This window comes from Macaca mulatta, chromosome 4, assembly GCF_049350105.2.
Source record: "Macaca mulatta isolate MMU2019108-1 chromosome 4, T2T-MMU8v2.0, whole genome shotgun sequence".
Lineage (NCBI taxonomy): Eukaryota > Metazoa > Chordata > Mammalia > Primates > Cercopithecidae > Macaca > Macaca mulatta.
In genome coordinates, this window is record NC_133409.1 from 39,854,726 (window position 1) to 39,926,814 (window position 72,089).

General features: G+C 42.2%; 1 long non-coding RNA gene across 2 annotated transcripts; it reads right to left on the reverse strand.

Moving 5' to 3' along the window:
- Positions 1-5,614: 5,614 nt before the first annotated feature.
- Positions 5,615-49,206, reverse strand: LOC144340281 (uncharacterized). Of its 2 annotated transcripts, none has more exons than XR_013416218.1 (3): positions 48,634-49,206; positions 42,374-42,495; positions 5,615-6,155 (listed from the first exon to the last, which is right to left on the reverse strand). It is a non-coding gene; the product is annotated as an uncharacterized LOC144340281 (long non-coding RNA). The 2 variants fall into 2 exon arrangements; XR_013416217.1 differs by lacking the exon at positions 5,615-6,155 and adding an exon at positions 39,878-40,694 and having other exon boundaries at positions 48,634-49,203.
- Positions 49,207-72,089: the final 22,883 nt, after the last annotated feature.

The following is a 72,089-nucleotide window of genomic DNA, read 5'->3' on the forward strand; positions in this document are numbered from 1 at the left end:
CAGGCTTTTTATGGAAGTTGACAAGCTAACAGTAAAATGTATATGGAGATGCAAAAGACAAAAACAAACAAACAATAAAAATGTATATGGAGATGCAAAGGACCAAGAATACCTAAGAGAATCTTGAAGATGTACAAAGCTCTAATAATAAAAATAAGAGAGTGATCTATTAAAATACAATGAAATAAGAACTTCATTTCTTTCAATGATACCATTAAAATTGTGGTAAAGTAAGCCATAAATATGTACGGCTGGCTATGTGTGTGTATAGTCTTGTGTCCAGAATTTATAGTGTTTCTGCAAATCTGTAAGAAAAAGAAAGAGGCTGGGCATGGTGGCTCACACCTGTAATCCCAGCACTTTGGGAGGCCAAGGCGGGTGGATCACAAGGTCAGGAGATTGAGACCACCCTGGCTAATACAGTGAAACCCCGTCTCTACTAAAAATACAAAACAATTAGCCAGGCGTGGTGGCGGGAGCCTGTAGTCCCACCTACTCCGGAGGTGGAGGCAGGAGAATGGCATGAACCCAGGAGGTGGAGCTTGCAGTGAGCCAAGATCGGGCCACTGCACTCTAGCTTGGGTGACAGAGCAAGACTCCATCGGAAAAAAAAGAAAAAAGAAAAAGAAAGAGAGCCCTATAGAGAAATGAGCACAAGACTTGAACATGCATACCACAGAATAAAATAAACAAATGGCCTCTTAACACATGAAAAGATGCTCAACCACATTAATCATCAGGGAAATGCAAATTAAAAACACAATGAATAGAGCTAGTAGCTGGTAAGATGGCTGAACAGGAACAGCTCCAGCCTGCAGCTCCCAGTGAGATCGATGCAGAAGGCAGGTGATTCCTGTATTTCCTACTGAGCCTCTGCTGGTGATACCCAGGCAAACAGGGTCTGGAATAGACATCCTGCAAACTCCAGCAGACCTTCTGCAGAGGGGCCTCACTGTTAGAAGGAAAACTAACAAACAGAAAGGAATAGTATCAACATCACCAACACCAAAGACCAAAGGTAAATAAATCCATGAAGACGGGGAGAAGAAACCAGTGCAGAAAGGCTAAAAATTCCAAAAACCAGAATGCCTCTTCTCCTCTAAAGGATCACAACTCCTTGCCAGGAAGGGAACAAAACTGGGTGGAGAATGAGTTTCAATTGACAGAAGTAGGCTTCAGAAGATGGGTAATAACAAATTCCTCTGAGCTAAAGAAGCATGTTCTAACCCAATGCAAGGAAGCTAAGAACCCGGAAAAAAGGTTAGGCAAATTGCTAACCAGAATAACTAGCTTAGAGAAGAACATAAACGACCTGATGGAGCTGAAGAATGCAGCATGAGAACTTCAAGAAGCATACACAAGCATCAATAGCTGAATCAATCAAGTGGAAGAAAGGATATCAGAGACTGAAGATCAACTCAATGAAATAAAGTGAGAAGACAAGACTACAGAAAAAAGAGTGAAAAGAAATGAACAAAGCCTCCAAGAAGTATGAGACTATGTGAAAAGACCAAATCTATGTTTGATTGGTGTATCAGAAAGTGACGGGGAGAATGGAACCAAGCTGGAAAACACTCTTGAGGATATTATCCAGGAGAACTTCCCCAAACTAGCAAGGCAGGCCAACATTCAAATTCAGGAAATACAGAGAACACCATACAGATACTTCTCGAGAAGAGCACCCCAAGACATATAATCGTCAGATTCACCAAAGTTGAAATGAAGGAAAAAATGTTAAGGGCAGCCAGAGAGAAAGGTTGGGTTACCCACAAAGGGAAGCCCATCAGACTAACAGTGGGTTGCTCTGCAGAAACTCTACAAGCCAGAAAAGAATGGGGGCTAATATTCAACATTCTTAAAGAAAATAATTTTCAACCCAGAATTTCATATCCAGCCAAACTAAGTTTCATAAGTGAAGGATAAATAAAATTCTTTACAGACAAGCAAATTCTGAGAGATTTTGTCACCACCAGGCCTGCCTTACAAGAGCTCCTGAAGGGAGCACTAAATATGGAAAACAACAAATGGTACCAGCCACTGCAAAAACATACCAAATTGTAAAGACCAATAATGTTATGAAGAAACTGCATCAATTAATGGGCAAAATAACCAGCTAGCATCATAATGACAGGATCAAATTCACACATAACAATATTAGCCTTAAATGTAAATGGGCTAAATGCCCCCAATTAAAAGATACAGACTGGCAAATTGGATAAAGAGTCAAGACCCATCAGTGTGCTGTATTCAGGAGACCTATCTCATGTGCAAAGAAATGCACAGGCTCAAAATAAAGGAATGGAGGAAGATTTACCAAGCAAATGGAAAGCAAAAAATACCACGGGTTGCAATCCTAATCTCTGATAAAACAGACTTTAAACCAGCAAAGATCAAAAGAGACAAAGAAGGGCATTACATAATGATAAAGGGATCAATGCAATAAGAAGAGCTAATTATCCTAAATATAAAAACACAATAAGTAACACGTGCATACCTTATAAAATAACTAAAATTTAAAACTCTGACAATAGCAAGTATTAGTAAATATGGGAAAACAAATGAAATTCTCATTAATTGACTGGGCGCAGTGGCTCACATCCGTAATCCCAGCACTTTGGGAGGCTGAGGTGGGTGGATCACGAGGTCAAGAGATCCTGGCTAACACGGTGAAACCCCATCTCTACTAAAAATGCAAAAAAGAAATTAGCCAGGTGTGGTGGCAGGTGCCTGTAGTCCCAGCTACTTGGGAGGCTGAGGTAGGAGAATGGTGTGAACCCAGGAGATGGAGCTTGCTGTGAGCCAAGATTGCACCACTGCACTACAGCCTGAGCAACAGAGCAAGACTCCATCTCAAAAAAAAAAAAAAAAGAAAAAAAAAAACAAAAAAAAAAACAGAAATTCTCATTAATTGCTGGTAAGAGTATAAATTAGCATCACTTTGTGAAATAATTTGGCCCATGTACTAAAGCTGATATATACATATGCTATGATCTAGTAATTTATCTTGTTGTTATATAAACAAGAGATATGTATACATATGCTTGCCAAACAACAAAATATAAACTCAGTTTCTACTTTGAGTTCCATTCTTCATATCGAGTTCAAGCATTGAGTTCCATCCTTCATATTCAAGCATTCCCTACTCCCTTGCCCCTGAGGGTGCATCTAATTCTGGATGACTATCTAGGAGAAAGATTGGGGTATGTGAGTACCTGACTTTTGTCTATCATCTATCCATGCTGGTATCTGCTGAGATGCCAGCATACTGTTTGGGGTTTTAGCACAACACAGGTTCCTACTGAGTTATCCTATAACTGTATATAATAATTTTGATATTGCCTACTACAATTCCTGTTGGACCTCCAGAGAGAGCAAACTCAATATTCCATTCCAAGTAAACCATAAGCACCCAAGTTCTCGTTGCTCTCCCACCAGGATGACCTCACTTTTAGATATCATGTATTTCCTCAAAGCTATAGCCTATATCATGAGTCCTTTCCACTTCCCTAATTATCTAGGCTTCTTAAATTCAAAAGCTGGGACAAGAGTGGGGAGGAAGGGAGGAAGAGGCAACACCCCACATATACCAGATGACACCACTCCATTATCTAAAGGCTTGTAATTGCTTTTCCTTATACTCCAAATAAAATCTATGTATTTTTTGAGACAGGGTCTTGCTGGAGTGCAGTGGCCAAAACATGGTTCACTGTAGCATCAACCTTTTATATTCAAGTGATCCTCCCACCTCAGCCCCCTAAGTAGCTGGGACTACAGGCACATGCCACCATGCCCAGCTAATCTTTGTATTTTTTTGTAGAGACAGAGTTTCTCCATGTTGCCCAGGCTGGTCTTGAACTCCGGAGCTCAAACAATCTGCCTGCCTTGGCCTCCCACAGTTCTGGGATTATAGGCATGAGCTACCATGCCCAGCCTAAAATCTATACATCTTAAGTATAAGGGATTAAAAATGGTCATAGATGCTTTGCAGCTCCTTCCATCAGGAATTATAATCTATTTCCCCATATCTTGAATCTGAACTGGCCCTGTGACATTTTTCAGCTAATAGAATAAGGTGGAAGTAGCATTGTATAACTTCCAAGGAAGGCCTCAAGAGGCCTTGTAGCTTTTGATCTGCTCTCTTGCTGCCCTGAATTTGCCATGTCAAGAAGCCCAGGCTATCCTCCTAGGGGAATGAAAGACAACATGGAGAAGGAGGCCTTGCCCATAGCTGGCACCAACTGCCAGGTGGAAGGAGGCCATCTTGGACCACTGGCTATTACAGTCACCAGCTGACTGCAACTGTTTGAGTAGGCCTAGGTGAGACCAGGAGAAAACCACCCAGCTGAACTCAGCCTGAAGTGCTGACCTATGGAATCATGGGCAATAAAGGGTTGTTGTGGTTTTTTTTTTTTTTTTTTTTTTTTTTGAGACTAAGGTTCCCTCTTGTTGTCCAGGCTAGAGTGCAATGGCACAATCTTGGCTCACTGCAACCTCTGCCTCCTGGGTTCAAGCGATTCTCCTGCCTCAGCCTCCCAAGTAGCTGGGATTACAGGTGCCCACCACCATACTTGGCTAATTTTGTATTTTTAGTAGAGACTGGGTTTCTCCATGTTAGTCAGGCTTGTCTTGAACACCCAACCTCAGGTGATCTGCCCACCTCAGCCTCCCAAAGTGCTGGGATTACAGGCATGAGCCACGGTGCCTGGCCAGGCTGTTCTTTTAAACCACTACGTTTTAGGATGGTTTGTTACACAGAAGTAGACCACTGATACAGTAGGGTACCCAGAGCCTTGCATGATCTGGTCCTGCCTGCGTCTCCTGCCTAACTGCAGCAGGCATTCTTCTGGCTTTCTATGCCCCAGGGATGCTTTGAGTTCCTTAAATGCTCGTGAACTGTTTCTGCCTAGCATATTTGCACATTCTTTCCTTTGTCAGGAATACACTTCCCTGAATCATTTTCCTCACTAAATATTTCTCACCTTTCAAGTCTTAATTTCCATATCAGAGAGGCCTTTTCTGATGAACAAATATAAACTAGATTCCCCTGGTTTTTCCCTTTGATAGCACCCTGTTCTCTTCACTTATAGTACTTATCACAGTTTGTAACTAACATGTACCTGTGTGTGATTATTTAATGTATAAGTCTTCCAATAGACTGTAAGATCCATGAAGATAGGGACCATATGTGATTAATTTACCACTCTAAACCCAGCACCCACTCCCAGAGACTCACGTGTAGTAGGTGCCTAATCAACTTCTTGAATAAATATATTAATGCTTTTTACTATGGCTACATACTTAAAATATTTCAGATACATCCTGAATAAAATGTCCAATGAATGTCATTTCTTTGTAATCTGTCTACGAAGCAAGGCACACATTTGAGAATCAGATGTATTGGTTATGTTGGTTTTGCTCCCGTATTGAAAGAGTAGCTGATAGGTAGGACCAAAGTTACAGCCAAATGAAATGGTTCTAGCATCAGATGAAAGTGATACAGTTAGCACTTATTTTCAAAGCCCTCTAAATCTCTTCTTCCTACTTTGAATTTCAGTAGAAAATGGAAACTAATCAGACACTTTTTCTGAAAAATAAATTTATTTGTACATTTGAAAATTGTTCTAAAGTCCAGAGTATCTAACTTTTTTTCCATTGTAGAAATAAATAAAATTATGATGGCCCTTCCTATGAAGCCTTGTTTTTTCTAAAACTATATGTCATTTAAGTAAAAGTGTAAGTCCAGGCAGATAGAGTTTTCCAGGTGGTAAAAGGACAGTGACGTAAAGAAGTTCAAAGTTGCATCAAAATTAAGACACAAAAGTACATTCAAGGAGATACTGGTAGAACTGGAAAGTAAAGATCATCAAATATACAGGATGGAGCAGAACCAGCTGCAGGCATTTGGAGGAGGTCCAGGTGAACACACATCATTTATTTATTGATCCATTCAAAAATTCATGAGCACCTCTTATGTAACTGACACTGTTGTATATCCTGGGGATTCAGACATGATCAGCATAGACAAAGGTTTGGCTGCTCTATGGTCGTCAGAGACCCAGGCCTCTTCCATCTTGCCATTTCTCCATCATTAGCACATCTTCCATCTTTAAGTTTCCCTAATCATCAAAAATGGCTGCTGGAGATCCAGTCACTTTCTGTAAAATAGAAGAAAACTTGAAAAATTGAGGACAGACAGGACAGTGAACCACTGAGGTCATTGAAAACTCAGTGACATAAAAGGTCTTTTCATCAAGGTGTGCTAGCATCCTAGTCTAACATCTAGCTCCCCAGCCAGAGAGAAGAAAAAGAGAAGGACAGAAATGTGTTTTTCAGATATGTTGCCTCTTAAAATGCTTCCCACAAACTCTACCCAATAAGTTACAATTACTCTCATTGGCTATCTCTAATCTCAAGGTAGACTAGTAAATGAGGTCTTCTAGTTGAACACATTGCCTCCTGGGACAGAATCAATTCTTCTCCTTAGAAAGATGAGGAAAATTGATATTGGCTTGGCAACTAGCAGCCTCTGTCACAGAGATCATGATTCGAGTCACGTTCCAGAGAAATTAAGTAAAGATGGGGTCTAGAGCAGGACTACTGAGATTAGACGAAAGAGGAACACTTTTTCCTTCCTCAAGGACAGGAACACACCCTGATGAACAGACCTTTCATGTCATTGAGTTTTCAGTAACCTCACTGGTTCACTATCCTGTCTGTCCTCAATTTTTCAAGTTTTCTTCTATTTTACAGAAAGTGACTAATGTGGATTTATTCTCAATACTCTGGATTGTTTTACAAAAACAGTTTCTGTTAATTTACTACAATTATCTCAAGATTTGAGAACTGGTAATACATTTTTTTAAAAAGTAGGGTTGCCCTTCTAACATTTTCTTTTTAAGTTTTTAACTGTTTTACAAGAAAATCTGAAGTTAAGTTTCTGGAATAAGTTCTTATATGCACTTAGGCACTATCATGAACAAGTACAGCATCATAGTGAGACCCTCTCCACCCTTCCTACGTTTCCATTGTCCTCCAACTCCTCCATCACTGCCACATGGACACACTGCATAGGCAAGGCCGCCATGCTGTTTTTGTATTCCACAAATATGTCTCTTTAAGGTTAATAAAACACATTCAGGAGGGCAGGCGTGGTGGCTCACACCTATAATCCAGCACTTTAGGAGGCCGAGGAGGGTGGATCACGAGGTCAGGAGATAGAGACCATCCTGGCTAACAGGGTGAAACCCTGCCTCTACTGAAAATAAAAATTAGCTGAGCATGGTGGCGGGTGCCTGTAGTCCCAGCTATTCAGGAGGCTGAGGCCGGAGAATGGCTTGAACCCAGGAGGCAGGGCTTGCAGTGAGCCGAGATTGCACCAATGCACTCCAGTCTGGGCAACAGAGAGAGACTCCGTCTCAAAAAAAAAAAAAAAAAAATACATTCAGGACATGCAATTGAGCCCGGTGTTTCCAATTACTTAATTACTTACATGAGCTCGATGGAGTTTAACTTGAATTTTTAGGCAGAGATTAATTTATTATTATAGTTGATTTTTTTTTTTTTTCTCTGAGACAGGGTCTCATTCTGTGGCCCAGGCTGGAGTGCAGTGGCATGATCTCAGCTCACTGCAACCTCTGCCTCCTGGGTTCAAGCAATTCTCCCACCTCAGTCTCCCCAAGAGCTGTGACTACAGACGTGTGCCACCACACCCAGCTAATTTTCGTATTTTTAATAGAGATGGGGTTTCACCATGTTGGCCAGGCTGGTCTGAAACTCCTGACCTCAGGTGATCCACCTGCCTCGGCCTCCTAAAGTGCTGGGATTACAGGTGTGAGCCAACATGCCCGGCCTACTATTATTCAATTTTATTTCAAACCAAACACCCTGGGTTTTCCCTGGCGTTTTACTATAATCTCATTTCACATTTGCCACTGCCAGACTGGCAAAGCAGCCTCCTTTCCCAAAGGACAAGTTATTTTGAGGAGTTCCTATAACCACTCTGACTCTTCATCCTAGTTTTCCTGCCTCCTTTATCAGAAAGTTTCTTTTTATGGAGCCATCATAACACATCTAGGTTCTACTTATGAAATGTACCTTCCTCAGAGTTCCAGAGTGTCGTGAGGTCAGATAAAAAATTTGTGTAACATTTAAGATTACTTATATATTTTGGTTAAAAATATAGTCCATATATCTTTTTTTTTTTTTTTTTTGCATCAGTAGAGAACAATTTGCTCACATTTAAGATTTTTTAATGTAGTGTCATAAAAATAAGAATTCATCTCCCCACTTGCACACTGTATCTGCACTTCTTTCGCCTCCACCTCTATGGTCTCCATCACCAGACTATTTCCAGTTCACAGCTGCCCAAGCATCTCCAAGGACAAACTCTGGGGACAAACTGAGCTCAGAATTTGGGCGAATATATTTCCCAGTAAAAACTGAACCTTCCTTTAAAGAATACAACCATTGGCCAGGCATGGTAGCTTATGCCTGCAATCCCAAAACTTAGGAAGGTCGAGGTAGGAGGATCATCACTTGAGCCCAAGAGTTTGAAAGCAGCCTAGTCAACACAGAAAGTCCTCATCTCTGCAAAAGAAAAATTTAAAAAATTAGCCAGGCATGGTGGTATGCACCTATGATCTCAGCTACTAGGGAAGCTGAAGCAAGAGGAACACTCAAGCCCTGGTGTTCGAGGCTGAAGTGAGTCATGATTGCATCACTGCACTCCAGCCTGGGCAACACAGTGAGACCCTATCTGGAAAAAACAAAATCATAGATCTAAAACAAAATAAAGCAAAACAAAAACATGCATGTACACACATCCAAAAACCAATGTAGAAATCACTAAACAGACAAACATATTTGCCACTAAATTTATAGCTTATAAAAATGAAAATAAGATGGACAAATAGTGGCTGTTTATTGTATTTTGTGCCTCCAGCACACCCCTCTTTTCTGGAAGCCAGCACAGCTATTTCCCAAAAGGACTGCAATTTATGTGGTTTCAATGCAGCTGTCCCGACCCTCTCCCTATCTCCCGTGGCGGGAGGCCAGAGTGTGTGCGGATCAGCCTGGGTCTTGGCTGAGATTTCTCATGTAAAAGTTGTAAAAGAAAGGGCCTTTCTCTCTCAAAGGTGGCAAGTTCTGAGAAAAAGGAAATCTGTAGCTGCCTATAACCATTGTCCCTAACCCTAGAAATAAGTCATCTACAATAGATAAAAATGAGGCTAATGTGCAAAAGCAGTCAGGAATAGCAAGAGGAAAAGACGCAGAACCCTGAAAACAGTATTTGGGCTCTTGGATTCCACACATTTTCTTTTCTGCTTTAAAGAGTTTGTATTGGGTGGCCAGGTGCAGTGGCTCACAACTGTAATCCCAGCACTTTGGGAAGCCGAGGCAGGCGGATCACGAGGTCAGGAGATCAAGACCATCCTGGCTAACACAGTGAAACCCCGTCTCTACTAAAAATACAAAAAAAAAAAAAAAAAAATAGCTGGGTGTGGTGACGTGCTCCTGTAGTCCCAGCTACTCGGGAGGCTGAGGCAGGAGAATGGTGTCAACCCGGGAGGCAGAGTTTGCAGTGGGCCAAGATCACGCCACTGCACTCCAGCCTGGGCAACAGGGCAGGGCAAAACTCTATCTCAAAAACAAAGAGTTTGTATTGGATTTCTGTTATTCACGCTGGGTTTCCTAAGAGTGCCTGTCTACTACAGACCAGAAGACACATACACCAAACGGCATTCTGGGGAAATCTAAAGATACCTGCTGGTGTATACAGTTATGTAGGTCTTAGACAGATTTTTTTAATTTTCCAGATTGTTTTAGCAGACTTACTGTTATTCACAAATTATTTACATTGAGTTGGTTTGATGATGTCTGCCAAGTCTTTTCACACTCCATTCTTACAGCTAAACTCAATTATACATTAAAAAAAAAAAAGTGGGCTCTTTGCATAACTACTAGAGTCCTTTTAAACATGTTGCTGATCAATGGCACCTTCACCAGTTAAAGTTTAGGGATAAAAGAGGGACAAAATTCAAACCTATCATTCCCACAGTTTTTATTAACTTCATGAAACAGAGTGTCAAGAGAGGATATTATGGGTCCAAATGAGTATTCAGAGATTTTATTTACCCGCTATATTAGAGACGGTAAGTTTATGCATTACTTCATTAGGGTGCTTATTTTAGATTCCCAAATCAGTTTCATTTCCTGTGCATCACTAACATGTGGAAAGGTCAGATACTTTAAAACATCTTTCATTAAGTTGTCCCAAGAAAAGAATATCTATTTCTGGTCATTTTAATCGATGTTGTTAAAATTATCAGCATATTACCTTGGATGCCTTGACTTACAAGATTGGTTTCTATCATCCAATAGCCTACTGTTGGTTGGTGAAGATATCTTCTCAATGCATCTTGAGTAATAACTAAGGTAAAAGGTGATCATTGTTCTAAAGAACAAAGTCCTGAGTGGCACCACAGCTATAGCAACCTATAAACAAGTGTGTCTGGCTCCAAGTCTACGTCTCATCTCTGCTAGAAAAAATGACAGGCAATGGAATGGTGTGATATTAAATTTAGAACCTAGAAAACATGGAAATTAATTCGTATATATCTAAGGGAGAAGAGAAAATAATATATATATATATTTTTTTTTGAGACGGAGTCTCACTCTGTTGCCAGGCTGGAGTGCAGTGGCACAATCTCGGCTCACTGCAACATCCACCTCCTGGGTTCAAGTGGTTCTCCTGCCTCAGCCTCCTGAGCCCAGTAGCTGGGACTACAGGCATCTGCCACCACGCCCGGCTAATGTTTTGTATTTTTAGTAGAGACGGGGTTTCACCATGTTGGCCAGGATGGTCTCGATCTTCTGACCTTGTGATCCACCCTCCTCAGCCTCCCAAAGTGCTGGGATTATAGGCATGAGCCACCATGCCCGGCCTAAAAATGTTTTTAAGTATTGAGAACTAGCATAACCCCTGTAATCTAAGCTAAAACTCAAGAAATAAGCCAAAGGAATTTGAATTTTTAAATGTTTACATTCTTTTTTTTTTTTTTTCATGAGGTGGGCTCTCGCTATGTTGGCCAGGTTTGTCTTGAACTCTTGGTCTCAAGCAACCCTCCCACCTCAGCCTCCCAGAAGGCTAGGATTACAGGCGTGAGCCATTTTTTATGCCTGGCCTAAAAAATGCCTACTTTTTTTTTTTTTGAGACAGAGTCTCACTCTGTCACCCAGGCTGGAGTGCAGTGGCACAGTCTCAGCTCACTGCAAGCTCCGCCTCCCGGGTTCACACCATTCTCCTGCCTCAGCCTCCGGAGTAGCTTGGACTACAGGCGCCCGCCACCACGCCTGGCTAATTTTTTTGTACTTTTTGTAGAGACGGGGTTTCACCGTGTTAACCAGGATGGTATCAATCTCCTGACCTCATGATCCACCCACCTCAGCCTTCCAAAGTGCTGGTATTACAGGCGTGAGCCACTGCGCCCAGCCAAAATGCTTACATTCTTAATCTTCACAGTCGCCTTGAGAATGACAAGTGGCCAAAAAAGCAAGGAGAAGGTAACCATCACTCAAACTCATCCAAACTATTGAGAAGCAACTCAGAATAACATCCTGGGGATGGCTGTTCATGTACATCAGTCATATTTGTTGAGAAAAAAACATCTTTATTATTGATCTAGTCAAAACGAAGGACTTACTCTACTTCAAGTAAACCTTAAGAACTGCCATAACCTTAACAACTACAGCCTTTCTCTCTGCCAGAGTTAATGTATACCTACATACGATAACAATATTTCATTATTAACCATTTATATTGCCTTTTTAATTTTTATAAACTGTAAGCAATGGTTTTCAAACATTAAGAAGAATATACAACACTTCCATAAGCCACAGCAATCCATCTTCAAACAATGTAAATCCAACAACACGAGTCACACACTGGGTGACTCAGTAAAGTCAAGGCTATGCTAATCTGATGATTCATCATTAAAATGATTTCATATTCATGTTTCCCCAGGCTTGAAGGCAAACACAAGAGATTAAATTATTTTTAAAATGCATCTTCTTGACAAACACACCAGACTGGAAAGTAAAAATGGTAACTTCATTTGATGCCAAGCTTCCCTGAAGTAAATCAGATATTTCTGCAGAGCTCAGACAGAGCCATGTGTTTCAAAAGGCCCTGAAAGGTGTTAGCCACACAAGGAAACATGAAAGAGCAACCTGAAATGCCTAGGTCCTGACCCTCTTTCATATCAGTGGTTTATCAGGAATGTTGGAAAATAAGGAAGAGAGAGCATAGAGCTTCTGTTACCTTCCTGTGCAATGCAAATCATTGTATTTTCCTTAACCTCAGCTTTATTACTATGAAATTAAAAGTGCAAGTCAACCTATTTGCCCACCAGGTTATGGTAAAGAGTAGACACCTCCTCCCTCAAAAAAGAGTAAAGAATGGGCCGGGCGCGGTGACTCAAGCCTGTAATCCCAGCACTTTGGGAGGCCGAGACGGGCGGATCACAAGGTCAGGAGATCGAGACCATCCTGGCTAACATGGTGAAACCCCGTCTCTACTAAAAATACAAAAAACTAGCCGGGCGAGGTGGCGGGCGCCTGTAGTCCCAGCTACTCGGGAGCCTGAGGCAGGAGAATGGCGTAAACCCGGGAGGCGGAGCTTGCAGTGAGCTGAGATCGGGCCACTGCACTCCAGCCTGGGCGACAGAGCGAGACTCCATCTCAAAAAAAAAAAAAAAAAAAAAAAAAGAGTAAAGAAAAGCATCTCTACTCTGGCCTTGTCCCAATACCTATAACTCCCACTTATTACTGCTTTTGAATGTATTCTCAATCCTGCTGCATGATAGGCTCACCTGTGGAGCTTTTAAAACTACCACTGTGCAAACCCCATTCCAACCAATTAAATTACAGTCTCTGGAGGTGGGGCTTAGGCAGTCATAGGTAATTTTTTGAGGGTACTTAGGCGATTATGATGTGCAGCCATGGTTGAGTGTCACAAGAACATTCTCATAGTGTGGATCCCAAACCAGCATTAGCATCACCAGCTTACTGGAAATAAAATTCTTGGCCCCACCTCAGACCAACTGAATCAGACAGTTAAGAAGCAGGATCCAGCAATCTGATCTGCATTTTAACAAGCCCTCCAAGGGGATACTGATGTAAGCTAAACTTAGAGAACATTGCAAGAGAATAAGGTATTAAGGATCCCAGTTAAAATTCAGTGTTAACTAGCAGTGGTAACATGATGCATTACTAGATTGACACATACTGTAGTCTGAATCACTGGCAATTTTAATATATTAATCACTTAAACTGTTCCTGAAAGAATAAGACAGAGGATAATGAGCATAGATGGAAAAATAAGTAGAAAAGGGATGTGGCCAGTGCTGTCCAATACAAATACAATGTGTAACTGGCTGTGGTGCCTCACACCTGTAATCTCAGCATATTGGGAGGCTGAGGCAGGTGAGTCACTTGAGTTCAGGAGTTCAAGACCAGCCTGGCAACATGGAAAAATCTTGTCTCTAGAAAAAAACAGAAAAAATTAACCAGGCATGGTGACATGTGCTTGTAGTCCCAGCTACCCAGGAGACTAAGGCAGGAGGATCACTTGAGCCCACAAGTTCGATGGTGCAGTGAGCCGAGATGGCACCACTGCACTCCAGCTTAGGCAACAGTGAGAGACTCTACCTTAAGAAAATAAAAATAAATAATAAGTAAATAAATATATAATGTATGTATAATAAATGTATGTATAATAAATAATAATGTAATAATAAATAAATGTGTAATAAATATATATATAATGTGAGGCACAAATATGAGTAACAAATGCAAGCCACTATGTAATATAAAGGTTCTAATATCCTTTTTAAGAGTAAAAAAGAAACCAGTAAAATTACATCTAAAATATATTTATTGGGAGGGGTCAAGGTGGCTGATTAGAAGCAGCTGTGGTCAGTGGCTCCTACCGAGAAGAATGAAAGCAGTGAGTGAATCCTGCACTTTCAACTGAGTTATCCAGGTTCTCTCATTGGGACTGACTAGGCAGTTGGCATGACCCACGGAGAGCAAGGAAAAGCAGGGTGGAGTGACCGCCCATCTGGACGTGGCATGGGGCAAGGGGAGCTCCCACCCCAGCCAAGGAGGTGTGAGTGATTGTGCTACCCCACCTGGGGAACCACACTTTTTCCATGGATCTGTGCAACCTGCAGATCAGAAGATCCCCTCGTGAGCCCACACCACCAGGCCCTTGGGTCCCAAGCACAGAGCTGTGAAGACCCTCAGCAGCCGCTTGGGTTGTGGCCAGGAGCAGCAGTGGGGAGACTGCTTAAGACAAATGAGTTCCCAGGGATAGGGTCAACCAAAATCACTGCAGCTCCAGTCGACCATTTTCCCCTGCTGGTGCCAGGGAGACTGGGCAGTTTGGACCAGGAGGAATCCCCACAGCACAGCACATTGGCTATGGCAGATCATGGCCAGACTGCTTCTTTAGGTAGGACCCAGATCCATCCCTCCTCACCAAGCAGGGCCTCCCTGCAGGAATTTCAGCAACTCCAGCCAGGGGTTTACAGACAGAACTCTGATGTCTCTGGGACAGAGCCCCAGACGGGAGGGGTGGCCATGGTTCAGCAGACTTAGTCTTTGCCACCTGCGGGCTCTGAAGAGTCTGGGCAATCTGGAGGATTCCCCCCAGTGCAGTGCACCTACTCCTCCAAGGGGCAGCCAGAGTGCTTTGTTAAGCGGGTCCCTAATCCCATGCCTCCTGGGTAAGACCCCACAACAGGGGTCACCAAGCACCTTACATAAGAGTGTTCTAGCCAGCATGAGGTTGGTACCCCTCTGGGACAGAGTTCCCAGAGGCAGGAGCAGGCAGCCATCTTTGCTGTTCTCCAGCCTCTACTGGTGACACCTCCAGGTATGGGAGCGGCCCAGGTGAATAGGGTCTGGAGTGGACCCCCAGCAAACCACAGCAGCCTAATGGAAAAGGGGCCTGTTAAAAGAAAAATAAGCAGAAAGCAACAACATCAACAAAGAAGACCCCACAAAAACCCCATCCAAAGGTCAGCAGCCTCAAAGATCAAAGGTAGTTAAGCTCACAAAGATGAGAAAGAATCAACACAAAAACACTGAAAACTCAAAAATCCAGAGTGCCTAACACCTCCCCAGCAAGGGCACAGAACTGGGCTGAGGCTGAGATGGATGAACTGACAGAAGTAGGTACCAGAAAGTCAGTAATAACGAACTTCACTGAGCTAAAGGAGTATATTCTAACCTAATGCAAAGAAGCTAAGATCCATGATAAAACATTACAGGATCTGTTAACCAAAATAACCAGTTTAAAGAGAAACATAAATGACCTCATGAAGCTGAAAAACACAACACGAGAATTTCACAATGCAACAAATATTGATAGCAAAATAGACCAAGCGGAGGAAAGAATCTCAGAGCTTGAAGACTATCTTGCTGAAATAAGCAGGGAGATGAGATTAGAGAAAAAAGAATGAAAAGGACCAGAAAAAAAAACACTGAGAACTATGGTATTATGTAAAAAGACCAAACCTATGACTGACTAGAGTACCTGAAAGAGACAGGGAGATGAAACAAAGTTGGAAAACATACTTCAGGATATCATCCAGGGAAACTTCCCAACCTAGCAAGACAGGCCAACATTCAACTTCGGAAAATCCAGAGAACCCCAGTAAGATACTCCATGAAAAGATCAACTCCAAGACACATAATCCTCAGATTCTCCAAGGTTCAAATAAAGGAAAAAATGTTAAGTGCAGCCCAAAAGAAAGGTCAGATCACCTACAAAGGGAAGTCCATCAGACCAACAGTTAACCTCTCAGTAGAAACCCTACAAGCCCAAAGAGATTGGGGGGTTGGTATTCAACATTCTTAAAGAAATTTCCAACCCAGAATTTCACATCCAGCCAAACTAAGCTTCATAAGTGAAGGAAAAATAAAATTCTTTTCTGACAAGCAACTGCTGAGGGAATTCAACACCACCAGGCCTGCCTTGTGAGAGGTCTTGAAGGAAGCACTAAATATGGAAAGGAAAAACTGTTACCAGCCACTACTAAAAACATACTTAGTATACAAACCAATGACACTATGAAGCAACTACATTAACGAGTCTGCAAAATAACCAGCTAGCATAATGATGACAGGATCAAATTCACACATAACAATATTAATCTTAAATGTAAATGGGCTAAATACTCCAATTAAAAGACACAGAATGGCAAGCTGGATAAACAGTCAATACCCACAGGTGTGCTGTATTCAAGAGACCCATCTCACATGAAAAGACACACATAGGCTCAAAGTAAAGGAATAGTGGAAAATTTACCATGCAAAAGGAAAGCAGAAAAAAGCAGGGGTTGCAATCCTAGTTTCCAACCAAAGAGACTTTAAACTAACAAAGATCAAAAAAGACAAATAAGGGTATTATATAATGGTAGAGGGATCAACTCAACAAGAACAGCTAACTATCCTAAATATACATACACCCAAACAGAAGCACCCAGATTCATAAAATAAGTTCTTAGAGACCTACAAAGAGACTTAGACTCCCACACAATAATAGTAGGATTCTTTAACACAGCACCGTCAATATTAGACAGATCATCAAGACAGAAAATTAACAAAAATATTAAGGACTTGAACTCAGCTCTGGATCAAGTGGACCTGATAGATATCTACAGAACTCTCCACCCAAAAAACAACAGAATATACATTCTTCTCAGCACCACATGGCATTTACTCTAAAATTGATCACATAATTGGAAGTAAAACACTCCTCAGCAAATGGAACTGAAATCATATCAGTCTCAGACCACAGCACAATCAAATTAGAACTCAAGATAAGGAAACTCAGTCAAAATCACACAACTACATGGAAATGCACCAACCTAATCCTGAATGACTCCTGGGTAAATAATGAAATTAAAGCAGAAATTAAGAAGTTCTTTGAAACTAATGAGAACAAAGAGACAGCATGCCAGAATCTCTGGGATGCAGCTAAAGCAGTGTTAAGAGGGAAATTTATAGCACTAAATGCCCACATCAAAAAGCTAGAAAGATCTCATATTAACAACCTAACATCTCAACTAAAAGAACTAGAGAACTAAGAGAAAACAAACCCCAAAACTAGCAGAAGAAATAACCAAGATCAGAGCAGGAAATGAAGGAGATAGAGACACAAAAACCCTTCAAAAAATCATCGAATCCAGGAGCTTTTTGAAAAAAATTAATAAAATAGAACACTAACTAGACTAATGAAGAAAAGAGAGCAGAATTAAATAGATACAATTAAAAAATGATAAAGGGAATATCATCACTGACCCCACAGAAATACAAACAACCATCAGAGAATATTATAAAGCATCTCTACACAAATAAACTAGAAAATCTGAAGAAATGGATAAATTCCTGGACATATACACCCCCCAAGACTAAACCAGCATGAAGTTGAATTCCTGAATAGACCAATAATGAGTTCTAAAATTGAAGCAGTAATAAATAGCCTAACAACCAAAAAAAAAGCCCAGGACCAGGTGAATGTACAGCTGAATTCTAACAGAGGCACAAATAGGAGTTCATATCATTTCTTATTAAACAATTCCAAACAATTGAAAAGGAGGGACTCCTCCCTAACTCATTTTATGAGGCCAGCATCATCCTGATACCAAAACATGGAAGAGATACAACAAAGAAAGAAAACTTCAGGCCAATATCCCTGATGAACATCAATGCAAAAATCCTCAATAAAATACTGGCAAACCAAATTCAGCAGCACATCAAAATCAAGCCAGCTTCATCCCCAGGATGCAAAGCTTGTTCAACCTATGAAAATCAATAAATGTAAGTCATCGCATAAACAGCACTAGAGACAAAACCACATGATTATCTCAATAGATGCAGAAAAGGTCTTCAATAAATTAAGTATCCCTTCATATTAAAAACGCTCAATAAACTAGATATTGAGGGAACATATCTCAAAATAATAGCAATTTATGACAAATTCACAGCCAACATCATACTGAATGGGCAAAAGCTGAAAGCATTCCATTTGAAAACCAGCACAAGACAAGGATGCCCTCCCTCACCACTCCTATTTAACATAGTATCGGAAAGTTCTGGCTAGGGCAATCAAGAAGAGCAAGAAATAAAGCATATTCAAATAGGAAGAGAGAAAATCAAATTGTCTTTGTTTGCAGATGACATGATCCTATATCTAGACAATCACATCATCTCAGCCCAAAAGCTTCTTAAGCTGATAAGCAACTTTGGCAAAGTCTCAGGATACAAAATCAGTGCACAAAAATCACAAGCATTTCTATACACCAACAGCAGACAAGCAGAGAGCCAAATCATGAATGGACTCCCATTCACAATTGCTACAAAGAGAATAAAATACCTATGAATACAGCTAACAAAGGAAGTGAAGGACTTCTTCAAGGAGAACTAGAAACCACTGCTCCAAGGAAATGAGAGAGAACACAAACAAATGCAAAAACATTCCAAGTTCATGGATAGGAAGAATCAATATCATGAAAATGGCCATACTGCCCAAAGTAATTTACAGATTCAATGCTATTCCCCTTAAACTACCATTGACATTCTTCACAGAATTAGGAAAAACTATTTTAAAATTTATATGGAAATAAAAAAGAGCCCATATAGCCAAGACAATCCTAAGCAAAAAGAACAAAGCTGGAGGTATCATGCTACCCAACTTCAGATTATACTACAAGGCTACAGTAACCAAAACAGCATGATACTGGTACAAAAACAGACACATAGACCAAAGGAACAGAATAGAAAACTCAGAAATAATACTGAACATCTACAACTATCTGATCTTTGACAAATCTGACAGAAACAAGCAATGTGGAGAGGATTCCCTATTTAATAAATGGTCCTGGGAGAACTGACTAGCCATATGCAGAAAATTGAAACTGGATCCCTTCGTTACACCTTATACAAAAATTAACTCAAGATGGATTAAAGACTTAAATGTAAAACCCAAAACTATAAAAGCCCTCGAAGAAAACCCAGGCAATATCACTCAGGACATAGTCAAAGATTTTATGATGAAAATGTTAAAAGCAATTGCAACAAAAGCAAAAAATTGAGAAATGGGATCTAATTAAACCAAAGAGCTTCTGCACAGCAAAAGAAACTATCATCAGAGTGAAGAGACAGCCTACAGAATGGGAGAAAACTTGTGCAATCTATCCATCTTACAAAGGTCTAATATCCAGCATCTACAAGAAACTTAAACAAATTTAAAAGAAAAAACAAACAATCCTATTTTTTAAAAATGGGCAAAGGACATGAATAGATATTTCTCAAAAGACAACAATTATAGCCAGGTATGGTGGCTCATGCCTGTAATCCCAGCACTTTGGGAGACCAAGGCAGGTGGATCATGAGGTAAAGAGATCAAGACCATCCTGGCCAACACGGTGAAACCCTGTCTCTACTAAAAATACAAAACTTAGCTGGGCATGGTGGCAGGCACCTGTAGTCCCAGCTACCTGGGAGGCTGAGGCAGGAGAATGGCTTGAACCTGGGAGACAGAGGTTGCAGTGAGCCAAGATCATGCCACTGAACTCCAGCCTGGTGACAGGGCGAGATTCTGCCTCAAAAAATAAATTAAATAAATAAAGTTTCTGCTTTTGACTTTTTTAGGAGGTATTTTTCAGTAGGAGGATTATACAGGGCTGACGGGTCACTGGCTGGAGATAGCATTTTCTTGTAAGTTCTCAGCCTGGCCAGCTGCATAATCTGTGGTGCCCAGTGCAAAATGAAAATACAGGGCCCTTTGTTTATAAAGCAGGGGGAAAAAAGTGCCTTCAAGGATAGTAAAATATAACACTTTCTCCTTTCTTCTGTAGTCTCTCTTCAACCTGTCATTGTGTTTTTTGCTATTTGAGGCAAAAGGCTCTGGGAATGGAGTGGGTGAGAGACTGGGGAAAGATACTCAAGGTTGAGCAGGGACTTCCACAGGAAAAAGAGAGGCTGCCCTGGGATTTGGCACATGCAAAGGTGTCACTTAACCCAATATACTACACTTGATCTTAGCCAAAAGGCCGAGAAGCGAACCCAATATACTTTCAGTTGTTTTTACGTTGTAAAATCTGGAACTCGGCTGGGCGCAGTGGCTCACATCTGTAATCCCCGCACTTTGGGAGGCCTAGGCAGGTGGATCGCGAGGTCAAGAGATTGAGACCATCCTGGCCATCATGGTGAAACCTTGTCTCTACTAAAAATACAAAATTAGCTGGGTGTGGTGGTACGTGCCTATAATCCCAGCTACTTGGGAGGCTGAGGCAGGAGAATTGCTTGAACCCGGGAGGCAGAGGTTGCAGTCAGCCAAGATCATGCCACTGCACTCCAGCCTGGTGACACAGCAGGACTCTGTCTCAAAAAAAAAAGAAAAGAAAAGAAACTGGAACTCTACCGAAGATACAAAACAATGAAAATAAATCTGACCTTATTTTCAATAAAACATACTATTTGAATTTGGTCGCCTGTAGAAATAGGAATATGAAATAATCCTAAAACTTCCCAAGATTTTATACTACACAAGTTATGTCTTTTTGCTTCCCCTTTAGAGATAAATTGCCTCTTTCAAACATGAATCCCTTCACTTCCAAGAAAATGAGGAATGGCTCTGAGAATCTCAGCAGTTTGGCTCCGAGACAAATGAGCTGACTCTTTAAACAGTGGGAGGTGTCAAGAGAAGCCAACTTCAAGAAAATCCAACTTTTTCCACCCAGCCTCCTCCTCCTGACATACTGATCCAAAAACACATAGGACCTGACCATTTGTAAGAAGCGGTGTCACTAGAAAGTCAGACACTGCATGTTCTCACTCATAAGTAGTTCTAAAAAATCTACACACATGGATGAAGAGAGTAGATTGATAGACAATGGAGGCATCAAAGTGAGAGGGAATGGGTGGGGAGAGGGTGGATGATGAGAAATTACTTAATGGGTACAATGTACATTATTCAGGTGATGGATATCTTTTCTTTTTTTGAGACAAGGTCTCGCTCTGTCACCCAAGCAGGAGTGCAGTGACACAATCTCGGCTCACTGCAACCTCCGCCTCCTGGGTTCAAGCGATTCTCCTGCCTCAGCCTCCTGGGACTACAGGTGTGTGCCACCATGCCTGGCTAATTTTTATATTTTTAGTAGAGACAGGGTTTCACTATGTTGGTCAGGCTAGTCTCCAACTCCTGACCTCATGATCCACCCTCCTTGACCTCCCAAAGTGCTGGAATTACAGGTGTGAACCACTGCGTCCGGCCTAATATCTTCAAAGACCCGACTTGACCACTACACAATCTATGCATGTAACAAAATTGCACATGTACCTCATAAATAGATACATTAAAAACAGAAATAGTGTCAGAAAATGGGACTTAGGAGAATGATTGGAAACTCCTACCCTTACTTATGGATTGATTGATAATCTTTCTTAAATCACAAAGGTTCTGAGGTGACTTTAAAAGCAATATATACATAAAAGAGTAAAATAAAAATAAACACCAAGAAAGCTATAAATCAGACTATATTGTTAGAATCAGAGGGGGAAAAATAGGACTCCACTTCATAAGCCAAAAGGCCCAGAGATAACAAGCGTTGGTTCGCAAATTGTCTGAGTTCCTTGTGACCCAAAGTAAAAATGGAAATATTGTCAATGTCATTGTTTCGCCACATTGTTCATCAGAAGAAAAGCCCCGGTTTCCCAAAGAAAGCAAAATATTTTCAGTATTTATTCATCTGATGCTGAGGATTATGATGCATGACTACCCCCTAATATTAGTGGCGGAGGGCTCTTAATTGGCTATTTCTTGTGGCTTCTTTCAATAATAGGCAAAAGTACTACTACAAATAAAAAATAGAAATAAATAACTGGGGGCAGTGGCTGACACCTGCAATCCCACTACTTTGGGAGGCTGAGGCAGGCTGATTGCTTGAGCCCAGGAGTTCAAGACCAGTCTGGGCAACATGGCAAAACCCCAACTCTACCCCCCCCAAAAAAAATACAAAACTTAGCTGGGCATAGTGGCACCTGCCTATAGTCCCAGCTACTCAGGAGACTGAGGCAGGAGGATCACCTGGGAGGCAGAGGTTGCAGTGAGCTGAAACTGTGCCACTGCACTCCAACCTGGGCAACAGAGCCAGACACTGTCTCATAAAATAAAATAAAATAAAATAAAATAAAATAGAAACAATATATCTATATTTTCTGTCAAGTCAATTCATTCCTCTGATTTAATTTCATATTTGGTGATGAGTATAGGTGTATGTATTTCCAAAGCTGGGAACTGGCGTGGGAAAGGAGTAGATGGACCCAGAATTCTAGAACCCAGGACTTGCTGGTAAGCATGTACAAACTCTTTGAGAAGAAAAGGCCTACTGTTGACAGCTTGTCTAACACTGTCAAACTGCAACAGAAACAAAATTCATAGGCGTGGTCTGTGACTAAAGAAACCGGATCCCATCTTAAGGCCAAATCCTTATAACCTGCTCTTACTTATATGATTGGAAACCACCTTTGCCTTTCATCTTTTACAAAGCAAGTCATTCCTTTCTTTATATACAGACTGGAGATTGGATAATGTGAAAGATGACAGACATTGTCAAACTTGCCCTAGTCACTAGAGTGACTGATGGCCTCCTGAGAATGTCCAGACCTTCTGGCTTAGTGTAAATGATTCGGGCTATAAATAAAACGTCAGCCTGGCCAGCATAAATCTACTAAGGCTAAGAAGTTATTAAAACAGAACCATGAGACGTTACTCAATGAGCCCAGTCTGATGTGTGTGGCTATGACTTAAGTCCTCATTTGAGCGCTAAACTAATGCCTCTTACAGACAGAAATATCTATAAAGGCTCTGTCACTGGAATAAATTACAAAATTCCTTTACTGCATTAATACTTTACAGACCTTTGAAATCAAGTTATTCAGATGAGTGCATGAAGTCCCAAAAGGGGATGGTAAACAGTGAAGAGGTGGTGGGTGTGGGGATCTTACATCAGGAGAAAGAGAAAGTTTTAACAGTCCAAATAGGAAAACTGAAATGGGGTAACAATTAATTATAAATATAGACATAACAAATTTAAATTTCTAAAATTCTATGTGAATATGATCCTAAGGGAAGTAATAGATTTTAGTCTTCAAATTAACTTTCTGGTATTTGTTTTAAGTATGAAAAATTCCAGATGGCCACTTCAATTTATAGTAAAGTTACTGTATAAAGTCTGGCACTTAACAAAATATTTCATCAATTATATATACTTACAATGTATCATTTTGCAAGGCCAGCCACGGTGGCTCACACCTGTAATCCCAGCACTTTGGGAGGCTGAGGTGAGTGGCTCACTTGAGGTCAGGAGTTCAAGATCAGCCTGGCCAACATGGGGAAACCCTGTCTCTACTAAAACTACAAAAATTAGCCAGGTGTGGTGACAGGCACCTGTAATCCCAACTACTTGGGAGGCCAGAGCAGGAGAATTGCTTGAACCCAGCTGACAGAGGTTGCAGTGAGCCGAGATCACACCATTGCACTGCAGCCTAGGCCACAGAGGGAGACTCCATCTCAAAAAATAAATAAAGTATCATTTTGCCATAAATTTGGAAATCTAATTTCCTGAGAATTTATTGAAGACATTTTTAAAAATCCCACTGAAGTGTCAAAATATGTGTTTATAGTGACTTTGATGTTAATTATATATTTTTATTTTGGCTGTGACACTAATTATCATCTTAATTAAATTTTTATCACTAGTGTTCATTTCAATGCATTAAATATTATACTTAATGAATGGAAAGCAGTTTAATATCATCTGAAATTCTGTGGAGCCTTTGTAAAGCTAATTTTTCTGCAAGGATGGATCTTAAAAATGCCTCAACCTGATAGATTTGCAGCCAAAATAATGTCAGTTTAACTTGAACACTCAGCGACCCAAGAAGAGGAATACTTCTTTATTCCAATAGCGGCTCTATTAGCCAAAAGAACATTGCCCTGAGTGTAACAAAATTCTTACTGTTCAATCAAGTCTTCAGCAATTCAGTTCATCCTCGTTCCTCTCTTTCCAACTTTGCAGCAGAAAGAGTAATCATTAGATGTAGGTCTCCTCAGAGCCCAACCTGTTCCATTCAGGGCTGGCATTGCTGAAACATCAGCACCTTTTTCTGTAGGGAAGTAAATAAATGGATAGCCCTTCCCTTCATAGCTCATTCTCCCATTTGTAATCATAGACTTGTGTGATTATTTAATCAATGTCTGTCTCATCCAACAGAACATATGTGACAAAAGGGTGAGCAAAGGGTCCAGCTTGCACACCGCTGTGCCTTGTACTGTGCCAGGTCCTTACCCACATAATAAATATTTGTTGACTGAAGAAATGAAAATTTAACCTGGGGAATACAATAACAAGCTTCATGATGTCTGCCTCCCCCTTGATCCAAATGGTAGAAACTGAGAGAGATTTGAACCTAATTCTCATTTATATTTTAAACTCTTTTAGTTATATTCTTTATATTGGTTAGAATATTTTAGTTAGAAGGGTGTGCTTTGATTTCATAAGCAATTAGTGCATTTACCACTAACTGGTAAACAACGAATATGAACAAACCATTGTATGATGCTAAGTAATGCAGAATGCTGTCACTCCTTAGTCCATAACACTAAGAAATGACAACAAGGCAGTTATCTAGGATGCAAACTTACAGGAGCTACATTAAGGGGCATTAGGCCTCTCAATGAAATCATATCCAATATTGGGAGAATTGCATTTTGTTCTGGGATTTTGCGCACCCTGGTGTATGGCATGGACTTTTCCCTCTGATCTTTTTTTTCTCGTCTTCTTAAATCTTCTCTCTCCTCATTATCTATCCCCTTACAGTGAGAGTTGTGGAGAGCTGCAGGATAACATGGGATACACATTTAGAAGACATCCATCATATTTTCCTGTTTTCCTGCCTTCATCTCTACACAGGGAACCTTGACATTGTTCTCCTTCATATTCTTTTTCAAGTACAAATAAATCAGAATCCCCTTCAACTGAAGACACCTCTTCAACATTTTAAGTAGTGTTTTTTGAAAAAGATGAGGTGATCAAAGGCATAAGAACATTTTTCTCAACACAGGCGGATAAACAATGCAGCCAGGTCGTCAGACAAGCAATGTTCATTTAACCCTTCCCAATCCAAAGGAGAAGGGCCGTCCACAGGGGTGACAGCAAGGCAGAGTCATTTCCTGCTAGGCTGGCCCTCATTTCCCCACTCAGTACTCTCTGGCCAAGCTTCAGGCCACCTCTGGCACCCAGTTCTTAGGCTGAGCACACCATGTGCTTCCCACTCTGCACTGCACCTGTCATATGAAGAATTCCAGGGTATCAGATCACCTTCCCCTTTCCCTTCGTCCCCACCCTTTCTCTCTGGATGCAGACCTGGGTTATCCAACATGCTCATTTATGGTGAAGATGAGTGAGATGAGCTAAAGGTGTTGGTCACTGAAAGTATTACACCAGATGTAATGCCTTAAGCACAGAGAAGCAAGCCTCTAAAGGAGACATCTCAACCAGTACAGTGGAGGGAATTGTACTGAGTCAGTGAAGGTGAGAGAATAACAATGAGTACTGGGATGGGGGTGGCCACAGTCCTTGGAATACACAAATATTTATAAGAAAATCAGTTAACTCAGCAGTACATGTAAAACTGGTGAGACAACAACCAAAAACAGAGATAGAAACAAGCATGTGGGAAACATGAGTGAAGAAAGCTAAGGAGAGCTGTTTCCTTTATGCTTTTATATCAGGGAGTGAAGGGACACGTTGCCAAATGAAGCCACTTTGCTCATACGCAGTCAACAGCTGAGTATGCGCCACCCAACCCTCAGCCACCGCTCACTTAAATCCAGGTCACTGAATCCTAAAAGTTGCTTCTCAACTTCTACCATTTCGTAACACGTAGATCTTAGTGTAGGTGGTGTTTATTAATTGTAGCGACAGGGAAACTCCTTCATTTTCCATCCTCCGAGGGAATTTTGACTTATCTACATTTTTCCCTTTACCTTTCCTCACTGAATTTTTCCAGTAATCCATAGTGAAAGGTAGGGATTACCTTACTAGCCTGAGAATTACTTGAATTTTCATCTCTCAGTGATAGCTAGCCATGAAGTTAATCATTACTGACAATAAGAACTGACAATAAGGATTGACAATAGAACTGACTCTAAACTCTTCCAACCCAGCCAAGTTTTGCAGCCATGGGAGCCAGGTGACAAGAATGGGCAGGCCCAGGTGAGGCCAAGCAGTATGACAAAAATAAGCAGCACTGTTATTCCAGCACAGGTCCCATATGGTTTTAAGGCCAGATGGTGGTAGAGCAATAGTTTTCACTTCCCTGTGACCACAACTCTTCTATTTTACCTCTTCCTAGTCCTCACCCTTTTTATTCAGAAGAAAACAGCTGTGATGAACCATCACATATCATCTTATTTTCAGTATTTCCACTTGTCAAACATGTATGGGGAATGCCAGGTCAGTACCCCTCGTGCCAAATATCTTCCCCTCCCCTCTGCATGGTGTCTCCCCCACAATCCAACATGGTGTCTCCCCCAGCCCCTGCCCTGCTCCTCTCTTCTCCTCTCCCCACCACTGTGACAGACTAATCCAGGTTCTTATCTCCAAACAACCAGCTCCTTCTTGGTTCCTAAGACGGGCACTCTCAGAGGAGCACATCAGATGGTCAGGTTTTTGTTTGTGTGTTTTGAGATGGAGCTTCACTCTCTTCTCCCAGGCTGGAATGCAATAATATAATCTCAGCTCACTGCAACCTCCATCTCCTGGGTTCAAGTGATTCAGCCTCCCAAGTAGTTGGGATTATAGGCACCCACAACCATGTCCAGCTAATTTTTGCATTTTTAGTAGAGATGGGGTTTCACTACATTGGCCAGGCTGGTCTCAAACTCCTGACCTCAGGTGATCCACCCGCTTCAGCCTCCCAAAGTGCTGGGATTATAGGTGTAAGCCACCATGCCTGGCCCAAATGGTCAGTTTTTAAGAAAGTTTCAGAAAACCTCCAAAACCAAGCTGTTTGATGCAAACAGGAAGGAATTTTATACAGACAGGAGCTTATAGAAACAGAGAAAACAAAAAGTTCTAGCTTTAGGTATTGATTTGGTCAGAAGAGAAATCCAGCTGTGTGAGCAAGTGACTACTACAGTATTAATCGTCTGCCTAGAGTTGTAACCTGTTAAAGAGAGAGCAAGGACAGGAGAGGGATCACCACCATAGGCCACATGTTTGTTAGGTTATTTCACGTGCGTCCGTTCAACTCCATTCTACAAATAGCAAGAGCCAACAATGCCAGGAACTGCAAACACGACATACCTGTTTCCTGTCTTCACAGAGTTTAATGGGCAAGAGACATAATATAATATAGCCTGAAAGGAGCTATGACAGGAGAAAGTCAAGCTGGGGTCCTGAGGAGGAGAGATTCTCAGCCAGATAGAAAGGGCTTCTGGAAGAAGTGACATTTCAGCAGGGGAAGACAGGCTGGGGAGGGGTTATCCAAGCAAAACCAGGGATTGAGAGGGAGAGGGAAGTTGACTTTTGACCACAACCATGTGAAGTATGTGTGACCAGGTCTACTTTCCACGTGAGGTAACCTAGACTCATCGGGGTTGAAAAAGTTACCCAAGGCTACAAATCTAGCTTGTGGTAGTTGCAGGCTCAGTCCTCAGGACAGCCAAAGCCCATGACTGGGCTGGCTCTTTGCACCACTACCCCAGCTCTCCAGCTGCACCTCCCCACGTCACCTGCTCTAGGCTCTCAGAAGCCTCTGTCAGGATGGAAATATCTAGCCAGGAAGGAGGGCAGGATAATGGGGATTTTATTACTAAGCCACAAGGCCCCCAACAAGGGTCCCCTTAGAATTCACCAGAGTTTTTGTACAGTCTTTTTCTTCTCAGAAGTTCTAGAGTCTAAGCAGCACACAGTTAGTAAACTTGTTTATGAAAAAGTACATGCAAATGATCTCTAAAGGCAAAAGAGAACCTTTATTTAGAACAGACCTGTCCTGAATACCTTTAAAGCAAAGAAGTCTATTGGAAATGCTCTAACATCTCCTTTCTCTTCTTTTTTTTTTTTTTTTTTTTTTTTTTTTTGAGACGGAGTCTCGCTCTGTCGCCCAGGCTGGAGTGTAGTGGCACTATCTCAGCTCACTGCAAGCTCCGCCTCTCAGGTTCACACCATTCTCCTGACTCAGCCTCCCAAGTAGCTGGGACTACAGGTGCCCACCACCACGCCAGGCTAACTTTTTGTATTTTTAGTAGAGACGGAGCTCACGCCTGCAATCCCAGCACTTTGGGAGTCCAAGGCGGGTGGATCACGAGGTTAGGATATCGAGACATCTCCTTTCTCTTAAAGTGAGGCACGGCACCCCCAGATGACTGTGAGCTGGTTTTTCATATCACAGTAAATCTCAGATCAGAGACTGTCTGAGAAAATCCGAGACGAAAGACCTTGATAAACAGTTGCCTTTCATTCTGGGCCCTTTCACAGGCTTGAGATACTCGGAGGAAAATTTAAGTGACTGACGTAAATGTCCATCACTGGGTATATTTATTTAAAACCTGAATGGCAAAATGCAAACTTTGCAGATATTAATGAAGGAATAAAACAAACAGCTGACTTTTTTCTTCACTCAATGATATGAAGCTTGTTCAGGGGCCTGCTTGTCAGATTTGAGGCCAATCTCTTGTAAGTTCCATGTAGGTCCTTCCAGGCAATGAAAATTTCCTTTTTGCAGGAATAAAGGTGAGATGCAGATATATAGAGGTTCTCTCTTGGAGGCCTGTGTATATGCAGGTAACAAAAGGTAACACAGCTGGGCCAGGTACAGTGGCTCATGCCTGTAATCCCAACACTTTGGGAGGCCAAGGCAGGAGGATGGCCTTAGCCCAGGAGTTTGAGACCAACCTGGGTAACAAAGTGAGACCCCATTTCTACAAGACAATTAAAAAAATTAGCCAGGCATGGTGGTGCATGCCTGTAGTCCCAGCTACTCGGGAAGCTAAGGCAGGAGAATCCCTTGAGGCCAGGAGGTTGAGGCTGCAGTGAGCTGGGTTCATGCCACTGCACTCTAGCTTGGACAACAGAGAAACACCCGATCTCAAAAAAAATAAATAAATAGGCCAAGAATGGTGGCTCACGCCTATAATCTGAGCATTTTGGGAGGCCAAGGTGGGCGGATCACCTGAGGTCAGGAGTTTGGGACCAGCATGACCAGCATGGTGAAACCACATCTCTACTAAAAATACAAAATTAGCCGGCTGTGGTGGCACATGCCTGTAATCCCAGCTACTCGGGAGGCTGAGGCAGGAGAATCACTTGAACCCAGGAGGTGGAGGTTGCAATGAGCCAAAATCATGCCATTGCACTCCAGCCTGGGCAACAGAGCAAGACAAACAAACAAATAAATAAATGTAACACAGCCAATGCTTTCATTTTCATTCAGAGCCCTGAATGTAAACATCCAGCCCTGCTAACCTAGGCAAGGCAATGAAGCCTCTGAAGGTGGTGGCTTTAAAGGCATTAATGTAGTGGATGCACAGACCAGGAGCTCACAAAGCTACCAACTTGCATGGATATTTCAGAAAGCCAAGAAAAAGCCTCATTTTGGTGAGGCGTTTTTCTTGGCTTTCCTCCCCTTCTTTCTATAGCAAAGCTCAAAAAGCTTTCTGCTGGGGGAGAGGTTGGGGGGAAGCATTTCCGGCTATGATCCTTTTGGCCTTTAGCAGGTTGAGAAGGCAAACCTGTCTCCAAACAAACCCCAACTGCCCGCTCTCTCTTTTTCTGATGCCAGAGACATTCCCCTGCCCAATGTTCCAACTCCTCTGAATGTGGGGGAAAAACAAAAAATCATTCTTTTTTTTTTTTTTTTTTAATTTATTTATTATTATTATACTTTAAGTTGTAGGGTACATGTGCATAACGTGCAGGTTTGTTACATATGTATACTTGTGCCATGTTGGTGTGCTGCACCCATCAACTCGTCATTTACATCAGGTATAACTCCCAATGCAATCCCTCCCCCCTCCCCCCTCCCCATGATAGGCCCCGGTGTGTGATGTTCCCCTTCCTGAGTCCAAGTGATCTCATTGTTCAGTTCCCACCTATGAGTGAGAACATGCGGTGTTTGGTTTTCTGTTCTTGTGATAGTTTGCTAAGAATGATGGTTTCCAGCTGCATCCATGTCCCTACAAAGGACACAAACTCATCCTTTTTGATGGCTGCATAGTATTCCATGGTGTATATGTGCCACATTTTCTTAATCCAATCTGTCACTGATGGACATTTGGGTTGATTCCAAGTCTTTGCTATTGTGAATAGTGCTGCAATAAACATACGTGTGCATGTGTCTTTATAGCAGCATAATTTATAATCCTTTGGGTATATACCCAGTAATGGGATGGCTGGGTCATATGGTACATCTAGTTCTAGATCCTTGAGGAATCGCCATACTGTTTTCCATAATGGTTGAACTAGTTTACAATCCCACCAACAGTGTAAAAGCGTTCCTATTTCTCCACATCCTCTCCAGCACCTGTTGTTTCCTGACTTTTTAATGATCGCCATTCTAACTGGTGTGAGATGGTATCTCATTGTGGTTTTGATTTGCATTTCTCTGATGGCCAGTGATGAGCATTTTTTCACGTGTCTGTTGGCTGTATGAATGTCTTCTTTTGAGAAATGTCTGTTCATATCCTTTGCCCCCTTTAGTTCTGCCATTCCACCTAGATTTTCCACATCTCTGTTCTCGAAGGTATCTGATCTGAATCCATCCAGGTATCGGTTGTCTTTCTCTTGTATCCCTCCCCCTGCCTTCACCCCCACTACCGATACCAGGGTAAAGTCTGAGGCACATTGAGGATACGTCAATGAGCTAAGAACCAGGACTGTTATTTATTAAATGTACAGGGCTCACATTTATATGATCACATTCTGGAGCTGGCATCTGGCCTAAAAAGCTTCCCATTTCTGCCTCTGCCCGCTCCCTCCTCCAACCCCTTACACACTCACACACCAGAGCCCTTGACCGAAGAACAGAACACCGGGTGTCATTTTAGTTCTCATATTTTAACTTGCTCTCATTTTCAACAAGGCAGATATAGTGACTGGAAATAAATTAAGATGCGAAGTTAGGAGGAGAATTCGCACATAATAACCACCTACTTTGCTCTTGTTGTTTCTCCTTGCCTAAAGTAGTAGATACAAGCACCCATTCTGAATCCATGTTGTACAAGTTCATACCCCAAATTTGCACTTACTATTAGCATTGTGATCTTGACCTTTTTCCCTGGCCTCTGCACCTCTATTTCCTCATCTGTAAAATAGGAAAGCAATAGTACCAATCTCAGAGGTTTATTACAAGGATTAAAAGACTTTATAGGGGCTGGACACTGTGGCTAACACCTGTAATCCCAACACTTTGGGAGGGCGAGGCAAGTGGATCACTTGCAGCCAGGAGTTTGAGACCAGCCTGGTCAACATGATGAAACTCTGTCTCAACTAAAAATATAAAAATTAGCTGGACATGGTGGCGTGTGCCTGTAATCCCAGCTACTTGGGAGGCTGGGGCAGGAGAATCGCTTGAACCCAGGAGGTGGAGGTTGCAGCGAGCTGAGATCATGCCACTGCACTCCAGCCTGGGTGACAGAGCGAGATTCCATCTCAAAAATAAAAGCAACTTGCTACTCCCCCCTCCCCCCACCAAAAAAACTAGAACTTAAATAATTATTTATTTCTCTTTGATATAGCTCTCAAGTTTTCTTTTAGTTTAATGTTGCATTGGAGGCATGAGAAGTATTTTGAGGTTTATGCTCTAGAAAAGCTATGCATGGTTGAAAGACGCTTACAAAGTAAATATAAAGTTAGACGGATCCTCCCATTGTGAACATGAAGAGACTAAAAATCAGGCAGATTCTCCTGGGAATTTCTTTGTGAAAAGATGAATCGTCCAGCCAGGGCATGAGCCCTGGTAACCTATAAATAAATCTCTTTCTTCAAATCACGTTGATGGAAGTCAGCCTTTTATGTTGTGGTTTTTCATAGAAATAATTGATGTTATTACATCTCTAGGAATCCTTCATCCTAAGAAGCAGCAGCTTCATCTGTAATGTGCCCCCATATTTACATTCTATCCCTGTCTAAATGGTACTAAATGTCCACTCACAGGACAACTATCAGTGTAAATGCAATCTGAATGGACATGAAAAGTACTGTGTGTGCTAGATAGTGAGTGCCCAGTTATTGGTTGAATGAATGAAATAGTTCAACAGTGAAGCAATTAACTGTTGCAGCAGAAAACATATTTTGCTTGGGAATAATAAGAGATGATTTTCCAGACAACATTTAATCTAAGAGTTATTATGTCCACACATAAAGCCAAGAAGTTATAGAAAGTCTCTCCCCTTCACCAGCCACCGTGCAATTTCACAGACATTCACAGGCATTTTATAGCAGACATCTGAGCAAAAGGCACCCAAGGTACCAATACGCCTTGCAGAAGAGGTGCATTTGCAGCATTCCCAGTATTTGCTCACTTCAAGTGGTAGGACAACCATGGTCTTGTTTAATCAGTAATTCCATTTTTCTGAAATCAAGAAAATTAAGCCCTGATGTTGCTAACTAAGCCAGTGAGTATCTAAAAACAAAATTCTGGGACCTGTTTCTAGACATTATTTTCTTTCTTTCCCAACCTATGCCATCAATCTTTGGAATGTAGGTAAGTGCAAGCGTCTCAGTTTCCCCATTTTCCATGTCTGAGCCTGACCGTAAAAGCTCTCTGCTTCTGCTATTCTGGCCGCTAACCAGGTCAACAGTTCAGTTCAACACCGATTTTATTGCTCTATGATGGGTTCAGGCTCTCTCATGCTCTCTTTCTTCTCTGAGAAGCATTGACTTTGGCTGCATCTCATCTAAAGAGAGAGGTGAGGCCACCTGATCAATCAAGGAGCCCCACCCTTGACCCCAGAGGATCAAGCTCTTCGGTGATCAACCCTCTCTCCTTTGTTGGTAATACTCCAAACATTCTGGTTGAAATGCACAGATACCATATGATGATCTCAAAACTTGTCTCATATAGAGTGTTACCTCCTGGCTTGACAATTCCAGTCTTCTAGTCTTCATTGACGTCAGTAACTAATCCATACCTTCTCCAGATTCTAAATCCCAACAACCCGCTAGACTCTACCACAATAACTCTTAGATTGAGTGTTGTCTGGAAACACATCAAGAGGTGCTACTTATCTTGGCCCCAAGGGTTTAGAGAGGTAAATATTGTTTCACTTCAGAGTCTTCTTACAAAGATCATCTGCCTGAAACCAACAGGTCCCCTTCTCTTTGGTTTTATTTATTTACTTATGCATTTCCTTTACAAAACTTATCCCTTACTTGTTTTCTGCCAGTGGGAATGAAAGGCTATCATAGACTGTCTATAGATAGAGAGAAACCTGACTACACATTTAATATTCATCAACGTAGTGCTGCCACACCTGCCCCTCGCCTGCCTTTTTGTTTTGTTTTGTTTTTTGTTTTTTCTGAGACAGAGTCTCGCTCTGTCACCCAGGCTGGAGTGCAGTGACGCGATCTCGGCTCACTGCAAGCTCCGCTTCCTGCGTTCACACAATTCTCCTGCCTCAGTCTCCCGAGTAGCTGGGACTACAGGCGCCCGCCACCACGCCTGGCTAATTTTTTGTATTTTCAGTAGAGACGGGGTTCACCGCGTTAGCCAGGATGGTCTCGATCTCCTGACCTCGTGATCCACCTGTCTCAGCCTCCCAAAGTGCTGGGATTACAGGTGTGAGCCATTGCGCCCAGCCATATCTCTTATTAATGATCACACATAAGAAGATGGAGCAATAACTTCTGAAATACACACTAGAACCATTCTATAAAAATGGAAGTTTCTACAGTATTTGAGGTTTTCCCGCCAAAATATAATTAATTCATGATCAATAATAAAATAGTTTGTTAGTCCATATAGTGAGTAGGCTTCCTGTTTGCTTATGCAAAACTGTAAAATACCTCAAGAGGCAGAAAAATCTTCTGAAGAGAAGTTTTGGAATTGAAACAGGTGCTAACATCTGCCTTTAATGTGCATAGAAGGAAACTGAAATAAAATAGATTCTCTTAGAATTTCAGATTGGACATCCTAAAGTGTGCCTGAACTGAGTTGGAAACAGAATAATAGATTCAGGAATTAAAAAGTTGATGGCTCTGTCAAGACCCAACCAATTGCAAAATAAACTTCACAATTCTCTTGTTTTCCACTATTTTCTTTCCAACTTTGAAAAAAATGCCACACCAGTGGCATTGTTGGAGGATAAGTAACATGAAGATTCTAAAGAGGAAAAGACCAAAGCCCAGTCATTCCTTAATAGTGACTTATTAAAAGCTAGATGCTAGCCAGGTGCAGTGGCTCACGCCTGTAATCCCAGCATTTTGGGAGGCTGAGGTGGGCAGATCATGAGGTCAGGAAAACGAGACCATCCTGCCTAACACAGTGAAACCCCGTCTCTACTAAAAATACAAAAAAAAAAAAAAAAATTAGCCGGGCATGGTGGCACACGCCTGTAGTCCCAGCTACTCAGGAGGCTGAGGCAGGAGAATCACTTGAAGCCAGGAGACAGAGGTTGCAGTGAGCCGAGATCATGTCACTGCACTCCAGCCTGGGTGACAGAGCAAGAATCCGTCTCAAAAAAAAAAAAAAAAGCTAGATGCTTACTTAAACCATTCCACAGGTATGCTATGGGGACCGCTGCTGGACCCTGCTCAAAGTTTAATGCTTAACCACACTATGGTCCAGTGCTTTCAGTTCTGACCTGCCCTGCAGCATGTACCCAAGCCTCTTCTAAGTTAATGGATCATTCATCACACTGGATTTTCCTTAGCTCACTCACCTCTTTAGAATTCAGGATTTGCTGCCAACATTTTCACTTTTCCATAACATTAATATAGCACTATTAGGACCTGGTGTACTCTGAAAATATCCAGCAATCAAAATTCCTCATTTCAACCTTTCAATCCAAGATTTTATCCTTTTAGATTAGTATGTTGTGTGTAGTTCTATTAATCAATTTTAACTGTCTCCCACTACCAAAAATTTAGAGATAGTGACTCAAAATAAATCAAAGTGTTAGATGAGTAAGGGGAAAAAAATGATCTTTTAATGAAGACTTGTTGAGTTCCAGTGATTTTTCATAAATTATCCAATTTAATTCTCTCAACAGCCCTGCGAGGTAGGCATTATTGTCCTCACTTTACAGATAATGAAACTGAGTATCAGAGAAGTTACTTGCCCCAATTTACATTTATTAAATGAATATAGAAGCATTATATATCATATATCACATCAGGATTCAAATCCAGAAACACCCAAACTGGAACTTTCACACTAAATGGATATTGCCTTTCTAAAACAAATTGATGACGCCATTATTGAAACCACTAATCAATATTTTTTCCTATCATGTGAGTAATCTAGTTAAGTAGACATTACTGACAGTGCTCACTCTTAAGAAATGGTCCAAGACCAGTAATTCCAAACCTGGCTAATCACCAGAATGATCTGGAGAACATTTAAAAGAGATTCCCTAGGCTCTATTTCAAACCTGCTGAATCAGAATCTCTGGGGGGAGGGGCCCAGGAGTCTTTATAAATACAGAGCTCTCAAGGCAATTTTCATAATCAACCACTTAGGTAACCATTGACACTTATGAAAATAGTGATGAAAAATCGACAATACCAATGCAGTATATTTTTTCAGTGTATTGCGACATCCTTTATTTCGTTTCAACTAGATATACACCTCCTGGGCAGAATATGGGGTAGATATGTTTTATCCCCCTTAGATGAAAGTAGAAACCAAGTTCAACGGGGAAAGGAAACTTGAAATGTCCTCTTTCACCTTCTTAGGTGAGAATGAACTACCCAGGGAAAAACAAACTGGGTTTAGATATACAGCACTGAGAATGTAAATGTCACTTGTTAGATTTCCCTCCCTCCTGTTCCTTCTCTGGGAACACTGGATGGACAGTGTTAGGGGCTGAACTGTATCCCCACAAAATTCATGTGTTGACATCCTTGCCTCCAGTATCTCAAAATATGACCTTATTTGGAAGTAGGGTTGTTGCAGATATACTTACTTAACATGAGATCATACTGGAATAGGGTGGGCCCCTAACCAAATATGACTGGTGTTCTTATAAAAAGAGGAGATTTGGACACAGATACACACAGGGAGAACACCATGTGAAGATGAAGACAGAGATGGGGGTGGATCTCTGTCTACAAGTCAATTAATGCCAAGATTACCAGCAAACCACCAGAAACTAGGAGAGAGTTATGGAAAAGGTTCTTCCTCACAGCCCTCAGAAGGAACCAAACCTGTTGACACCATGAGCTCAGACTTCTAACCTCCAGAAATGAGAGATAATATATTTCCATTCTTTAAATGACCCAGCTCAAGGTACTTTGTTACACCAACCCCAGAAAATGGACACAGATAGGAAACACCTCCCCACAAATGATCAGATTACTAGTTACCATTTATGTTAGAAGAAAAAAAAATGAACAAATAAGTTCATTTATCAACAGATTTCTGAAAGGCAATTGTGATAGTCATAGGTTTAAGGAGTTGCAAGCATCTCTACAGTAAATTAACTCAGAGAAACAGCTTGCTCAATGCAAATTTTTTTTGGTGTTCTGAAGAAATACTAGCAAAAGAAAGAAAAACATGGAAAAGAATCCTCACACATCCTACCCTTAGCTTTTTTCTACCTACTATTTAGTATAAATACATCATTTGTATGTCTCCAATTGTGATCAAGGGAGTTGCATAATACAGAAAACCAGAATCAAACTTTATTCCACCTACTCCAATGTTATGTCCTGGAATTCCCAGGCTTCTGAGATGAGGGTGCTTCCTACTTGTTCACATCTCCTAATCTGAGGTATAGAAGTAGCTACGTCTCAACTATGTGGTAAACATCGTATGATGGATCCCAAAGTCATGGAGATGCTTCCAAAAGAACGTTGCCTAGAGATGCAAATTATTTAATTAGCAAATTGACCCTAACATGGCTTGGTCTTTCAAACAAAAATACTTCTGGGTAAGAGCATGAGGGATTTGTGAGGCATTTGCCAAGTTCTGTCTCTCAGAGAGCTCTGTATGGCCTCTTTGCAAACACATGCCCACTGTTTTGCTTGACAAGGTCTTTGGACTGATTTCTCTCCAAATGGTAAGCATACTTTCCAATGTTTAATAAAAGGCTTTGTAAAGACAACATTTTCTGCGTATTTTGATCATTGACATTATATAACCTGTTTTGGGGACACATCTCAAGTGTGATTTTTATGATGGAACGATAAGCTATGTGACCAACAAAAAATACCTGCAGGCCAGGCATGGTGGTTGGCGCCTGTAATCCTACACTTTGGGTGGCCAAGGCAAGAGGATTGCTTGAGCCCAGCCTAGGCAACATGACGAGACCCCATCTCTACAAAAAAATTTTAAAATTAGCCAGTTGTGTTGGTGTTTGCCTGTGGTCCCAGCTACTCAGGAGGCTGAGTCAGGAGGATTGCTTAAGCCTGGGAAGTCGAGACTGCAGTGAGCTATGTTCATATCATGACATTCCAGTCTGGGCAACAGAGTGGGCCCCTGTCTCAAAAACAAAAAACAACAACAACAACAACAAATCTTCAAGTACACAAAGATTATGTCAACATATACATGTGTGTCTTCTCTCAGTTTGATATATAATAGTCAAGCTGTATTTTAAAAGAAACGAACATGTATTTCTAAATCAAAAACACAGTGCATGCAATTCAGTGTTTGATCTCAAATGTACTGGAGAAGGTTGTATTGGAGCCTGAGAGCTTGGCTTGAAGTCTGACGTTATCTCCATTACACTATGCTATGGTTAAGTTTGTCTCTACCCAAACTGATGTTGAAATTTGATCCCCAACGTGGCAGAGTTGGGAGGTGGGGCCTAGTACGAAGTGTTTGGGCCATGGGGGCAGATCCCTCATGAATGGCTTGGTGCTGTTCTCATGGTAGCAAGTGAGTTCTCAGTCTCACAAGACTGGATTAGTTCTCATGGGAATGTTCCTACAAGAGAGGGTTGTTATAAAGCCAGGATGCCCCTCTGGTTCTGCCTCTTCACTGATATCTGCTTCTCCTTTGACCTCCCACCATGTTATGATGAAGCACAAAAGCCCTCACCAGAAGCCCAGCAGATGCCAGCTCCATGCTTCTTGAATTTCCTAGCCTGCAGAAACAAACCAAATAATCCTCTTTTCTTTATAAAATACCCAGGTTTGAGTAGTCTATTATAGCAACACTAAATGGACTAAGACATACAACTGGAACCCAAAGTGCACTAATAGTATTTCATGCTTGATACTTACTTCTTTAATAACAGCACAACCCTAAATTAGGAGAACATGAAGAGGAAAAAGCCAAAGAAATAATTTGGAATTATGCCACAGATTTAACATACAGTTCACTGAACATAGTAAAACTTTCCCATGGAGGAACATAGGCCATGTGTATACAAGTGCAGTTAAATCAAACAGAATTACATTTTTTGGTCCTGGCTGATCCACTGCTGCTTATCTACAAAGCCACAGGATGGCAATAGAGAAATTCCTGTTGTGTAACTATTGTCCAAATGGTTTTATGGAAAAAAAAAATGTGGCCAAATGCTTTGGTTCTAGTCCAATTTGCCTGTGATCTGGGCATATTTACGCATTAGGACAGCCCGTATTCATGATGGCTGCAAGTACACACACCTTTCACTACCTGACTCTATCTTTTCAGCCTCAGCTCCCATACTACTATAACTCCTCCCCTCCTCCAGACTAGGAACTTTAAAAAAAATAAAAGTAGAAGCAAATAATCACTGGATACCTACTATGCACTAGAAGCTGTTCTATGCCCTAGAGTTGTAAGAGGGATGGAAACAGATCACTTCTCCATAGAATTTACATTCTAACGAAGGAACACTGTTACTAGACAAGTAAAGGCATAGTGTGTATGGCAGGGATGACCTTCTGTGCAACAAATTTCCAGAGTGGAGTTGTCCCTGGGAGGCAGTGGCCCAGACAGGGACTTCATTTTCCAGCTTCCACTGCAACCAGTTGTGTCCATATGACAAATTCTTACCAATGCAATGTGGGTAGAAATGATATGTATCACTTACAGGACAGGGTTTTTTAAGAGTCTGATGTGCCTCCTCCACTTACTATTCTTTCCTTGGTTTCTGCTAGACACAGAGGACTCTGAAGCCCTGAAGGCAGAGCCTCAAGATGGAAGGATCCGAGTGTCTGAATCCCAGGCGAAGGAATACCAACCCCAAATAGGAACATTAGCATTGAACTGTAAGGAAGCATGTAAAATACCTACAATATATTCAACTGCAGAAATGTTGGAGCTGATGTTTGCAGGTTCTACCACTAACCCAACTAATATAGTATGTCACATACCCATAGGCACTATGGAGAAAAATAACGCATAGATGAGTAATAACAAATCTGGTGGATGGGGAGAGCTGCTAATCTAAACAAAGTGGTCAAAGAAGACCTCACTGATCCATTGATATGAGCAGAGACTGGAAGGAAGTGAGGAAGCAGGCCAGCTGAAAACTCTTGGGTAAAACTGCAGAAAGAAGGAACAGTGAGCCTATGGGTTCTGAGAAGGAAACATGCCTGCTATGTCTAAAGAACATCAAAGAGGCCAGGATGCCTGGAATGCAGTGAACAATGAGGTGGCTGGTAGGAGATGAGGTCAGAGAGAAAACAGGGGTCTCATCTCCCAGTGCCTTCTAGGCCAATGTAAGATCTTTGGATGTTATTCTGAATGAGATGGAACGTTGGTAGGGGATTTTGAGCAGAAGAATGACAACATATTCCTATTTACATCATAAGAAGATTACTGTTGATAGGCTGTGCACGGTGGCTCACGCCTGTAATCCCAGCACTTTGGGAGGTCAAGGTGGGAAGATCATGAGGTCAGCAAATCGAGACCATCCTGGCCAACATGGTGAAACTCCGTCTCTACTGAAAATGCAAAAAGATTAGTTGGGCATGGTGGCGTGCACCTGTAGTCCCAGCTACTTGGGAGCCTGAGGCAGGAGAATCATTTGAACCTGGGAGGCAGAGGTTGCAGTGAGCTGATATTGCGCCACTGCACTCCAGCCTGGTGACAGAGTAAGACTCTGTTTAAAAAAAAAAAAAAAAAAAGATTACTGTTGATATTGAGTTGACACTATGCTGTGCAGAGGTGGAGATGCAAGAGTGGAAGTAGTTAAGAAACTGATATAATAATATCAGGAAGTGGAACTAGTGGCTTGGAGTAGGGTGTTGGCAATAGAGATAACAAAAATGGTCAGATTTGGGGCATTTATTGAGTATGAAGATGACAGGATTTGGTGATGGATTAGATGTGAGGGTGAGAAAATGTGAGGAACAGGCTTGAAGGTAATGATAAACAGTTCTAAGTTTGAGGTACCTTTCAGAGCTCCAAATGGAAACATCAGATAGTCAGATTTTTGAGCCTAGACTTCAGTGAAGAGATCCAGGCTAGAAAAAAAAGGAGGGAAAAGGAAGTAATCAGTGTATTATGATATTCAAATCCATGAGACTACGTAAGATTATCTAAGAAATAAATACACATACAGAAAGGACAGGTCCAGGGACTAAACCATGAGGTCCTCTGTCATCATTTGGAGGTTGGTGAGAAGAGGATGGAGCAAAGGAGACTGAGGAAGAGCAGCCCATGAAAAAGAAGAAACATTCGGAGAATTTTGGTCTCCGAAGGAAATAAAGTGTTTCAAGGAAGGAGAATGATCAATTATATCAAATATTGTTAATAGGTAAGTAAAATGAAGATTGGATTTCCTATGGGATTTAACAACGTACAGGTCTTGGTTAGTGACAAGAAAAATTTCAGGGAAGTGATTAGGGGAAATAACTGATTTGAATAGGTTTGAGAAAGAATGGAAATAAGCTCAACTAAAACTGACAAAGACACATCTTTAGTGAAGTTTTGCTATAACTGGGAGTAAAGTAACAAGGACGTCTCTAGGTATGTGGGGTCAAGAGAGAGTTGACTTTTTTTAAGATAGGAGATATTGCAATATATTTCAGGTTGATGGAAATGATTTCATAGGGGGGAAATTAACGATGGAGGAAAGGACCAGAAAAAAACTACTGGAGCCATGTCCTTGAAGATGGGAAAGACAATAGGCACAGGTAAAGGAGATGGTTTTTGATAGGAGCAGGGAGAGCTCATGCATAGCAGTGGGAGGGAACGTAGAGTCTATGGGCTCAGATGCAGGCTTGTGGAAAGATGCAGTGTGAGAGAGTGCAGAGTCTCTTGCGGCTGCTTCTATTTTCCCATTGACCTCAGAGGCTAAGTTGTCATCTGAGAGTGAGGATGCAGATCTTGGGGTTTTGAGGAGAGAGCAGTAGGTGTAGAATGGTTTGGGAGCATGGGGGAGTGAATGCACTAGGAAAGTGTTGTAGGATGGCCTGGCTGCCCTGAGAGCTCCCTTGCATCTAGTGGTCCCAAATAAGACCAGAGCATGTGGATATGTCCCCCTGTCCAACCAAAGGCAGCTGCTCAAGCATAAGGCAGAGTAGACAGGGCTGCAGCAAATCAGACTTGAAGGTTATTGAGTCTTTAAGATAAAGTTAGAGAAGGGCGGGGACATTGAGGGTCTTTACCAGAAAATGATGTTAATGATGACTCATGAGATTTAATTGGGGCAACTAAGGTTACAAAGGAAGTGAGACACAGTGAGAGGATGGAGAGTTTGAGGAGTTCCTGGCCCTGATATGATAAAATAATTATTCAAGTCAAGGTACTAGAGGCCATAATCTGGAAGCATGTGATCTGGACTGGAGGGAGGGTGGACCGGCAGTGAGGCAGCCACATCAGATGACTGACCATTCCCTGAAGCTCAAGGCATTTCAAACTTACTTTGAAATTTACTCTTGCTATTCCTTTCATTGGGATAATTTTGACTCTCTTCTTTGGTTCTTACTCATTCCTAAAGGCCTAGGTCAGATGATACCTTCTCAGGCAGCCTCCTCTGATCCTCCAAATTAAAATTAATTGCCTTCTCTACTGTGCTCACAACATAATGTGTCTTACTCACTTTTAATATGAAGCTCATCACATTGTACCATCATCTGTTTACTAGTCCTGCTCTTCACAGCTCACGATCTTGAAGAGGCCAAGAGAACATTCCACTCACCTCCCGGCACATTCCCAGTGCACGGCCGAGGGGCTGGTTCATAGCTGACTCATCACCACCCCTTCCCCAGGGCTGTAGCCTCTCCTGCCCTCCATTTTCCAGACTGCAGTGAAAGTGATTTCCTGAAAAGTGTAAATTAGATCACATTATCCCTCTAAATTGAACTCTTAATAGACTTTCCAATTGCTCTTCCGATGAAGACCAAATTCTTTCCATGGGATACGTTGCCCTGCAGGACTTGGCTTGCATTTGCCTCTCTGGCTTCACTGCGCACCAGTCTCCCTCCGTGCTTTCCTCTCCAGCTACCCTGGCCTCCTAGGACTTCCAAAGTGCAGTGTTTTCCCTGAAACCAGGTCTTGTCGAGTGTCCTCCCTGCAATCAGAATCTTCTCAAGTGCATTTACCTCAGTCTGGTGCTCTTCTTCCTCTTCAGATAGCAAATCAGATACCACGTCCTCAGGGATGCTTTCACTGAGGCCCACGCTGGTTGCAGACACTTTATTACACACGTGAAGGACCCTAGCCTTTGTCACACCGCTTAGTAGCTTGCATAATTACACCAGTCACGTGTGTGGTTATTTAGATTCATGCTTGCTCCTATGCTAGTCTGGGAGCCCCGTGAGGACAATGACCACAGGGCTTTTGGTCTTTACTGAATTCGCAGCACCCAACGCAGTGCCTGACTCATGAAAGCACTTCATAAATATTTCCTCACTGAACGTATTAAATTAATAAATAGATGGGTCTAATGTTTTACTTAATATTCATAAAATATAACAAATTTGGTTCCCCAAGTACTTATAGTCCCTGTACCAAAAAAGAATGCAATCAAATACACACATCACACGTCACACACACACATACACACACACACACACACACACATCAGGTTTAATGAGTTTTCAAACAAGTCTTTAAAAAACATAACCAGACATGTCAGACAGTGATTTATAACTTACAAGCTAGGCCTCATTATAAAATGAAGATGACGTCTATGTGGCTAAACCAAGAGCCATCCCCACGTGAATGTGAGTTATCAGGAAACCTAGTAGCTCCACATATTTCAGAGCACACCTCAGGGCCCGAATCAATGCTCATTTGGCTGGGTGCGGTGGCTCATGCCTGAAATCCCAGTACTTTGGGAGGCGGAGGCAGGCAGATCACCTGAGGTCAGGAGGTCAAGACCAGCCTGGCCAATATGGTGAAACCTCGTCTCTACTAAAAATACAAAAATTAGTTGGGCATAGTGGCAGGCGCCTATAATCCCAGCTACTTGGGAGCCTGAGGGAGGAGAACTGCTTGAGCCCGGGAGGTGGAGGTTGTAGTGAGCTGAGATCACACCATTGCAGCACTTCAGCCTGGGCGACAGAGCGAGACTCCGTCTCAAAAAAAAAAAAAAATGCTCATTAGAGTTCCTCAACATAAAAGATGGCCAATATAATCAAAGGCAAGTCTGTTTTGGGAGTGGATTCAATGAACAGTCATTCCCTAAGCCTCTCCCATAAAATGGAAAGTGGGCTCTACTTGTCACTTTCCACATCTTAACAGAATTTCACAGACTATAAACACTACAGTGGTAAGAAAAAATATACCGTCTCATTAGGGAAAATACCCATTTGCTCACTTTCTCTCTCCTATACACCAGAAGTATAAGTCATAGGCATATGTAAGTGTGCAAAATAGGCAAAATAATAGTCATATATAACAATATGTTTATATTTCAATTTTTAGGGTTTTTTTAATCAAGAAAGGCAATAAGAATACAGAAATCCCATAAATTGTTTTGCTATTTAAAAAAACATTTCTGGCTGGGCGCAGTGGCTCATATCTGTAATCCCAGCACTTTGGGAGGCTGAGGCAGGTGGATCATGAGGTCAGGAGTTAGAAACCAGCCTGGCCAAGATGGTGAAATCCCATCTCTACTAAAAATGCAAACAATTAGCCAGGCGTGGTGGCACACGTCTGTAATCCCAGCTACTCGGGAGGCTGAGGCAGAGAATTGCTTGAACTCGGGAGGTGGAGGTTGTAGTGAGCCGAGATCGCACCACTGCCCTCCAGCCTGGGTGACAGAGTGAGACTCCATCTCAAAAAAAAAAAAAAAAAAAAAAAAAAAAAAAAAAAAAAAAATTCCTACCAGCTACTTTGAAGAAATGTTTTAATTTTCATAATAGAAATTGTTAAACTAAAGTAAAGATAGTCTAAGGAACCTCCTTTACCTGCCACCAGGCTTCAGTAACTGTCGACATTCTGCCAGTATTCTTTTCTCGGAAGAAATGTTAGAAGGGTGGAACACAGGTCAAATTCAAGGAGTTGCTCAGCAGAGTTGCCTAAGACAGTCTCCTCCCCATTCTTCATCTCCTCCGCCATACCTTCTCTGATCCAACCAGAGATCAACTGCTTTTTGTGAACCAGATGAACTGTGCTTTGAACCATCACATTGGCAAATAGAAGAGGGTTTTTCATAACCCTGGTTAGGACATCTCCAAAGTCATCTTACTCTTTAGCACAAGACTCATATCAGAAGCATCTTGGGATGACTCTGACATAAATATATTTGAGATCAATTTTAGAAATTGACGTACTACTCTGAGTCTGATACAGACATCCCAGTGACTCATAATTTCTTTTTGTGCCCAAGCTGCTTTATCAATACATGTAAAATGTAGTTCAGTTGCAGCTGTTAAAATTTACAAATATACTTCTATTTTGTGATGCTGTGTTTGAACTGATGTTGGTAATGTTACTGTTTTTATGTTCATGGGCAGTCTAATAATTTTTATATTTTGACTCATGTTAGAAATTACTCAACTCCGGCTATTATCTTGATTTTTCCATCATTTTTGTCAAGCATATTAAAAATTTGGCTTGACTAAAGGAAGACAGAAATGAATATAAGAAACACCAAGCCTTAGAGTAACTCAAGAAGTACATAAACTTTCTGCATTGTTCCCAGGGAAAAGAGGAGACATTGGAACTTGTGTTGAACTTAGTCTAGTAACCACAATAAAAGTGGTTACTCTGCTCTGAACTTGGAGTCCACAGCACCCAAGGCTGGACTTTCCACCCTGAATTCAGTCCCTTAATGACTGAATTTGCTGGCAGGCACCCAATCTCTCAGCTGAAGGTTATACCTCAGACCCTATACTCTCCTAGCTCCCTAATTTCTCATTTTGGTTAAGTATGCCGACAGAGACGACTTGCACTGATTCCCACTTAGACATATCCAGATTTGAGACTACATTCACTTTTCTTTACACATGTCCTTACCCCTTAAAAAATGCTGACCCAGTTTAAGTTGCCATCCAAAATTTTGCTTATGTAAATCCCTACCACTACACACAACGGAGCCTTAATCATCTCTTAAAGTCCTCCAGGACTTTGCAGATAGAGTCCATCTCATAAACTCTTAGTCTCAGATAACCTAAGGCTCAGAGCATCCTAGGTCCTAATGAGGGTATCTCCAACTTCTGCTCATTTGTTCATTCAACCAGTGGCAACATGTTCAAGGCACTAGAAGCTCTATCAATCCATATACTTACAGCCCTGCAGAGGGAGAGAGACTTTGACACAGAAGGATGATGCCTTGACAGGTGTTAGCTCTTTTCCACCTGACTTTCCACTAATGACATGCCACAAACCTCCTCTTGACACCTAGCTCCGGCATGCTTCTTGCGGCTTTCTGAGTGAGTCTTGGATAACATTGCTTTTCCCAGGAAGGTAACCTCACAATAGGCTGTTCCTATTTCCACACACCTCAAATTCATCAAGTATGAAGCTTCAGAAATGATGCCTGGCATGGCAGATGTTCCTCTAAGCATCCCCATGGATGTCATAAACCCTCACCCCAACCCTTCAATCTCTCAGAGGTTCTAACACCTGCTTCGTGCTAGTGAATTCAGGCATGTTCTTCATCTCTCTGAACCTCAAGCAGCAAATACGTTTTCCGATGCACATGGGAGAGGCAGGGGATGATGAATGAAGCAGCCAGTGCAGAGCCCCTCACTGAGTGGCAGAGACGCCGTAAGGCTGCCTTCCTGACAATAACCCAGGTCTAGTGGGACTGGAGCCCCCAACAAAAACCAAGGGCAGATCCTAGAGGAGCACTCTTCTTTATCCTTTTCTCAAGATTGGGAGGGACACGCTGTTCATACTAAATTCTGCATCTGGAATTTGGGCCTAGACATGCCACAAAGCCTTCTCCTCTTTCATGACTCTGCTTCTCTCCAGACCACAGCAGCAATTGTCTCAGAAACTCTGGCCGTCCCTGTTGAGGGAGGGAACCAGGCAACAAGGCAAGTTTCTGGTTTTCTGGAGCTTCCAAACTCTTGCTGAAACCATCTCTACCACCTTAAAAGCTTTAGCTGGCATGCTTAGGAAAGCCTTACCAAGTATATAGAGATTTCTTGGATCATTTTCAATTACTGAGGGAAGGTATCAACTGTTAAAGAAAACAAAAAATTACCCACAATGACTGTGAAGTCTTTTCATTCCCCACTCTAGGTAATTTGTTCTGATTACCACTATTCCAAAAGACAAGATTACACACCAGTGAAGCAAAAAGATAAAGGGGAAATCTGTTCCCTGCTGAGGCTGTATCAGAGCTCAACCCGTGTTTGGAAGCAAAGGCAATTTTTTTTTCAGCCCTAATGAAGCCTTGTTAACTATGAACCCTGGGGCTGAACTGATCTAGTGAGAGGAGTTATTTGGGGGGTGGTGGAGGGGTTTTAATAGGGGATTGGTACATTCAGAGATTATTATCATTCTTGTCTTTCTTCTTAAAGTAAGAGAACTTACATATTTACTAAAAACTGTTCTCACTGGGGTATAGAAAGGAATTGAAGTCCATCATCTCTTTCAGATAGAAATATCTATGACCCACATTTGTAAGATACAGACTACGCCTTGCTTCTTTTTCCCCCTATGTTGCCAGTTCTCTTTGTCAGCAACTTTCTTGTCCTATCGGGATAACGTTTTAACTGTGGTATATAGGTTAGAAGCGCACTATTTGTTTACAAGGGATAAATGGTTGTTACAATTACTGTAAAACACAGCAAACAAATGACCTTCAGGACTTGCCAGGAAAAGCAGTGAGTCTTTCTGTGTGTTGAAACAATCTGGGCTCCACTGATGGTAAACACAAGGTAGTGACATGGATCTGGATGTGTCCTCTGGGCTGGGGGCAGGGATTGACACAGTTACAGAATTTGATCCACCCCATATTCTTGCCTTGGAGTTTAATTTCCATATAACTGAAAACATCTGAAGCAAACAGAGAGAAGCACTGCTGGACAGACCCGTATTACAAGAATAGGCAAAAAAAAAAAAAAGTAGCTCAAACACAACAGCTAGGTGTTTGATGTCATTCAATGATTCAGTTATGACTTAAGCGAGCTTCAGAACTCGTGTGTCCAATAGGACAACCTGCATGAGAGAATGCAGTGGAGAGCTGGCCTCAAGCATGAGGACATAGTTCTAGAACTACAGACCCTAAAAAAATTCATCATGGAAAAAAAATAATAGAATTTTTCCCCTGGAGAAGCTTATGTTTAGATATTAGATACGTAAAAGACCGAACTATTTGTATAACCGCTAAGATTCTTTCCAGCTCTACAATTCACTGCGTACATAAATGGGAAATGTTTAGGCCCAGGAGGCATACCAATGTATACAGGTATACTGCAATTCATTTGATTCTTGCCCCGTAAGCTTTACGGAGTCTAATTATCTAAACGAGATTTGGTTAAATAAAAATTGACATTTCTGTACGAGTATATATTTACATAGAAGGCAATCCATATCTCTAAAGGTTTCATTAAAATGGAAAAATAAAACGTATTAAAAAAGTAATTGGAGAGGTTTTAGAAAGCACTTGGTCCAGGATTTCTTTGTTTTACAAATGAGGGATCTCAGGGAATCTCAGAGGTCTGTTCCTTCCTGGCCTCTTTCCAGGGAGGGGCAGATCTGGAACTAGAGCCCAGGCCTCCAGGCTCTCACACCTCTGTGGTCCCGGGCTTGCGCTGGGGGGTAGGGATAGGGTAAAAAATCTCATTTGCCAAATGAGGAAACAGCGTCATCTAGTGGCAATTTATCGGAGCATTCTAGACATGCTGTTATTCCATAGACATGGGAATGAGAAACATCTCACTCTCCTAGCTCTGCTGTCCCTAATTTCTCAAGACAACATTTCTGGACATTTTCTCTCCCCCATGTTTACAAAGCCCAAGAATCTCCCAGTGGGGTCCCCTCCTACAACCTACTCACCCAACAGCATAGTTCAGTCTCTTCTCTGCCAAACTTTCCAACGTAGCCCCAGGAATCAATCATCTGCCTCGAGGGCCATCGGGACTCTTGTCCTTTCAGTGTTTCTTGATTCAAGTTTTCAGCAAAATAACCCTGTTAACCATGGCTTCAGGCCTTTACCAATTGGTGTGGCAAATCAATTCCATCATTTATGAAGATCCAGATACTGCTTTTCATTCAGTCACACTGAGATGATCCTTCATTTTCCCCTGCTACCATCATGTTAGGACACTTTGGTTGCTTTTGAAATAATTCATCAGGGTATTTCCCAGGACAGTTCTGTGACCAAGCACGTGGACAAGCTTCAGGCAAAACTTAGGAGGTATTAAACAGAAAATAAAACATGTAACAAGTAATTATCCCATGTGATAAACGTTCCACTATGAGAAAGCACAAAGGGAAGGGGGAAATTCATTCTGCTGAGGTTAGAAAAAGCTGCACGCGAGAGGAAGCACTAGATTTGAGTTTTGAAGGAGATAGGTGGGCCTTTGATTTCTAAAGAAATGGGTGTGGTGTGCTAGGCAGGGGGAACAGCAGAGGCGAAGGTCAGGAGTCCCGAGAGTACAGCATGTGATAAAGGATCAGGGCCCAAGAAGAAGATGGGTGGGAAGTGATGTGAAAGGCAGTTCCGGACTGGAACAGAAAGATGCTTAGATGCCATCCCAGAAAACTTGGATTTTAGATGCAATTAGACACCATCAAATTATGGGCCACAGCAAAAAGACTGTGTTTGAAGTCTCCAGGTAATAAAGTACTTTATTCATCCCAGCTGTTTTGAAGCTACTCTCTACATAAAATGGTTCCCTCATTTCACGGCTTATGAAACAGAGGCCTTGAAAATGAATTATCTGTCAATGCAGGGACAGGAACTCAGATCTGTTGGCTCCCAGTCCATTTCTTCATAGTAAAGAGTTAGCTAAGAGCATGAAATGCTTATTAGAAGAATTAAAAATTTTTAAATTAGAACACCTTGTAGGTCTTCCTCTGATTTTTGTTCCTGTATAAATCCTCTGAAAGTATTAAATATATGTATTGTCTTTTAATCATATTCCCCTCATCCAACCTGGGCCTGCTGTGTAAATGAGAAAATAATCCAATAGGCAATCAAGGACTAACACGAGAAATAGAAATTTTTCAGACTACAAGAGATGATAAAAGAGGCAAATGTAAACCACCATGGGCTAAAGAATAAAACATCAGAAACGCAAAAGCTTTGTAAAGATTTCTAGGAAATTCTGATTCCACTGGTTTCATGAGGACATCAGTCACACTGATGTTGTCACTGAAACACCAAGGGTTCAGTCTAGGTCCTGCTGCTGGCTGCACAGAAAGCCAATCACTGAAACGATGATACTGCCAAGGAAAAAGGCTTTAATTGGGTGCTACATTCTAGAAGATGGGGGCTCAGTCTCAAATCCATTTCCCTGGCCAGACGTGGTGGCTCACGCCTGTAATCTCAACACTTTAAGAGGCTGAGGCAGGCAGATCGCCTGAGGTCAGGAGTTTGAGACCAAGATTGGCCAATACAGTAAACCCCATCTCTACTAAAAATACAAAAATTAGCCAGGCGTGGTAGCACACACCTGTAGTCCCAGCTACTTGGAAGGCTGAGGCAGGAGAATAGCTTGAACCTGGGAGGCGGAAGTTGCAGTGAGCTGAGATTGCACCACTGCACTCCAGACTGGGTGACAGAGAAAGACTCCATCTCAAAAAAAAAAAAAAATTCCATTTCCCTGATCAACTGAAACGTGGGTTTACACAGCAGGGAAAAAATGTAACAATGTGTAAGAAAACAGGAACTAGGGAAGGGCAAAGAAGAAATCATGACGAATGAGGGGTCAGGCATCTCATTGTCTGAACCTGGTGACCTGGTGAATTTCATTCCGTTGATATTTTTTTTTGAGAGGTCTGAAAGTCCTTTCCTAAGGAAGAAACTCAGATAAAACAAATACTAGTTTTAAGCTTTAAGACTAGAAGGGTCAATTTCTATGTTTATCAAAAAGAACTGTCTGTGGGACCATTGGGTCAGAGTGTGTGTGTGTGTGTGTGTGTGTGTGTGTGTGTGTTTTGAGACAGAGTCTCGCTCTGTAGCCCAGGCTGGAGTGCAGAGGCGCGATCTCGGCTCACTGCAAGCTCCGCCTCCCAGGTTCACGCCATTCTCCTGCTTCGGCCTCCAGAGTAGCTGGGACTACAGGCGCCCGCCACCATGCCCGGCTAATTTTTCTTTTCTTTTTTTTTTTTTTTTTTTTTTTTTTTTTTTTTGTATTTTTAGTAGAGACAGGGTTCCGCCATGTTAGCCAGGACAGTCTCAATCTTCTGACCTTGTGATCTGCCCACCTCGGCCTCCCAAAGTGCTGGGATTACAGGCGTGAGCCACCGCGCCCCGCCAGAGTCAGTTTGGATGTCAGAAAAAGATAGTAAGTAGATGTCATTAGAAGACAATCATGGCAACCAACTCCAACTTGCTCATTTAGGGGCCAACATTTCTCCCTTCTCTCCCCTCCTCTCCCCTCCCTTTCCTTTCCGTTCTCTCCTTTCTTTCTTTCTTTTTGAGATGGAGTCTGGCTCTGTCTCCAGGCTGGAAAGCAGTGCCGATCTTGGCTCACCGCAACCCCTGCCTCCAGGTTCAAGCAATTCTCCTATCTGAGCCTCCCGAGTAGCTGGGACTACAGGTGCGCCACTACACCCAGCTAATTGTTGTATTTTTAGTAGAGACAGGGTTTCACCGTGTTGGCCAGGATGGTCTCAATCTCTTGACCTCATGATCCACCTGGCTCTCTCTCCAGGCTGGAAAGCAGTGCCGATCTTGGCTCACCGCAACCCCTGCCTCCAGGTTCAAGCAATTCTCCTATCTGAGCCTCCCGAGTAGCTGGGACTACAGGTGCGCCACGACACCCAGCTAATTGTTGTATTTTTAGTAGAGACAGGGTTTCACCGTGTTGGCCAGGATGGTCTCAATCTCTTGACCTCATGATCCACCTGCCTCGGCCTCCTGAAGTGCTGGGATTACAGGCGTGAGCCACCGCGCCTGGCCAGCATTTCTTTATGAGCTTTCCAGGTCAGGTGCAGTCGTTCATGCCTGTAATCTCAACACTTTGGGAAGCCAAGGCAGGAGAGATTACTTGAAGCTAGAGTTCAAGACCAACCTGGGCAACAAAATGAGATCCCATCTCCACAAAAATAAAAAGACAAAAAAATTAACCGGGTGTGGTGGCACATGCCTGTATCCCTAGCTACTTGGGAGGCTGAGGTAGGAGGATGGCCTGAGCCCAGGAGTTCAAGGCTACAGTGAGCTATGATCACACCACTACACTCTAGCCTAGGTAACAGAACCAGATCCAGTCTCTAAGAAATGAAAGAAAGAAAAGAAGGAGAGGGAAGAGGGAAAGAGGAGGGGAGGGAAGAATTTTGTTTCTGAAATTGGTCAGTTTCCTATTCCTGCTTTGCTTATACAAGCAGAGTGTCTACTTGCTAAAATCTTGACTCAAAAGGCAACCCAGCCACTCCTGCTCTTGTTTCTCTTATTAGCTATATTTATTCAAGTGTCAGGCCTTGCAAAGCTCTACTCCATTTTCCAGGCCTTGGCAATAGGTAATATATGTGTCTGGACTGACATTTTTCTCCAAATGAATGCCAGATATTTCACATAGAGCTAAAAGTTAAAATCATATGATGTGGTGCACTGGCCAATGTGGTTACTGTAGTATTATATGTCAAGGCTAGCATTCCATTCATCATTAATCAAGTGAACACCCAGTGGGATAAGGAACAAAATGGACTGTCATGCTTCTGAAGCTGCCAGACCGCAAAGGACAATGAAACTTACACAGCTTCTCCTTGGCACAGTTCAAGAGTCAACTCGTAGATATGGGTGTGTCCTTTCCAAATTCTCCCAGAAAAGTAGTAGCCGAGGCTGACTGCAGGGAGGTGGGAATGACCTGAGGTTGGGCTGCCTCCCCAGCTTTCTGTTCCCATGCAGCCAGCTCCCCTGGCACCCTGCCCTTCTCTGAGTCACCTTTGCAGGCTCTACTGCTCTTGGAAGCCCGGATTATATCTCCAACATCCACAGTGGACTTCTGTCTGTTGTCAACAGAGCCAGATGACCAGGGAACAGCTGGAGAACTTGGTCTCCATACTTGGCCTTCTGAGAGAGTGTTGGCTCTGTGGTTTTAACTGCTTAACAAATAAGAAGTGAAAACTACACATTCAGAAAAGAGAGTGGGTTTGAGTGAACTGAAATTCTGGGTCTGCTGAGAGCCCTAGCTCAGATGCAAGTACACTACATGGCAGAGCTGTTGGACCTCAGGTGGCTGTGACAAGGTAGGAGCCGTTACCAGGGAAGATTGTTCACATTCATCAGAGCAACCTTCCGGGAGAAACATGCATGGGAAACAAGTTCAACTGAACAATTGTAAAAAATCAGAACATAAATGGACACCTACCATGAGCCTGGCATTGTGCTAGGCAATGATCATGGTCCTGATCTCATAAAACTTACAGGTAACAGAGCAAAAATTAATGATGATAATCTAGTCTAGAGTCCAAATCAGAAAGTGCCTCTTAGAGGAAGTAGTATGTTAATAGAGACTAAGAAAAAAAGAGGTAGAAGGAACCACAATTGTTAAGGCACAAGAATAAAGAGATGAATCCCAGAAAACATTGAACTTTGATGGACCTAGGCAGGGCTGCTGTTCTGAAGAGCTGAGATTCTGTCTGCCACTATGGCATTATACAGGCTGCTGAACTGTACAAAATATGGTCCCAAAACCCCATTTGAGTTTGGCTGGTACATGTCTCAGGAGCATCTTAGAAGGGGTATTATGATATCTCAGGTATCTGCAAACTATGACTCACCACCTGAATTTGTAAATAAATTTTATGAAAACACAGCCATGGCCATTCATTTACGTATTCATGGCTGCTTTTGTACTATAATGTCAGAATTGAGTAGCTGCCAGAGAGAAAGTGTGGCCCATAACGCCTGTATTTACTATCTGGCTCTGTATAGAAAAAGTTTACCATCTGTATTAGTCCATTTTTACACTGCTATAAAGATAATACCCAAGACTGGGTAATTTATAAACGATGGAGTTTTAATTGACTCACAGTTCCACGTGACTTGGAGAGGCCTCAGGAAACTTACAGTCATGGCAGAAAGGGAAGCAGGCTCCTTCCTCACAAGGTGTCAGGAGAGAGAGACAATGTGTGAAGGAGGAACTGTCAAACACTTATAAAACCATCAGATCTCGTGAGAATCCATGCACTATTATGAGAACAGCATGGGGGAAACCATTCTCATCATCCAATCACCTCCCACCTGGTCCTCCTTCGCCAATCCCTTATAAGGATTACAATCTAAAATGAGATTTGGATGGGGACACAGAGCCAAACCATATCACCATCCCCTGCTGCAGCTGATGGAGACTGCAGGAACCGAGTTCATGACATGTTAGGGTAGGGTTCTTGAGTAGACTGCAGACACGCCAACTAGAAGGCCTTATGCCAAACATTAGATACTTAAGACAGTCAAAGATAAGCAACTTCACAGGGTCACACGCTAGCTCTGAGGGATGGAGAGCCTGATGAACCCTTCCATGAGGTGGCATCCACATATTTGTGGAGGGCACCAATATCAGGCTCAGAAAATTATATCCACCTATCAGTGAACAGCCCGCCACTCCAGCATGATTTCACAATAACACTCCAATCAATGAGTCCATTTTTCTTTCTCTACAACTGCAAATGCCTTCCTACAATGGACAAGCTGGACTGGCATCCCTGGCATGATGGCTACAGTGAAGGTGGAAGCTGATGGAGACAGAGCTATCACTTCTGACAGAGGCTGAGGGACTGCCTCTCTGAAAGACAACTGCATGGTAGGATAGTTCAGACTACAGCAGGGGCAGCTCAAGAAAAGACATAATGACATGGTTTTCCCACAGACCACTGGTTTCCTCAAACGGGAGGCAATGGGGTCCATGCCTCCCAGGAAGTAGAAGTGGAGGCTGACTGACCACACCTTGGTCCATGAAGCACCCCAACATCGCCAAGTCTGGCACTTCAGTGCAATGGTAACCACCTCTTCCTGAGACTGAGAGCTGGGGTACAATGCAGGGAGGAGCAGTGAGGCAGGAGAACCTCCCAGGACTAGGCACTGAAAACAGGAACTTTACCCAGCAAAGGCTGGCCACGCAACATGTCAATGGGCCCATATTGTGGGTGTCAGAAGGTTGTGGGCACTTACAGGCAAAAAGAAAATCCCCCTGTGAGAGGAGGAAAAGAAGGGAATCATCATGTTTGGAGGGGGCAGGAATGAATGGTCAAGAAGAGTTTTATTCTCAAAATATGAGCTTTAGGAGACTGGGACATTCAGGGCATTGGGGCACTCTCAGGAGACCTTTCCAGGGCTTTCCCTGTAGTGCCAGTTTGCATTGTATTTCTATGTCAAGGTTTCATGCCTTGGCAGTGCATCCATCCTCCCCAACCCACCTTGTAACCATGGAGCCTCTGGCTGATATTGTTGGCCATCTCTTGCCAGGGGGAGCTATGGTGTTCTGTGATGCTAGGAAGTGGCTGGCTGCCCTGTAACTAGAAAGTTCCTGTAAGCCACAGGCAGAATCTCTTCCCTCCTCATCTCCAGTCAGCAGCGGCCACCATCCAGCAGAGGGTGGGAAGCACACCCCTCATGTTCCCTTGAACTTAGAACACTCGGCTCTGTGAAACCAGCCAGGATTGATGGTGGACCCCCCAGCAAGGATCATGTTCCAGCCACAGCCACAGCCACAGACAATAAGTTAATGATAAATTCACGCAACTGGCAATGAAGGGATTGAATGTCTGAACTTCCCTCCTAGACAAACAAGAACCTGGGTTGTCAGACACAGGCCAGGTAGGACCAGGAGTGATTTGGTGCTGGCCCACGGATCATGGAGCTGAGGATGAGCAAGGCCAGACTGAACACCAAGCAGGCAGTCCACATGAAACAGCCATTGCCAAGGACAAGGCAGAAACACGATCCATAAATATTGCAGGCAGGAAGTTAGAAATCAGAAATGCTAGATGAGTGCTAGAAGCTAGAGCTAAGAAAGAACGCCCAGAGCTGCTGGTGCATAGCTGTGGCCTTCTCTGTAGGTCAGTGGGCAGGCTGTCAGGGCAGGGCAGAGCAGGCCAGGCACCTGGTGAATCATGGCCTGTTAACACTACCAGACATCCTGGGTGTTAATGAGAAGCAAAAACTGTAGTTTCCAGTTGAGTATGTTATGCAAGGTTGGACAGAATTCTGGCTTGTGAATTGGGCCACTTGAGGCCATTTCTTACTTACCAGGGACAAGCAATTTCCAACCCCAATCTTCATGATCTCTGACATAGAGATTCAGCCTCAAGGGGAAGGTAAGAAGATGAAGTCAAGAGTGTCTGGAGGTCACCTGTAGTGAGCTGCTTGGAGAAATATTTTATATTATTGAGCTGTCAGATGTTTAAAATCTGCAGCCAACATTTCAGGTTGCTGATGAAAGAGTCCACATATATTTAGTGTAAAAGGCTTTGCAATAGGAGTCAGAAAATCTGACTTTGGCTCTGCCACTGATTAAATCCTCTAATTTCCAGTCTGTGGTGTCTTCCAGAACTAATAACCTATAATTATTCATAAATCAAGCTGCATATTGTGATGAAGCATGCTGGCAAAAGACAGGCCCATATGGGCCCGTCTAATCCCCCTAAAATCAATTATTAATGAAGTCTTCAGCTGGCAGATGCTGTATGCAAGGACTGATCTGGTGCCAACAATGTGATCTTCTGTTCCCATTTACAAATCAAGGCTATTGTAATCAATAAAGCCTTGTTAAACATTACTAAGGGAGTGGGCAAATGGTGCAGAGTTAATAACCTCTTACACATGCTATTGTGTTTTTTTCTTGATCCAAAACGTCCTCTTCTCTCTCTGCTGAATCTTTTTTCTGCCGCAATAGATGCTTGCACTAAACATACTCTAATTTACTTACCTCTAATATTTGGCATTATTTATTTATTTATCATTTATGCTACAATTCAGAGAAAGTCATTTCACATTGATGCCTGGAACTGGCCCCAGTTTTGTTACTAGAATAATAATTAGGGGTTTAGCCAGCATAAGTGAATTGGAAAGCTTTTGATATTTTAGAGAAGACCAAGAAGTGTTAACTGAATTATTTATTGGCTCATGGTGAAAGCTACTCATTCAACAACTATATGATGCATTTTGGCATTTGAGTTAGAAAAATCATTGCCCACGGCCGGGCGCAGTGGCTCACGCCTGTAATCCCAGCACTTTGGGAGGTCAAGGCAGGCCAATCACCTGAGGTCAGGAGTTCAAGACCAGCCTAGCCAACATGGTGAAACCCCGTCTAAAAATACAAAAAGTAGGCAGGTGTGGTGGCATGCGACTGTAATCCCAGCTACTTGGGAGGCTGACGGAAGAGAAATGCTTGAACCTAGGAGACAGAGGTTGCAGTAAGCGAGATCGTGCCACTGCACTCCAGCCTGGCAACAAAGCGAGACTCTGTCTCAAAACAAAAAAAAAAAGAAAATCTCTAGATTGATGTTCTATATTCAGTTGAAAAAGCGGAGGATGAACTTGGACCAGACTACCCAGTGGAATCGCGCTCATCGGGACTCCACTATCTGAATGTGTGATTACTTATTTTTGAAGATGCAACATTAACTTAGTACTTTCATGCAGAAAGTGCCCCGGTAAGCTAGAAACAGCTAACCCATACAAAGAGCTTGTTTGTGCCTTCCCGCATCTAACATCTTTACATACACTAACCTGCTTAATCCTTACAACAACCTTAAGAGACACATTCTACTAACACTTCCAGTTTACACATGGGAAAATTGAGAATGTAACAATATTGTCTCATAAACGGTAAACCCAGGCCGCCTCCTTCCAGGATCCCAGAACTTAGCCCACTTGTCCCTAATGTACATTTGCATAGGCTGAATGCATAGGCTGAAACTTCACTGGTATAGCTGTGAAGACTGAAACTTCATTTATTTAGAAACAGAGAATTCATGTTTTCTAACAGGACCAGAGGATTTTGGCGTTGATAGGATCCACAGAGACGTTCAGTCCAATCCCTGCCACATCCTCTCAAGGGGAGCAGCCATATTCTCTGGCCTCAACCTAGGAACAGGGACTCACTGCATCCTGTAGCACTCTTCTCCCATCTCAGAGAGCTGGGACCATTGGAAATAGCTTTCCTTCCTTAGGCTGAAATAGGCTTTTTCTTTTTCATTTTTCTTAGAGACAGGATCTTACTGTCGCCCAGGCTGGAGTGCAGTGGCCAATCTTGGCTCACTGCACCCTTGAACTCTTGGGATCAAGCAATCCTCTTACCCCAGCCTCCCAAGTAGCCGGGACTACTACACCAGCTAATTTTTAAGATTTTTGTAAAGATGGGGATCTCATGATGGCTGGTCTCAAATGTCTAAACTCAAGGGATCCTCCCATCTCAGCCTTGCCAAATGATGGGATTACAGACATAAGCCAGGGCCCCCAGCCAGAAATACTATTTTCTATAATTTTACCTGCTGGCCAGAATTTTGCTCTTTGAAGCCACATGAAGACATGGACTCTGTCTTCCTCTTAACGCACTTCAAACATCTGGAAGAGTAATTATGCACCATCCTGAATCATATTTTTCATGGCTCCTGGCTCATCACTCAAATGCCCATGTTTCAAGATCCAATGATTCTAATTACTCCTCACTAGGTGAACTTTGGGGAAAATTTCCTTTGAAATGCAGGACCTGGAGACAAAGATAGTGTCAGAGGCTTCAAGGATTGCTCCACAACTCTGGACCCTTCTCTGGTGCTGACCTAGACCTAAAAGCCTTCTGCAGGACTCTTGGCCATGCCACACTGCTCACTCACAGCCAACTAGTCACCCACCCTTGCTCCAGGGGACTTTTTTTTCATATTAAATGTTTATTAAATCAAATCTACCCCATTATATGTATATTTTTAGTTGTCCTTTTTTTTTTTTTTTTTTTTTTTTTGAGATGGAGTTTCACTCTTGTTGCCCAGGCTGGAGTGCAGTTGGTGCCATCTCAGCTCAACCTCTGCAACCTCTCCCTCCCGGGTTCAAGTGATTCTCTGGCTTCAGCCTCCTGAGTAGATGGGATTACAGGTGACTGCCACCACACATGGCTAATTTTTGTGTTTTTAGTAGAGACAGGGGTCTCACCATGTGGTCAGGCTGGTCTCGAGCTCCTGACCTCAGGTGATCCACCCACCTTGGCCTCCCAAAGTGCTGGGATTACAGGCATGAGCCACTGCACCCAGCCTAGTTATCTTTTTAAACACAGTGTAGGATTTAATATGTATCACTGATGGAGGGATCCCTCCTCAAGCCCAGAGAGAAAGAGGGAGGGAAGAAGGGAAAAACAGAGATTACTCTGCACTCATTTCACCCCAGGAGACTTTTCTCAGTACAGTAAAGAAATTCAAAGGACCTTTAATTAGCTCACAGATATAGTGAGTTATTTCATAAGGGAAAAACAAAAACATAAGATAATATTTGCAGAGAGCTAAGCTGGACTCTAAAATAAAGGTAACCAAAGCTAAAGCTCTAACAACTTTCAGAGCCCGGGGGTATTTTCCTAGACTGTTTCCCTTGTGGAAAAGCAATCAAATAGATGCTATAATTTTAGACAGTTTTTGAAACAGGAGTCAGCCTGAACGTCATAGATGCCAACCTGAAGTTTGTGGTATGTGAGTTATTGTTTTGTCACATGTGACACGGTTTCCACGCGGAACAGGTTGAATTCAGAAAAACTTGTTAATAGACCGGCAGTCAAAGCCAGAAGCAAGTCTGAAAGCTAGGCCGGTAGAGAATAAAATATCCCTTGATGACATCAGCAGAACCAATAAACACACGACCTCAAAAATAAGGAAATGATTATTCATAGTTTTAGACAATAGTTCTCTATGTTGCATAAGCTGTGTTTAAATAATTCATAGCTACACAATCAAGATCCCACATGCAAACTACAATAGATTCTGTGTGTACGTACCAAAGGGGTTTAAAATATTAGTGTGTTTGGAGATGTTTTTCATTTTCCTCCCAAACATTTTCATAGTCTTTAATAAAATCACACAACAGGTTTTGAGTTTAAAAAGCAACAGGGAAAAATGGAACACTGATTTAAAATAATAAGAAAAAATGGCCTAACATTTAGAACAACAGCTTCTCTCCCCCTCTTTGTTGCAAGGTGGAACTAATTGGCTTGTTACAAAGCAGAGAGCTGACTTTAAATTATAATGTAAGGAAATGGTCGTTCTTAGATGTTTTGAAACTTAGTGAGACAATGTAAAATGCAAAAGGAATATCACAGAAAAGACCTTACTGTTGTGTTGACTGCAGTAAGTATCAAAAGCAATAGACCTAGGATGCCTGTGACACCCACTATCCCCAAGTGAGAGGGAAACTGAGTCAAATAACACTTTCCAAGGAAGTGGAGGAATTATAATGAGAACCTATTCTTTTCTGAGACTTCCTTATCTTTCTTCAAGGGCATTTTGTACAGGGAGTTACTAAAGCTTGACATTCTCTGACTATAATAATGGAAGGAACAAGAGCAGGACCCCTGGTGAGCTGAAAATCAGAAGGAGTTCTAGGGAGAAGAGAGGCCAGTTTTTCCAGGTGTCCCACGATGATATTGACTAAGACATCAATCTCCTTGGCAAAGATGGATAACCTCTGTTTTCTGTCTCCCTAGGGCACAAAGGCATCCATATCGACACTATAACATTGGCCATGGGAATAAAAGAAAGAAAATGAGATTAGTACTTAACACACATGATTTATTTTAATCAATTTTAATACAGTTCCCATAAACATAGGTAGAAAAAAGGAAAACTGTCTTGTTATTATTTAGAGAATTTAATGATGGTTGCAGGGGAAAGGTCATACTGAAAATTCAAAGTATCTAACAAAAAAGATATAAGCAGAAGATTTTTTCCAAGAATAGTCTGTCCATGGGCAGTAAAATACATACATCAGAAAAAGAAAAACATGGATGTGCTTGTGCTTTGTAGTTAAGTCACTCAGCTTTCTGTCTTTTCTTGTTCTACCTATCGTTTCTTCAAGTTCTATGCCTGCTAACTCCACGAGGGTGTGACTTTCATTTTAAATACATTTTAAGTATTTCTTCAGTTGAAACCATACCCCAAATACAAATCAAACATAGATTTTATAAATTCAGTTTGCAAAGGTCTTAATTTTAAAAAATGAATTTGTGGATCCAAAGGTAACAAAAATATGTATTCTAGTCATCTCCTCATTTTTTTAACAAATAAAAATACATCCATGACATTAATGACCTATGAGGAGTTTTGTTTGCTCTCCAAATGACTTCGGAATCCAGGAAGGAATGCTGTTGGAGGAGGTTTTGGCAAGGGTTTTGAGTGCAAAACACAAAAACACACAATGGGAGTTGGAAAATATTTGGAAAACTCAAAAAACAACAGCTTGTGCTAATTCTCAGCTGATTCGTGGCTAGCTTTCACTTTTCACCCCAGTAGGACTGATGGGAAAAAACACCAAGGGCCCCGTGGACTGCTCTGGTGACAGATGTTTTATTCTAATGCCATTGTTAAGAGAAACATGGACCGTTGTGGCCTGAGATGGCTGTGTGTTTATTAGGAAACAGAAAATGTGGCAAGTAAGACAACCTTTCTCTGCCATTAAAGAGAATCAGACACAATATACCAGATTTGTGAATGTAGCTCCCCTGAAGGGAGCCCCATTTTCCAAGATAGAAACAAACAATAAACACAAACAAAACAAAGAAACACTCCATAACACAGAACTACAGCCAAACACTTTAACAAAACATATTACATGAGTAACTGATCATTAGACTAGTGATTCTGAAGATTTTACAGCTCCAGAGCCATTTCTGAAATTCCACATGTAAGCTCACGGTGACAACAAATAAGGGTGGTGCTGTGGTTGCTGCAGCCTGGAAGTGGCCCTGAGCTCTGCCTGCCCAGGTCCTTCTTGTTCCCAGAGGCCTAAAGAACCCAAGTTGAAGAGCCACTAATTCAGAGAGATTAACTACCAACGGATTTTTGGAACATATCCCTGACACAAAAGTACTTAAATATTTAAAGGCAGCATATGGCCCTCCATCCAAAAAAAAAAAGTTTTTAAGGGAATATTTGTATTCAATTAAATGAGTATTTAAAAAATCCTTTAGCTTCCTATTGTATCTGGATCATTTTTTCTCTTAAAGAGATAGAACCATATATCCCAAGTTCACTTAGAGACACCAATTTTCATTCCCGCTCTTCTTCCACATCTCTCTTTAGGGCTTACCCACATTTCTTCAGTTGTCAAGTTCTGTTTGTTCTAGATCTCAAACATCTCTCAATTCCAGCCCTCCTTCTTCATTCCCACAGCAACTGTCCTAACTTAGGACCTTATCAATTCTTCATGTACATCCCAGGGTGATCATTCTAAAAGCCAAAAAAAAAAAAAAAAAAAAAAGGATCGCTTCATTTGCATGCTTGAACTCCTCCACTGGTGCTCCTGTGTTTACAATCAAGTGTGCACTCCTTCCCAGGGCACCCAAAATCTGTGTGGACCTGGATCCCAGCTAACTCTCAATTTCACATTCCCATACAGGGAGACCACCCTCATCATCCCATGAACCCATATGCCTCTATGTCTTTGTACTTTTCTTGCTGCTTCCGATGCCCTTCATTTTAAGCCTTTCCAAAATCCTGAAATCGTTTTGCCCCCTACCTTTTCCACTTGACCTCTACACATCATTTAAGACTCAGCTGCTAGGCTGGGCACTGTAACTAATGCCTGTAATCCCAGCACTCAGGGAGGCCAAGGCGGGTGGATCATTTGTGGTCAGGAGTTCGAGACCAGCCTGGCCAACATGGTGAGACCCCTGTCTCTACTAAAAATACAAAAATTAACTGGGTATAGTGGCACGTACCTGTAATCCCAGCTAGCCAGGAGGCTGAGGCAGGAGAATCGCTTGAACACAAGATTGTGCCACTGAACTCCAGCCTGGGCAACAGAGCAAGACTCTGTCTCAAAAAAAAAAAAAAAAAAAAAAAAAAGAATCAGCTCCTATGTCCTACGTCATCTCGTAAATCCCTCCTTCTTTCCTTACATGAAGTCGAGACTTTCTTCTTTATGCAAGCTCACTGTATTACACAATACTTCTTTTAAGTGTGTATCATTGTATTATAATCATCTACTGACTAGTTTCCATTTTTTACATTGTGAGCTCTTTGAGGACAGAGATTCTTGCTATTCATCTTCGCATCATAGAGTTTAGCTGGGACTTAGTAGCACTCAATACATGCTTAAGGAATGAATGAATGAGGGAATAAACGCATGTGTGTTCAACTTAGACTACAGATGCTGGGAAATCCAGGGAGGGATTTTAACAGATAAGAGGTAAAGACTTCCATCAACTCGCTTTAGTAAAGAGGATGGTTAAGCTCAGCCTTGATCCTGTTCCAAGACTTAATTATTCATTCATATACTCATTCATTTATTTAACAAATATTTGTTGAGTACCTGCCATGTTTTTGTTAACTTTTAAGTTCAGGGGTACATGTGCAGGCTTGTTACATAGGTAAACACGTGTCATGGGGGTTTGTTGTACAGATTATTTCATCACCCAGGTATTAAGCCTAGCACCCATTAGTTATTTCTCCTGATCCTCTCCTCCCACACTCCACTCTCTGGTAAGTCCCAGTGTGTGTTGTTCCCCTCTATGTGTCCATGTGTTCTCATCATTTAGCTCCCACTTACAAGTGAGAACATGTGGTATTCGGTTTTCTGTTCCTATGTTAGTTTGCTAAGGATGATGGCCTCCAGCTCCATCCATGTCCCTGCAAAGGACATGATCTCATTCTTTTTTATGGCTGCATAGTATTCCATGGTGTGTGTGTATATGTGTGTGTGTATATATATATATACACACACCACATTTTCTTTATCTAGTCTATCACTGATGGGCATTTAGCCTGCCATGTTTCAGGTACTGTACTAGGCACTAGAGTTCTACAAATAATAAAATACTCTTTCTGCTCTCAAGGAATATATAGCCCAGAGGTGGGGGTCAGAACTTGTATTAGTCTGTTCTCATGCCGCTATGAAGAAATACCTGAGACTGGGTAATTTATAAAGAAAAGAGGTTTAATAGACCCACAGTTCCACATCCGTGGGGAGGCCTCAGGAAACTTACAATCATGGCAGAAGGCATGTCTTCCCAGGGCAGTAGGGGAGAGAATGAGTGCAAGCAGGGTAAATGCCAGACACTTATAAAACCGTCAGATCTTGTGAGAACTCAGTTACTATCATAAGAACAGTATGGGGAGAAACTGTCCCCATGATTCAATTACATCCCACCTGGTCCCTCTCACAACATGTGGGGATTATGGAGATTACAATTCAAGATGAGATTTAGGTGGGGACACAGCCAAACCATACTAGACATGCAAAACATAAGTGCAGTACAGAACTGTGGGAGTCACAAGAGAGGAGGGGGTGTGATAGAAAGTGCTGTACAGAACTGTGGGAGCCACAAGAGAGGAGGGGGTGTGATAGAAGTTGAAGGAGGGTGTGGTGTATCCCACTGCCCTATGGAAGTACTGTTTAAAGAATGTCCTTGAAGAGTGTGGCAGAAGGCATGTTGACCAAGGGCGATGGTAAGTGCAAATGCCATGGAGCTAAAGAAGTGTGCCACAAGTCAGAGATATGGACATAATGTAAGGCAAAATTGTCACAAGCCCAGACTTGAGAAAGCAGACCTGTACTGAAAATTCATTCTCCAGGTGTGTAACCTTGGGAATGTTATACCTGCTGTAAAATGGAGGTAAGAATAGTACCTACCTGATAAGAGTGTTGTGAAAATTAATTGCAAAGTAAGTGAAATCCTACCCGGGAGGCTCTTGGCACAATATGTGTGGCATGATGATCATAAGGATGGTTGCTGGAACTACAGCAACATGGAACAGAACAAGATGAGTCTAAACGAGGTTGGCATGACCCCAGTGAAGGAGGGTCTTCTGCACCATGCCAAGGAGTTTTAATCTGTAATCACTGACTGAAAACCTAGGAGGAATTTAAGTAACACAGTGCTAAATAATCAGATTTGTGTCTTAAGATCTCTCAGTTAACTGTGTGAAGGATTGAGGAGAGGACGGATTTTTTTTTTTTTTTTGAGACAGAGTCTTGCTCTCGCCCAGGCTGGACTGCAGTGGCACAATCTCTGCTCACTGCAACCTCCACCTCCTGGGTTCAAGTGATTCTCCTGTCTCAGCCTCCCAAGTTGCTGGGACTACAGGTGACCACCACCACACCTGGCTAATTTATGTGTGTGTGTGTGTGTGTGTGTGTGTGTGTGTGTGTGTGTGTGTGTTTAGTAGAGACAGGGTTTTACCATATTGGTCTGGCTGGTCTCGAACTCCTGACTTCAGGTGATCCACCCACCTTGGGCTCCCAAAGTGCTGAGATTACAGGCATGAACCACTGTGCCCGACCAAGAGGCCACATCTTGTAGACGTCAAGGAGTAGAAACAATGGGACTCACCCACCAGCAGTTGGTGAGAGGGGTGTGTAAAAGAAAAACAATGACCTTTAGATTTCTGGCTGAAGTGACTGAAGTAGGAAATCATTAACCAAGAGAAGAAACACAGGAGGTAGAACCAATTGGAAGGGAAATAAGAGTTCCATTAAGTTTCTCAGCCTATGGGATATGTAGGCAGAGCTGCCCGTAAGTTATTGATAAGTGAATGTGGTGCAGCCTGGACTTACAGAAAGGAAAGCAATAACATATTATTTATCATCACTTCATGCTATAGAAATAGAAGGGTTTACCTGGAAAAGCAGTTAAAGTCTGAGGAGAGCAGATTACTACGTTTTTAGGTAACTAAATAATGGGGACAAAATATCTTAAGAATGAACTCTCTAAACAAGAGACTTTGACTCAATTTCAAAATGGCTGGAAGGAATCCATCCTGAAGTTCTCCAGCCAGAACCATTGAAAAAAGACCCCATAAGGCTTTCTCTGTCTGGGATCATTTACAAATTGTTTAAACACTGTCCCAGTAACAGAGAGTAGATCTGAAAAAGCCAACCTTAAGCCTTCACTTTGGGAGAGTAAGGGTAGTCATATTGGGCTGTGTAAAGATCTCAAGATTATTCTAGAAATAACCAGAGTGCCTTAAACTACAATATTAAGCATACTGCATTTAGCTAGAGATGTCAGCACATGGTGGATATGCTGAGATGGTTCAAGTAAGTGAAGTGTATGGAGAATGTTAGCCTCTCCTTTAAAATACTCAAGTCCTGGGGGACCATAAAGAAGGAAAACTCAGGTCCATCAATAGGGAGATGGACTTTTTAAAAAGTGTGGGGGGATGTATACAATATCCCAGCAATTTTTTTCATACTCCCATACATAGAAATTAATTGTGGCCAAATTCTTATTAACATATTCTGATGTATTAAAGATGTTCTAGGACCACAGATACACATATTACATGTTAAAAAAAAGTTACAATTTTTTATGAGACAGGGTCTAGCTCTGTCATCCAGACTGGAGTGCAGTGGCACAATCTCGACTCACTGCAACCTCTGCCTCCTGGGCTCAGGTGATCTTTCAACCTCAGCCTCCCAAGTAGCTGGGACTACAAGCGTGCACCACCATGCCTGGCTAATTTTTGTGTTTTTTGTAGAGACGGGTTTCACCATGTTCCCCAGGCCAGTCTTGAACTGAGCTCAAGCTGTCTGCACCACAGCCTCTCAAAATGCTAGGATTACAGGCATGAGCTGCCACGCCCAGTCTAAATTATAATTTTTATCACGTATTTGTTAAAGTCCTCTAGAGATGTTAATTCTTTTTTATATTTCTTTTTACTTTTTGAATAAAGACAAGGTCTCCCTATGTTGCTCAGGCTGGTCTCAAACTCCTGAGCTCAGGGCATGAGCCACTGCACCCAGCCTAGAGTTGTTAATTCTGCCTTACAACTGCTCACCCATTTCTCCTATCCCTGCCCCCACCTCCAAAGAACAATTCTATCATATTCCCCCATGCTATCATCTATTGCCTTTACACATTTATACCGTATGAAGTTATTTATTTGTTTATACATTTATTTCTCCTCCTCTCCATAAGAATGAAAGCTCCATGAAAGGGAAGGAATTTGTGACTCTTCTCCATGACTGTTACCGTCTCTTAGCACAGAACCTAGCACATAATTGGTACTCCAAATGGGTGTGTTCAGTAAGTTGAACAAATGAAGAGTGTTTTTGTTTTTTAATAAGTTTTACCATATTAGAGAGGACTCTGATCACCCCATCTAAAATACCATCCCTCAACACTTCCTATATCTTTACCCTCTTTTTTCTTCTTCTTAACATTCATCACTACCTGATAGATTCCATATTTATTGGTTTCTTTCTGTCTCCCCCATAAGCATGTGAGCTCCGTGACCACAGGCTGTTATTCTTATCACTGTATCCCCTGGCGCTTAGAACAGTACCTAGCAAGCTCGATACTGGGCAGTCAAAGCAGATTGCATAAATCAGTGAATTTACATAAAATTTAGATTACATGTTACAGTTCTTTTCCATATATGCAGTATATTATTTTTTTCCTACCTTGTGATTGATGTATTGACATCATTATTGTTCTATTAATTCTAGTTCACATACGTCACCCAGGTGCTGTGATAAGTCTGAAGCTTAAAGTCGGTGATATTTGTGCTGGCATCCTTCTCCCTTTGCCAGATGCTCCCTATGTTGCTCCCTTTGCCAGGTCTCCCTATGTTGCTCAGGCTAGTCTCAAACTCCTGAGCTCTTTTCCCTCCTCTCTTCTTCCCTAGGCCTCTTCGCCATACACTCACAAACCCATGGCCTCATGCTCTCTCCTGTCTTCTGGATCAGCAGATCCAGGCAGGGCCTCTAATCTGAACTTCAGTCTTTCTCTATCATAATTTGCCACTCCACTTCTCAGGGTAATGACAACTATTTTGAGTAACTATGTACTCCTGCATTACAGGCATCACATAATTCAATCTTTGTAGCAGCCCTAATGAGTAGTCTATTAATACCACGCCTCATTATAAGCAAGAAAACAAACCCTAAACTTGAAGAACTTGTAAAGATAATACAATTTTGTGGCCAGGCGCGGTGGCTCACACCGGTAATCCCAGCACTTTGGGAGGCCGAGGTGGGCAGATCACCTGAAGTCAGGGGTTCGAGACCAGCCTGGCCAACATGGTAAAACCCCCACTCTACTAAACATATAAAATAAAAAAAAAAACTTAGCCTGGTGTGGTGGTGGGCACCTGTAACCCCAGCTACTCGGGAGACTGAGGCAGGAGAATCGCTTGAACCTGGGAGGTGGTGTTTGCAGTGAGCTGAGATCGAGTCATTGCACTCCAGCCTGGGTGACAAGAGCGAGACTTCATCTCAAAAAAAAAAGATTCGTTTATAAAGGTCCAGTTTTAAGCTTTGATGTTTGTGTTATATATTGCTTTTCATCCACAGTTCCTGGTTCATAACTCCCATAGACCTTGTTACCATCTTTTGTTATCATGGTGGGGGTGTTGGGCCTCCTAGGCAGGCCTCAGGATATAGAATCTCTCACCTGTCCTCCTTCCACTGGCCCCAAAGCAGGACTCTGATCTTCCCCCACCTTTCTGATTGTAGGTCCTAAGACCCTCCCAAAAGAGGGTCCTGCCCTATACGCTGGAGGAAGGAATGCTGACATCACAAAACCTCCATAAAAACCCAAGAGGACAGGGTTCAGTAAGCTTCAGCTAGTGAACATGTGGAGGTTCCTGGAGGGTGGTGCCCCAGGGTGGGCATGGAAGCTCCTCGCCCCTTCGCCCATACCTTGCCCTATGCGTTTTCTCATCTGTATCCGTTACAATGTCCTTCCTAGTAAACCAGCAAACGTAAGTGTTTCCCTGAGTTCTGCGAGCCGCTCCAGCAATTAATAGAACCCAAAGAGGGAATTGTGGAAACCCCAACTCAAAGCCCATAGGTTACAAGTTCAGGAAGCCTGGACTTGCTACCACTGGTGTCTGGGGTTATGGGAAGCAGTCTTACAGGACTGAGCCCCCAGCCTGTGGGATCCGACATATCTCCAGGTAGATGGTGTCAGAATTGAATTGGAAGACACCCCACTGATGTTCACTGCTTGGTGTGTGAGGAAAACCCCCACACATTTGGTCACAGAAGTCTTCTGTGTTGGTGATTGTGGTGGTGGTATAAGAGTAGCAGGAAAATGGCCAGGTGTGGTGGCGCACGCCTGTAATCCCAGCACTTTGGGAGGCCGAGATGGGTGGATCACGACGAGGTCAGGAGATCCAGAGCATCCTGGTTAACATGGTGAAATCGTGTCTCTACTAAAAAAAAATACAAAAAAAAAAAAAAATTAGCTGGGCATGGTGGCGGTCCCAGCTACTCGGGAGGCTGAAGCAGGAGAATGACGTGAACCCGGGAGGCGGAGCCTGCAGTGAGCAGAGCTTGCGCCACTGCACTCCAGCCTCCGCAACAGAGCGAGAATCCGTCTCAAAAAAAAAAAAAAAAGAGTAGCAGGAAAACATGCTTTGAGAGAGTTTTTCCTACATCATGGCTCTGATGTAAAAACCTGTATGTCCTTCCCACAATTACCATTGCCAAGTGTCAAAGACCAACAGTCCCCAACATTTTTGGCGCTGGGGACTGGTTTCATGGAAGACAATTTGTCCATGGAAGTGGGGTTAGCAGAGGGGATGGTTTTGGGATGAAACTGATCCACTTCAGATCATCAGGCATTAGATTCTCATAAGAAGCAGGCAACCTAGATCCCTCGCATGCTCAGTTCACAATAGGGTTCTTGCTCCTGTGAAAATCTAATCCCCCACTGATCTGACACGATGCAAAGCTCAGGTGGTAATGCTGGCTCACCTGCCTGCTATGTGGCCCAGTTCCTAACAGGCCATGGACTGGTGGCCTGGTGTTGAGGACCTCTGTCAAAGACAGCCCAAGGAAGCTGTTGCTGAGAATAGCTGAGTGCACACTTTCTCTTAGGGTAAGGGAGGGGGTCGGGGAGGAAAATTTCCATTTTAACATGATATTGCCTGAGACTGAATACTTCCATACAAAGGAGTATATCTCAATTGTGGGGCTTATAGGCCCTTAGGCAGATTTGTACAAGACACAGTCTTGATCAAGACACTTCAAGGCAGCTTTCTTTTAATCTTACTGTGTAAGAAACCACCTTACATGCAGGTTGCCAAGCCTGATAGAAATTAGAGCAGAAAGTGTTTAATAACGATGTGTTGCTTTACCTCCCCAGCTGAGCCAAATTATCCTCCAAGATCATTAGAGCCTGGTTGGAATAAACTGGCTAATATAAGCACTGAGCATTTCCTAACTTATGAAATACTTCTATTGCCTTTTATATGTCTTACCTATTTTTTCCTACTTAACTATTTTAGCCATAAGATATAGAATTCTAAATTTCAGAGACAGGCCTGAAATTTAAAGGCCTCAGTGAAATCTGGCCCAACACCCTAAAGTCACCAGTTCTATTTTCACTTTAGTAATGGAAGGCATTTTTTTTAAATGCCTTAAAACTTTTAAAAACTTTTTAAAACTTTTTTTTCAGTAAGGCCTTATCAAGAACTCAAGGAACAATTGAAATATTAGTGGGTTCTTAGGCCAGGCACATTGGCTCAGCTGTAATCCCAGCACTTGGACCAGGAATTTGAGATCAGACCAGCCAACATGGTGAAACCCTCTTCTCGTTAAAAAATACCACAATTAGGCAGGTGTGGTGGCACACGCCTGTAATCCCAGCTACTCGGGAGACTGAGGCATGAGAATAGCTTGAACCCAGGAGGTGGAGGTTGCTGTGGGCCGAGGTTACACCACTGCACTCCAGCCAGAGTGACAGAGCAAGACTCTGTCTCAAAAAAAGAAGAAAAAGAAATATTAGTGGACCTGGTTTGTCTCCCCTAAATTGAGGCTGTTTCTGCACAATAATTACCTGAAGCGTCCATTTTTTTTTTTTTTTTTTTTTTTGAGACAGAGTCTTACTCTGTCACCCAGGCTGGAGCGCAGTGGCCCGATCTCACTGGTTGCTCACTGTAACCTCAGCCTCCCGGGTTCAAGTGATTCTCCTGCCTCAGCCTCCTGAGTAGCTGGGATTACAGGGGCGTGCCACCATGACCAGCTGATTTTTGTATTTTTAGTAGAGACAGGTTTCACCGTGTTGGCCAAGATGGTCTCGATCTCTTGACCTGATGATCCGCCCGCCTCGGCCTCGCAAAGTGCTGGGATTACAGGCATGAGCCACCATGCTTGGCTGAAGTGTCCATTTTTAACCAGCTCTATAATGTCATATAGATACAAACTTCTTGAAAAGTTAAATATAACTTCTGGCATGGATCACCCTGGGTATCACACATTATGCAAGCCTCAGAACTTAGGAGGTAAATTCTCATTTTTACAGATGGGGAACTGAGCCCCAGAGATGTTAAGTAACTTGCCCAAGGTCACACAGCTAGTGAATTTGAACCCAGGTAGTCTGACATTAGAGCTCCAAATCTTAACCATTATATTAAACACTATAAACACATAATTAATGCTAATTAATTTGCTAAATAAATTAAAATGCTAAAAGAATTTGCCTAGTGTCCATAATTTATCTTATGTATTTTATTTGTAACTGATTTGTGTGTAGATTTTATTTATTTGAAACAAAATTTCATCCTGCCACTCAGGCTTGGAGTGCAGATTCGAGATCTCAGCTCACTGCAGCCTCTGCCTCCCAGGTTGAAGTGATCCTCCCACCTTAGCCTCCCAAGTAGCTGGGACTACAGGTGTGCATCCAGGTAATTTTTGCGGTGTTTTTTTTTTTTTTTTTTTCTTTAAAGGCAGGATTTCACCATGTTGCCCAGGCTGGTCTCAAACTCCTGGGTTCAAGCAACTGGCCTGCCTCAGCCTCCCAAAGTGCTGGGATTACAGGCATGAGCCACCACGACTGGCCTGGATTTTATTTGTTGATGGGAATCCTAAGAGGATGGGAAGGGAGAAGATAGTATATGAAGCAATGAAGTACATTTTCCAGCTTGCCATCTCCCAGATTTCAAATAAGGACTTACACAATCCTGTAGATGTCAAGATTTAGAGTGTTTTATCGGCTGACTTGCTGGCTTTCCCTATGACCAACTGACCTACTTTAAAAATGTGTTTAAGTGGCCATTAAAGATTTAATCTCCTGAATGAGTCAAAGATAAAACTCAAGGTTATTCAGCTCTAAAGAGACATAGGGCACCTGAGACCAGGGAATAGCTTCAGATGAAACCAACCAGCCGCATTCAACACACATCAAATGAGCAACACCTAT